This window comes from Solanum verrucosum, unplaced genomic scaffold (genome assembly GCF_900185275.1).
Source record: "Solanum verrucosum unplaced genomic scaffold, falcon-dt-bn FXZP01000230.1, whole genome shotgun sequence".
Taxonomy (NCBI): domain Eukaryota; kingdom Viridiplantae; phylum Streptophyta; class Magnoliopsida; order Solanales; family Solanaceae; genus Solanum; species Solanum verrucosum.
The window spans coordinates 2,475,048-2,547,136 of record NW_026019954.1 but is presented as its reverse complement, the minus strand read 5'-3'; the positions used below and the strand labels follow the sequence as shown (position 1 = coordinate 2,547,136).

Genomic DNA, 72,089 nt, shown 5'->3' with positions numbered 1-72,089 from the left:
TTAGGGGTGTGCATTATTCGGATTAAACCGAATAACCAAACCAAATCAAACCGAATTTTTATTCGAATTGGTTTTTTGGTTTTTCGGATCGATTTTGGATTAATAAATTGCTTTGTTTGATTTTTTTGGTTTGATTTCGAATTTAAAAAAATAAAAACCAAAAAACCTCTCCCCCTTTTTTATGGCTCTTACAAATATATAAATGTGGATTTGCTATAGAATTGGAGGGTGAATGAAAAACATAAATGGAAAAATAAAAGGAAGAAAACAAATTGCTAGACCATGTATGAAAAGAAAGAATAGAGAAAGAGATGCAACCTTATTGAGGAAATGAGAATGATGAAAAAACAAGGAGCAAATGTGCCAATATTTATAGGACTATGAAATATATGAATATGGCAAGTAATCTACTAAAACACCCTTATAATTAATTCATTACAAATTATATTATGGCAAGTAAAAAAAAAATTATCAAATAATTTTAACTTAAAAGATTGGAGTCTTCTTATTGTTTTCGGTCAACTTCTTAAATATTTTTGGAAGACTTACAAATAAAAACAAAAAACAAGTCAAAAAAAGGAATTATAATTCAAATGCTAAATCTAAAAACTTTATAGATATATCTCAAACTAGGTAAAGAATTTATAAAAGACAACTCAGCGTAATATTTTAAAATAAGGGAAAAGAATGCAATATATCAAAATCAAACATTGAAAGCTAGAGGTTTATATTCCCGTGGATTATAATATATGACATAGTTTTATAATTTATGAAAAAGATGACGTCAACAATATAGACTCATGTACTTTTGAGGAAATAATAAGCTCTCGTATTATCTCTTACTATTATTAATATTATTTCTTCACTTCAAATTAGGTATGTTCTTGAAAAATAATGGTTAAATTAATTAATAATTAACTAATATGTCATTAGTAAAGAAAATTGCAATTAACACTAACGACAATAATATTGTTTGAAGTAGTCGAAAGATATAAACTAGTGTGACTAATTCTTGAGTATCGATTTATGTCCTTCTCAAATTCTCATTAAGTAGTTTTATCAAAGAACATGTCGTTACTTATTACGATCAATTTCGAACTAAGTAAAAGAATTTCACAACTTTGGCCTATTTGTATCGTCTTCTTTCTTTAAAATTAAGTCGTCATCTAATTTTAGAAAATTATTTTAAAGGCATTTGAAAACCTAATTTAAAATGAGAGTAGGACAAGAATTCAAATAGTTTTACAAGAAAATAATTAAACGCCTCAAAAAATTTATAAATACACAACTACCAATATAGCTGAAATATAACTTGAAAGGAAACTATATTAAAACTGAAACTAGAAAGAGACTTATCCTAGCCAATATAATTTTAGATGAAAAGGGAAGTTGGTCTCTTCAGCAAATATACAATATATTTAGAGAGAAAACATAGAGATTATTAGTTTCAAACACCTTGAAACAACTGAATTTTAAAAAAAAAACTAAAAAATTAGAAGCTCATGCAGTTGTAGATTAATTTTGTGATAATATAGGTAGTTAAAGAGTTGTCACGTTTTGGTATTTCGATAAGAGAACAATGACTCAATGAGTAAAATTTTTATCACAATTTGTGTTTTCAGTGGCGGAGTCAGAATTTTTAATAAGGGGATGCAAAATCTGAGAAGTAAACACACGAACTAGTGAAAGGGGGTTAAACATCTATTATATATATCTAAAAAATAATTTTAACCATGCGTAAATAATAAATATTTTTCGACGAGGGGGTTCGAATGAACCCCCTAAGTATATGCTACCTCCACCCCTGCATGGTTTATACATGATCTTAAAAAGGAAATATGTTAATGAATGTCTAAACGCACTTTGAAATAGCATGCATCAGAAGTATTTTACTTGATATGATACTTAAAACATTATTCTAATCTAAGCCATTATATCAGATGTTCTCACTATTACTAGACATGTTTTATCATCATGTGCATGAGACATGATTACCCGATTTGATAAGAAGTTAAATGTCATTTATTATGTTGAAAATGTTTTCATATGAGTACCTATTGTTTATAAAGAAAAATATAAATAGAGTAGATCTTGTCGAATCCTGTAAGCTAAGGCGAATATGTTAAATTTGATGCACCTTTAATTATTTACAAATTGTCGTTATACCCTCGTTAGTAGGAAGATAAAACTAGCATACACTTATCAATCTCCCTTGAATAGAGACCTACTGTTATATTTAATTCCTTTACGAGGGTTCATAATTATTGTCTTATCTCTTTAAATAGAAAGATTCATCAATTACATGATTTATTCTTAAATACCTCTCAAACATAAGATTTTATATGACATATTTACCAAATTTATAATTGGGTTAATTGAATTCTACTTATATTAAACAAATAAGATTAATTATTGCTACCATTTTTATAAGAGCATTTATTTCATGATATTTTCTAAGTATTATATATGTTGAGGTTTTTTCTTTTAAGATATATGTCGAATTCTAATGTTAAAAATTAATGAGAAATGAAAGGAAGAAAAATTGATTCTCTCACATTGGTGGGAGAAAAGAACTTTCAAGTGCTTAAATGCTTAAATATATAGAAGCATTCCTTCATATCGTCGTCGTTGCTCGTTTGGCTAGGCTTTGACTTTGAACAATGATTGAGAGATTATTTTTTTGACAAAATTTTGTTCCAATATTTTTCCTCATGTGCAAATCTCACCAGACGCATCTTTAGTGCATTGTTTGGAAGTATAGTATGTGAACACCTTACATTTGACGTATTAAATTGCTTCTATCATACATATAGAAAATTACGTAATTACAAGACTTAATATCATCGGTTGGGATCCACGAATTCGTATTAAATAAAAATAAAAAAGGAAGTTATATTTATATACAATTCAGTTCGCCTCTTTTCTCTCTCATGTACCTTCAATTTCTCCTAAAATCTCTCCCAAATCAGTTTTGAATTTCAAATTTTCATAAAAAATTTCAGGTAACCGCCAAAACGTGTATGTCACGATCCAAACCATCGTGATTGACACCCACACTAATCCTCCGGTGGGAGAACCGTTACTACAACCCAACTAACCAAATTAATGAAAAATCAAAGCACTTAAAGTTACGGAAGCAAATTTAAATGTCTAAAGGAAAAATAGGGAGTTCCCATAAACTCCAAAAGTCTAACAAAATAATTGTGGAAATAATGCTTAGAACTTGAATGTCAATGTACCAAAACATCTACTAACGACAAGTCTAAGAAAATGGGTGCAACCCCAAACTAAACATTATAAGAATATCTAAAGTACTAGTCTAAGTCCGAATAGAATGGACTAAACATAACGAGAACTCATTGCAGCCTGGAATTAAGAAGTGTATTGTAACATCTCGCACCTAGAAATGACTATAAAGAGTTTAAAATATGAAAATATTGATTTTTGCAAAGAATAAGGAAATCTGGAAATTTTGTCTAAGTTAAGAAAGTGAGTTTTGGCCATTTTCAAACGGCCATAACTCCTAGCTCAGGAGGAGTTAGGAGAATCTCTTGACATTTTTGGAAAGCCCTTGTAGAGATATTTTCAACACCGCTGAGATTGCACGATTTCGACTTCGTATGAGTGAGATATGCCTTTCGGAAGTTGGGCTGTTGGATCGAGGAAAGTTTCAATCCGGATTTAGGGAAGGGCAAAGTAGTCTGTTCTCTAATTAATTTCCTAATTCGTTTTTAGGGATTTATAGGGGTAAAAACAGAACTTAATTCTGTTTTGAAAAGTTAGAATACGCTTAGGGCTTGGAGAAGAGAGAAAGAAAGAAAGAACAGGAGAAGAAGGCAAAAATTAGTCAAGATCATTCAAGATTGCGAGTGGAACTCGTCAGGGATGATCCCTATTAAGGTATGTGAGATTTCTTTCGTGTTGGGTTAGTTCACCCACACACTAACTTGTTTTAATTCAGCGAAATTGGAGTTGTTTGAATGTTAAGAAAGTGAGTTCTTGAAGAGCATTGTTGAATTCTTGTGGGTTGATTGTTGAATGCCTAGTGTTGAATTGATTTATGTTTCGGGTTGTTTTGCGAGTTATATTGGTTGTATATTGAGGGTACAATTGATCCTAGGGGTTTGGGGAAAGTATCATGGAAGTTTGAAGGGTTTAGAGATGAAAAATGGAGGAGAAAAGTCGAGAACACCTGGGTACAGGGGTTGGGGCGTCGCGCCTCTCAGCGCGCCCCAAAATATTCTCTGAGGTTTGGCCTCTGGCGCGTCGCCCCAGCCAGAGCGCCCCACCCAGCTCTCTGAGGTTTGGGGCCTGGCGCCCCACGCCTCTCAGAGCGCCAGAGACACCAGTTCTTCCCATTCGTTCCCCACCTTCTCGTACGTGTTCCTAAGTGATGTACCTATGTTTCCTAGTCGATTCTAACATTCTAAAATACATCTAAACATCATGAAATCATCCATAAACATGAGATCATGAACCTTGAATTCATAATCCAATTCAAGGAAAGTTAAGATCAAAGTCAAGAGAAGTAAGAGTCAAGTCAAGATGAGTTCTTAGAGTTTTCCAAAAGTCTTTTTCAAATGTTTTAACTTTGTTTTAAGACTTAAAATTCAAGTTGAGTAAAGAGTAAAGAGTAAAGTTTGAAGTTCATTTCTTCAAAAGTATATGGGGACTAAGTATTTCCAAAGAGATTTAAAATGTTTTCACATTTAAATAAGAACGAAAACTGAAATTTCCAAAGAGCCTTCGGGCTAGTTTTCAGAAAAGAGTAATAGCTTTCTAAATAAAGCAAGCAGGGGAACTGAGATTTCCAATATAGCCTTTGAGCTAAGTTTTTGAGCACTAATCTCAAATCACAGAAGAAGTATGTTTTAAAAACATAAGATCTAGTATATTTTGGGAGTAGTATTGAGCACTGAATTGGGGGAGCGTTCAAAGAACTCACAGCCCCCATAGAACCATGTAGCCATCATGGGTAAAAGAGGTTCATACTTTTTAGATGAATCATTTTCAAATTAGACTAGTGAATCCATTAGGCAGTTCAGGTTCTGTACCTTTGGCCAGGTATAGAATGCTCTGGCAGCGTGAGGTTGATCGATGTATCATCACTATAGCTCTTATGTGATGGCTGTCGGTTAGAGAAACTCTCACAACAGTTATTGTATTTTTATATACATCAATTCATTTGTATTTCTACATACATCTCAGATTTATTGTATCTTTGCATACACACAGAGTTTAGCATATTTTAAACAGATTTTCTTTATATTGCACTTGCTTTAAATTGCTCTATATTGAAATGAGTCAGTCAGGTTGAGTTGAGTGAGCCAAGTAAGTTATTCAGTTTCTTTTAGATTCCTTCTAGCCTATGTGTGGTTTAGCATTCCAACTCGCATACTCGTACATTAAATGTACTGATGTCAATTGGCTTGCATCTTATTATGATGCAGACACTGGTAACCAGGATCAACATCCAGTACCTCGTTGATCCAATTGAGCAGCTCAGAGTCAATGGTGAGCCTCATTGCATTCCAAAGGAGTCTTTTATTTGCTTTCAGTCTTTCATTTATTAGGATGTTGTGGGGTTTGTCCCAACATCCATCTCAGTATTTTAGAGGCTTCATAGACAGTCAGATAGTTATTAGTTCAGATGTCTTTCTTTATCTTTCAAATGTTGTTTAAGACTTAAGTGCCATTTTGGCCAACTTATTATTCTTTAAATTATTATTTGAGACTGTTTCATTGAGTTAAGTCTTCCGCTGAGTTAAGTAAGTCAGGCCAAGGGTTCGCTTGGGGCCAGAAATGGTCTCCGAATGCCGGCCACACCCAGGGTGTAGGCTCGGGGTGTGACATGGATCACCCTTGAATTCGATCTCGATCATTGGTCTTCTAAACGAGGTCTGTCAGTAGCCGTCTGAAGATGTCTTGTACTCAACAAAGAAAAAGCAAGTGCAGTATCAATACACAACCACAATGTACTGGTAGAATTACGTGGCTATCCCAATAAGTGAAACATATACAAGTAACCACAACATAATAAAAGAGTCATATACCGAACATATACAATATCAATCTTCATTTCAGGATCAACGAACAATTCCACATTCTCAAACACAGCTATATAACAAGTCAATGGTCTTCTCATGGAACCCACACCCAAACTGTTAGTGTACCGATATGTGGTACCCTATCCAAGTTAGTGTGCCGGTCGTGACACCCGATCCCATATATGCGTCGTAATGTGGCACCTGATCCAAGTTCGTGTGTTGGAATGTAACACCTGATCCATTTCAACAAGCCACTATCACAACCACAATGAACATTCTCATAATCATGCAATCAAGTGTTGATTCATGGCATACAATTATACATTCATACTCATTTATGATTAGTGTGATCAATAATGCAACATCCGCATACATACATGTACTACTAGAAAAGTGCATATTACATGGGGATTTATTTGCGGATTATATATGAAAATTCGCAGATAACCTAGTTTCCTGCAGATTTTCCTACCAAAAGAAATTTGATGGTAAGACCTTCCTAGGTAATTATTACCTGCAGATTTTAAAATCCCCAAATAAATTATCTGGGGGTTTTAAAACCCCATCTAAATTACTTACGAAATTTCTTGCAAAAATATTAAAAGTTCACAAGAAAATCTGCAAGTAATTAGTTTTTAATTCAATTTTACATATTAATTTTTTTATGTACAATCCTTTTCAGGGATATACACAATTACAGCCCAGTGCCACCCTATTATTAATTATATTGTTCTTAATTCATTTTTTATATCATTAATTCCTGTTTCTTTTAATGATTTATGATATAGCTCTTATCTTTGATAAATTTAATTAAGATACTTGCTTTAATGCTGCCAACTTAAATCAACATTACACGTAATATGGAATGAGAATTTGCTCAACATAATGTTCAATATGCTATTGTCTGTGGCCGATGTGGTACAAAGAGACTAAATGACTATTATAATCCTCACAACTTTTCATCCACTAAATTAGAATATAAAATTAATTTTTTATCCGAAAAAAATACAGTTAATAAGGGACGGAATTTTATATACAATCAACTTTAAATAAATTAATAAATGTTAATGATATTGCTAGAAAAAAGTAAATGGTGAAAATCATTTATATATCTCAACTTTATTATAAAATTTAATTTTTTCTTTTTTAAAAAAAGTTAATGGTAAAAAACAACCTTAAAAAACATGTTGTTTCGAGTTTCATAACTGAAGTATCATCTGTATGAGTTTTCTATCTAAACTATCACCAACTATTTATCTGAATACATTTCAACTATCGATTGCTCACTTTTTCTCTTTGAACAATGGTGATATTTCAGGTATGAAAAGTAAACAATCGATAACCAAGATGTGTTTTTATAGATACTCATTCTTGTTGTCATCTAAATTATATTATTTTTTCTATGGATAAATTATTTAAATAGATTTAAATAAAAAGTATATTATAATTATTAATTTTTATAATATAAGATTGAAATAAGCATTAAATAAATTTAATAGACATATACGAGTAGGAGAGAGTCTAGTACTCAAAGTTTAATTCTTATATCATCAAAGTTAAAAATGTAAAAAAATTTCACCCTATATAAATTTATAAAAATATGATATTGTTATTAATAATTATATATGTCTATGTATATTGTTGTTTTAAACCTTTTCTTCTAAACACCTTATTAGAGTGAGAATATTGCATACAAATATTACTTTCTATTTTTATTTTTTAAAACCTAATTATTATTAAATATAAATAATTAGTATATATTAAAATCACATTAAAAGTGTACAAATTTTTTTTAAATCTGCACAACTCAATATACACATATTTTTCTTGTAAAAAAATCCATAAATAAACTTCTTAAGATTAAATACTAAGGTTAATCTCTAGAATCAAAATTTCAAGTATTTAATTCAAGCAAAATTCTCAAGTAAATTTTTCTAAGTACCAGAGTTATTTCATATTTATTATTAAATAAAATTCTTAGGTGAATCCCCAAAAAGAAATTTTCAATTGAATCCGCAAATAAAATGATCCCCGTGTAATTTTCCAGGTAATGTAATCCTTAGGTAAATCCCTTGGAAAAAATTCCCAACTAAATTTGCAGAATTAAAATCCTTAGACAAATCCCCAGGTAAGAAAATCTCCAAGTAAATTCACATATAACTATCCCTAACTAAATTCGCTGAATTAAAATCTTAGATAAATTTCCAGGTAAGAAAATCTGCAAGTAAATCCGCATATAACTATCCCTAACTAAATTCGCACATAGATTTACCTGGGAATTGTTCAACGAATAAATAAAGGAATTTATTTTATCAATTTACTTGAGAATTTAGCTATGAAAATATTTTTTGGGGATAAATTTCCCACATAATTCCCTAGGTAATATTTTGAGCAAAATGGCGCCAAATTTAACCACGGATGTTCTTGGGAAAATAATTTCTGCAAGTAAAATATTCTAGAATTTAGGAATTTTAGATTTTGCCATGAAAATCCGCAAGAAAAATCTGCGGACAAAATCCCCAAGTAACTTCCCTAGGTAATTCACAGTTTTCTTGTAGTGATGCATTAAAATGAAGTAATTACTAACATCCATCACGCCAACATGAGATCACAACCATCACCTATCCCGAACAAAGCTTGAACCCTCCTAAGAAACTTGATTCTTCCTTTTACAGATTCTTTCCACTTGCTCTTGGTCTACAAACAAACAATTCAATACGGGGATCAATAATTAAGTTCTAATTTACCCGGTTTATGACAAACCCAATAACCCAAGAGGCCAAGACCCAAGTTATGACCCTAAGGTGCAGTTAGGGCTTTTTCCCACAATCCAAACAATTTCAAAACCCTACCCACCAATAATTACCCGTGAATTTACACTATACGGATCGAAAAATGGATTCGGGGAGTAAAAACCTTACCTTTAGCCTCAAGAATTGTGAAAAACTGTCAAGAAGTCGCCCTAGTTCATCTTCTAACTCTTAAGAATGAAGTTTGCAGAATAATGACATTTTTGGGGTTTATTTTTTACTCAATTAGCGACTGGCCTGCTATGGTGGGCTCCATCCCGCCACAGCGGCCCCGCCCTGGCGCCTTACACGGAGACATAACCTCGGAATTAGAGTTTCAAACTCCCATTTCACAACACACCTTCAACCCATGACACTCAGAAACTACCCGTTCACGCTAAGATCAGTTTCGAGAGTTCTACTCACCCGAATTCAATTCCGTAAAGTCGTACGGGTTCCTTAACGTCTTAGCTATCTACGGATGCGATCAAATTCATTATTAGACCTCTCATTTGTTACCAGATTTCCCTAGACCTCACTGACTCCGATTTCGTCCAAATCTGAACTAGGCTAAGAAATTTCAAGTTACTACGAAAAAGTTAAATGGCCCAAAAAATTTCCCCGATGGCTTTTCTATAAGGATGGGAATAGGTCGTTACAGTGTCTAAATCAATTTGTTTTTTTTTTCTATTTTTCAAGTTATTTCTCAAATACTCATTCCTCACATAAAAAAAAAACAATTTAAAAATAATTTTGCATACAAATGGAACGTATTTCGCAATTTATACAAATTAGAGATTTCATAACAAACAAAATATAGCTATGGAGCGCAAATAGCAAAACTATATCTATAGCACACTAATCTGATAATTATCTTTGTTATTCCTAAAATTTACTCTTCTTATATCTACTTAGATAGTTCATATGTAATTAAACTTCGTAATATATAAAGAAATAATCCAGTAGCTTTTTCTTTTATGATTATCACAACCTCAACTTCTAATTAGTTCTTGAAAATGTAACTAATGAAATATGGCATTGGCCAATCTTGATTGAGGAAGAGTTACAAGGTAAAAACAACTATTTTCTTAAAATGATACTCTCATTACATATGTAACTCGATTTTGATTGATGATACATGCATCAATTTCTCTCAATTGTATTTATAGAACTAACATGAATATATATATCATAAACATTTCAACAATTGATAGTGCTAAGATCACCCATTTTGGTGTTCAAACAGGCATCTACAGCATCCCCAACACTCAGGAAAATCCACCCTTTTCCAAGTTCATCTACAAATTTTGCTACCTTCAACTTGTTGATTACTTTCCACCTTGGATTTGCTATAGCTAACTGCAAAAAAAAAAAAGAAAAAAAAAAGAGTATAATTCAACGAATTACAATTTATGTGACTTATGGTCTATAACAAGTCATAAACTTCTGTATGACTATAAATCATCTCATTCAGAATAAAAATAAGAGATTAAGTCAAATATTTCTAAATAAAAACTATGAGATTCATTTTTGGGTGGATTAAAAAAATATCATGCCACATAATTTTGGACATTTATTAACATTTTTTTGGTCACATTATTAGAGAGAAACTAACTTGTATGCCTTGTGATACCAATTCTCTGTGCAACTCCTCCAATGCAACAATTCCTGATGTATCAATGCTCATTACACCTAAAAAACAATGTCATCAATGTAAAATTTTGGCCTATTTGTAGTATCGCAATTTCTAGAATTTGACGGGACTTTTCTAATATATTTTTTTTATTTTTTTTGTAGTTGTGTGAACAGAAATTAAAGAAGCTTACTTGACATGTCTAGCACTAAAATACGAATTTTTCCCTTGGACTGCTCTTCACTTCTACTTGTCACTGTGCTCAATATCCTAATTGGAAAAAGAAAAAAAAAAGGAAATTATAAACAATTATTTAATAAATTTCATTTTTATTTTCATTTTCCTCTGTAAAATTTAAAATATATACCTTCTTCTTATGAAATTAGCATTTGCAAAGCATAGTGAAGCATTGTTCACTCTTATAATCAAAATTCCTTGAGTTTCAGTGGCCACTGGAAATTGAGTAATGTCACAAAAAGTGTCTGTTCCAGGTAGTCTGCCTTGGAGTTCTACACTTGGTCTGATGGTACCATGTATTATTTTACCAAATGAAATTCCAACCTGCAATAATGAAATTATTAGTCGCGGTCAATAAAGTGATGAAAATTAAGTTACAAATGCTATTAAAGACAAAATAACGTAACGCAAGTTGATCTAAACACTATTATTATAAGTGGATTTTGATGGTTAAATTTGAGATTTTTATACGTGGAATCAGATGAATTGTACCTTACCCATAAAGCATAGACAAGTTGTTGTTTTGTGGGCAAATGGTTACTAAAAGTTGAAAAAGAACATGACAGATGATCAAAGAGTGGACATGAGTCTATTATTTTTGGAACCAAAGAAAGAGCATCATCACCTACTGTCCATGTATTGTTTACTAGTAAAAGAATCCAACAAATGGAACCCACAAATGACTTAAAAAGGACCATCTATGTCTTTTAATTATTTGATATTTCACATCAACATAAAATTCTCAACTTTTTGTCTTTTATATAAAATTCATATAATTAACCAAGATATTGTAATTAGGTATTATAGATTTTTTTTTATTTCCTACCCAATATGTGCAACCCTCTTGGGCTTCCAAATTCTATTTAAAAGGTAAAGCACTCCTACCAATGACGATCTCATTTTCAAGAATCAAATTCGAGATCTCTGGTACTTAATAGTTAGCACTAAAGGCCGGAGAGAATTTTGAAGTTCGGATATGTTTTAACGTGAATTCAGTAGCTTTTGTTTAGATCATATATATATATGTGTGTGTGTTAGAAATCTATAAAATATCTATAACTATTTGACCATGAACTATAATATTAACTTGAATCTATAAAAGCCTATAGGAACCTAGCCATAAATTTCAAATCTTGGATTTATCTCTATCCGACCATAACCTTTGGTGGTAAAGAGATTCTATTTTATATTACGGGTCAATCATACTTTACTAGTAGTGCTAAGAGGCAATATAGGCCAATAAACCATTGTACTAAGTCAACCCTTTCTGTAGCGGGCTCAAGACTAAAAGAATGGTTGGAATAACAAACATCCATCTCTTTCGTCTTTTGGATACCCATATAATCATCGAAGGCTATTGAAGTGACTGATTCCTTGACATTAAGAGGCATTAAAAAAGAAAAGTTATCTCATCATTTCTATCTAGTCCCGATAGACTTGATGTTAAGAAAGACTCTCTTGCAGAAAGGTTGACTAGAGATTTCTCGTAAAAGAATTAGCCCGTCTGGCTAAGTTCACAATTCTTGTATATAGATGTATAAAATAGAGACAATATAGTTACCGCTATTATAAGACCAATTTCGACAGAGCCAAAGAGTACTCCCAAAAAAGCAGCAATGCAAATGATGAAGTCTGTCTTGTCCACTTTCCAAATGTGAAATGCTTCACTAATGTCAATTAATCCTGGTAGAGCTGATATGATAATTGATGCCAGTATTGCCAATGGAGTATAGTATAATAGCTTTGTTAACAACTCAAGTGATATCAGAACTGCTATTGCCATAACTATGTTTGACACAACAGTTTCACATCCAGCACTGAAATTCACTGCTGTTCTCGAAAATGAACCTACAACAATCATATAACATATTAAAGTATGTGACCATCTCGTCTAAAAACTTAAAAGGTTTGTCTAATTTAAAGTTTACCAGTTGCTGTGTAGCAAGAAGTTAAAGATCCTACAAGGTTCATACATCCCATGGCTACCATTTCTTTGTTACCATCAAGATGATAGCCTTTCATTGAAGCGAAAGATCGACCAACAGCAATCGCCTCCTAAGATATAACATGTTGGATAAGGATCCTTTTTTTTGTATGAAATTGAGAGAAAAAAGGGTAGAGATACAGACAGTGAGAGCGACGATAGCACAAATAAGTCCAATTTTCGCGATTTCTCCAATGTGTGGACTGTTAAACTGTAATTGATGAAGTGAACTTGGATTGATACCCCCTTTGAAGTGTTTTACAATCTTGACTCCATGTTGATCAGCTTTTGTTAGATAAACTATCAAAGTGGATAGTACAACTGATAAAAGAGGAGCAATTGCTGGTAGCCAGAACAGTTTCTTGTTCCTTTTCCCCTGTAGTTTTTCAAAGTTTCAAAGAGATTAATAAAATAGAAATAAAAAATAATTACCATATGATAAGAGAAAAAAGATTATGAAACAAAAACAAGTTACTTACAATGAACCTTGTCATTAGGATGAAGATGAGGAAGGAACAGCCAAGTACAAAATTCAATGGAAACCACTATAAATGCAAAGGAAATTTTCTTAAGATGAAAAAACAAACTGATTATTTCTCAGATGATCACTCGACTAATAACTATTATCTCGGAATGTTCACTTTCTTTGTTGAAGAAAACTGAGATAATAACTATTAATCGAGTGACCGGAACAGAATTTTTTCCAAATAAAGTAAAGGCCTCACTGGCTCATTATGAAGTGATTTATAAACAGCTTCCAACACAGACACCACATCAGTCTTGGTAGAAAAATGGTTAATTCCTAGCAAACCCTTTAATTGTTGAAGGCCTATAACAATGGCTGCACCTCCCATGAATCCAACTATGGCAGCATGTGATAGAAAATCCACTAGAAATCCCAACCTGATAAGCCCGAAAAATTAACAGCAATTTTCCAGGAAATGCATATTCATTGAAAAAACAGAGTACAGAATACCTGAATAGTCCAAAAACTGCCTGAAATGCACCAGTGAAGAATGTGGCAGTGAAAACAAGATTCCTATAAGCGATATGATCAACGGCAGGGTCTATAATTTTGGAAACCAGTGCAGAAATCAGAAGTGATACAACAGCAACAGGGCCAATAGCGATCTCTCGGGAACTTCCCATCACAGCATATATCAGTGGTGGAACAACACTAGTATCTAGAACAAAAAAAAGGAAGACAAATCATAAACTATATCAACAAGAATCAGATAAATGAACCAAATTGGTATTTTTCAACTTACATAAGCCATATTGAGGATCAAGTTTCGCAAGATTAGCATATCCAATACTCTGCAAGAAGATATATATACATTTGAACTTAACATTTAGGAACAGAATCAATGTATACCAAATATATTACTCGTGTAAAGGTCTGAACATGTTTTCAGACCCCTACACGACTAATAAAATAGGATCTTTTTTTATTACCTGAGGTATGCAGAGACTAGCAAGAGTTAAGCCAGCCATTACGTCATGCTTAAACTTTGTACCTTTATAATTTCTTCCCCAGCTAAGGATTGGAAATAAGCCTTTCAAGAATGAAAAGAAAACTCCATTTCTTGATTGTTTTTTGGTTTTGTCAACATTTTTTTTAACAGAACTAATGAGTTGATGGAAAAAACTTGGTGGATTAGGAGAAGTAAGGAGCCATTGAGTTCTCTGATTCCTTGCAGTATCAGTAGATGCATCAAGCTGTTGTAGCTCAATGTTGAAACTCTCATTGGCTAGTGAACCCATTCTATTTTTTTTTTTTGTTTGTGTTAACTGGAGCTGAACTCCTTTTTTCTCATAATCCAGATGAGGTATAAATACTACTCCCTCTGTACTTTTTTTTTTTTACCACTCTCTAGGAACTTTTCGGGTTTTTTTTTCCTCTCGGTGACTTGAATCACAATCTTAAAATGGGAGGTGGAGGGTGTGATGGTAAACTCCTTCTTGTTTACTCTCTCACCACCTCGGTGACTCGAACCCCAATCTTAAAATGGGAGGTGGAAGGTGTGATGGTGGACTCCTTGTTGACTCTCTCAATACATTGCTGACTCGAATAGACAATCTTAAAATGGGAGGTGGAGGATGTGATGGTCAACTCCTCGTTAGTTGTTGACTTTCTCACTCATGTCTGATTTAAAATTTAAGATAGTAAAGAAGAATTGTATTTTGATACCTTAAAGTAAAGATATGTACTCCCTTCATCTCATTTAATATGAGTTAGTTTGATTCGATGTGGAGTTTAAGAAATGAAGATTTTTGAAATTTGTGGTCTAAAATAAGATATAGATATTTGTGTAGTTATAAATCATTTCATAAAATTAAATTGTTACTTAATACAGAAATGTGTTATTTTCTATGAGACTAACTAAAAGAGAAAATAAGTCATATAAATTAGAGCAGAGAAAATAGTAGGTACCAAAATATTTTTAATCTTGTGATTTTAACTTTATCATAAAAAGTGAAAAATTCAAGAATTGTCATAAAGGAAAGAGAGTTATCTTTTAAATCAACTAAAAATAAAAGTAATGCACGTAATTTAAAGAAAGGAAATAGTATATATATTCTATGAATTATTTTAAATCACAATAATTTATTATTATTTTATATATATATATATATATTGAGACACCCATTGTCTCTACTCTCTAGCTTGAAGTTTGTGTATTAAGTTGGAAATTGAAGAAAACCCCAAATAAAAGAGATGAGCACCTACTAATTAAAAGAGGGCTGGGTACATAGGAAGAAAAACAATCAATAATTTTTTTGTTTGATTTAATTTTGGCTTTAATTTAAAAATCAATAAAAAAAAACTAACAAAATTGAACCAAGTCAACTATATAAATACCATTTTACAATCATAATAATTGTTTGCACTCTTGATTCGTGATATAGTTGTTTGCCGTTACATTGTAGTAATCCAACTCTTTGACTTTATTTTCTAAATTGATTTGTAGTATTTATTTTGATAATCCAACTCTTTGACTTATTTCTAAATTGAATTGTAGTATTTATTTTGATAATTCAACTCTTTGAATTTATTTTCTAGTTTAATTTGTAGTCTTTATTTTGATAATCCAACTCTGACTTTACTTTCTAGATGATTTGTGGTCTTTGTTTTAGTAATTTCAAAAATCTATTGCATGTTTAAAATAACTCACATGTAATATCTTAAAGAGTAACTCATTTAATAGTGTTATACTCGAACATAGTCAATATCTAATGTGTTCAGAAGCATTTATCTTATATTTTAATTTTTTTTAAATCGACAAAACAATCAAATTAACCCAAAATCAAAGCTATCAAAAAAATTGCTAATTTGATTTTATTTGATTTTGATTTCAACATTAATTTGGAAATTAGCTTAATTGGGTTAATTTTCATTTTAGAGGAAAATCGACCTAAATTGAACCATGAATGACTGATGGAGTCTTTTGTTGTTCAAATATTGAAGGTTTTTAATGTTCGAAAATAGTGTTGGAGGATCGAGATAACATGGGCATCATGTAGAAGCTAATAATTGTAAAACTTAAATGACGATAATTAATATATATAGTTTAAAAAATATAATATTTTATATATTTACTCAATTGGCCTGATACAATTATAATAAAAGAAAATATAAAAATTGTTGAGAGAAAAATCCCTTCCTAAACTAGTCTCTTTTAATGATTGTCGATGTTATTATATTATTTTATCGGAAACTAAAATCCTCAATTTATAGAAGTTCAAACCATTTTTCCAAGGAATGGGTTACCTTAATATATATAGAAATATAATTCTCTTTGGAGAAAAAATAAATGTCAATTATGGTAAAATTCAAATAAAATTAAAATTCAAACCGAATCCTAACAAATAGAAATAGCACTAAGTACTCTATTTAATTGTTATCTTGATAATCTTAATATATTTTAATATTAAGTTTATTGTCTTAAGTTTCAATTTCCAAGTAATGATACACTTAGCTTGCGTTGGATATGGGATATGCAGTTATAATTCTCAAATTAATATTTGAATATGCGATTTATGATCATAATAAAGAATGATTTTGAGATTTCGATTTCATCAATTTTTGTTTTAAAGGTAAAATTTGATCCATAGAATTATATTTCGTAAAAAAATATTATGTTAAATTTTGTTAAAAAAGATTTATATTCCACGTGAATAAATTGTTTGTACCATGTGAAAAGATTATACTAACAATTTATTTATAAAGGAACATGCATGAAGATATGTGATTTATTAATGCGCACCTTAGGATATTCTGATACCTTATTTATAAACTATAGTTTGCTTATCTGATAAGATTGTATAAGAATTCATAAAGAAATTTTAATAGTTTTCACAACTCGTGAGTTTTCATATTTATGAAAAATAATACAAGTTAAAAAATGTATATTACATATTCAAACAAAACTTCTACTTTAATTTCATATCAATCAAATTTATATCATAATTTTATATCGTATATCCAAATCGCATTTTTACGATAGTAGGGCACCCATTACTTTGGAATACTGAATTCATAATTCATTATTATGTCACTATGTATGCTAGTTCTTTTGGACAATATACATGTCCCGCATGAATTGCAGAAAGATTCTCAAGGTGGTCTATCTATCTATCTATAACAATAATGGGTATAGGCTATTTTATCTCTTTAATTTATGAGTTTGATGTTTAAAGCTTTCCACATAATATCAAGTCAATCTTTTTTCCTAAAGTCAACTATTGATAAGTCAATTTTGATCATTAATAACGGATATGGTGTAACGGATGAAGTTATTTTTTAATTAAAGATCTTAAGTTTGAGCATTAAATATGAAAAAAATCTTTAGTACGTAGGGAACGCTTCCCCCGAATGAGGCCCTACGCGATGCGAATCTGAATAATTAAGCTCCAATACGTATATCAGACATCAGATAAAATAATAAAAAGTCAACTTTGTACTTCTATTGTGGACTTCAAGGAACACTTGATAGCCCAATTGAGTTTACGTACTTTCTTTGTTCTAATCCATTATTCAATTTGTGGAGCTTGCATTTTATTTTATTTTGCTTTAGGACAACTCCCTAACATGTTGAGCCACCAGTACTTTAGTCTTTCTAGATAACACCCCAAACAAAAACACAAACATGGAGGGAAAAAGACTTCTTTGTCCATGACGATTTTAACCAGAGTGAGATCATATTTTCTTTGTTTCAATTTATTTGTATGGTTTTGAATTGACATAAAGTTTAAGAAAATAAAGAAGTTTTTTGAATCTTATGATCTTAAACTAAAGTTACGTAGTTTGTACAAAAACACTCTTAATTTTGTGTGCTAACATGTGAAGTGGAAAAGTGTAATAAAAGCATTGACAAAAAAGAAAAGATACATTTAAAAAAAAAAACAGATTAAAAGAAAAGGTAAGACATCAAACTAAAATATGTGTCGTTTGGTTTTAAGACAAGTTATATTAAGATTAGTTATAATGAGATAAGTTATACTGGGATAAGTTATTATGAGATTATTTTTTATAAGTTGTTTGGTTCGTCATAATCAAATAATATGCATGATATAAATTCTAAAAATAAGTTGTTTGTTTACAAAAATATCCTCTATGAAGTAGTTATTTGTTAAATAAAAGAGGGTTTAAATTTAAATGTGTACTTTTGTTATTTTACATTTTTATACTGAAATAAGTTATCTCCGAATCAGTATCCCATCCTCAGATAAGGATAACCTATCTCAGTCATAATTATTAATCATGGAATAAGTTATCCCACACTTTGCAACTAAACAAAGAATTGAGGGCAGTGGCGTATCTACACCCACCCAAGGGTGTTCAATTGAACACCCTTCGTCGAAAAATTATGTTTATATATATGTCAAATTCTACATTTAAAGGATATATATTTAAAGTTGGACACTCTTGACAAAAACTATGTATTTGGTGCAGTGATATTGAGCGTACATTTGAACGAAGGAGTTCAAAGTTCAAACCCCAAATAACAATATGGCTAAATCATTTTTCCTTATCTATTAGAGCAAACGACCCAAAATTGAGGGATACTAAAAATAAAAAATGACTCATTTTCAAGATCATTGAGTATAATTCTCTAAGGGTAGCCACCCCGTTTCTATGAACCTGAGACTCTAAATGGACCTCCATCCTCTGATTTTGTTACTGTATATAGTAGGGGTGTACAAAATCGAACCGAAAACCGAACCAAATCGCAAATCGAGTCAACTCGAAAAAAAACCCGACTAGTGGTTTGGTTTGACTTGATTTAGTTTTGAAAAAAAAAACCCGACTATATTTGGGTTGGTTTGGTTTTAACTAAAAAAAAACAACTCGAGACCAAACCAACCCGACATTATATATATAATTTTAAAATTTTATTTTATACATAAAAATATTTACTTTGATATAATTTTAAATATTTCTTATACTTTTTCATAGTTTTTATCTTTTAATATATTATTTCAAGTTTGAAACTTAGAATTATGAATGGGCCAATAAAGATTATAGTCCACAAATTTTGGTAATTATAATAAAGCTTAAATCAAAATCAAATTAATATTAATGCAAAAAAAAAAAAATCAATTCAACACTAAGAATGACAATAATTGAATATTTGTTCTTTAGTTTTACATTGATTTAGACAATTAAAATACATAATCTAATTTTAATTTCCTTTAATATTTAGTCATGTAACTAATACTTATTAAACTTAATTTTAGCATGATTTAGTACTTTTAAATTATGATCATTTTCATTATGACTTGTTAATTTGCAATATTTATTTTACGCGATTTCATTATTATTATTTTTGTTGGATATTTTAGTGTCATTAATTATATCATATTGTGTTATATTTTTAAGAAACATCTTAGATAGTTATATTTTGGTAGGACTAAAGAAATATTTGAAGTACAAGTAAATTATATGTTTGTATGAATACTTTACCGGAAAAATCCGAAACAACCCGAAAAACCCGAGTTTTATTGGTTTGGTTTGATTTGGTTTATAAATTTAAAAATCCAACACAAATAGTTTGATTTGATATTTGAAAACCCCGAACCAATCCGGCCACGTACACCCCTGTATATATCTACAGTGAAAAATTAATAATGACAATATTTATTGGGGCAGGTTCAAGAATATTCTAGCTTGACAAAAACATGCCTAACTTGAGTTATGGCTGACCTTTCTGTCCCACATATTAAACTAGTATTTGTTACCAACTTTGCAAAAGCCTTGTTATTTGTGGCATGGCAGCTACACTCATGTCAGGATATCTAATTGAACATTTTTATTGAAAGTTATATTATATATACAAGTAAAATGATAAATAAAGTCGTTAAATAACATATTTTGAACACTATTGATATAATAATATGATGTAACACGGTAGTTTTAGGTGTCTTAAAAGAGCAAAGACATGCGAACTTAAAATGTTTGTGTGGTCAAATCTCGCTAGTGCTAGCTTTTTTCACTTTTTAAGAAGAGCAGACTCACTTTAGTGTATGGACACACTTTCAAGAAATTTTCAAGTTCACCAATGAATTTATTTATTTATTTTGTGGAGTAGTATGTTTTTAAAGAGCATTAATTTTATTTTTGGAAATCTCTAAACTCAATTTTTCCAATCTTGCAAAACCTAATTAAAGCTTCTCGATATTCATGATTAGAAAAATAAAGTTAAGAAAATGTCTACACACGAAAAGAAATGTTACCGACTTTTTGCTAAAAGTATAGCATCAATTGTACAAGTTTTTTTAATTTTTGAGAACCAATTAAAAGAAGATTGACAAACTCACTTATGGAAAAATAACAAATTTTACCCTTGAAATTAATTAATAGCCTATTTGTCAACCTTTCAAATTAGCATATTTCGACAAGTGCTTTTATTTTTGTTATAAGCAGTTACAAAAAGTAACAATTTGAGTTTGTTAATCAAGTTGAAAAATAAGTTACAATGTTAGATCATCATCAATATATGTTTGGCCAAGGTTTTAAAAAGCACCTTTTACCAATGTTGGAAAATTACTTTTTTTAAATTTTGAAGAAAAAAAAGACGTTTGTGCTTCTATTCAAAAATATCTTTTTTCCTAATTATTTTGGCCAAAACACCTTCATTTTCTTTTTACAATTTTTTTGAAGAGCATTCATCTTTTTGTTTTTTTCGACTCAAATACACAACTTTAGGCAAATGGTGTTTTCTATCCAAGCAATTCCTCTCTTGTTGGCCAAACACATCAACTCTCTGAAATTACGATTTTTTTATTTTTTTTGGAGGGAGGAGAGAAAAAGCAAACTTAACTTTTCATTAGGGGCGACAAAATCAAGCCCAACCTGTCCGATCTGGTTAAGTTTAGGTTGTTCATGGACCCGCTCATGCATTAGTTCAACTCATTTCAATCCATTAAAAATTGGATTGATATATAACCGAATCGGCTCATAACAAATCTTGTCAAAATATTTTAAAAAAAACTTCTTTTTTTCAATTTAATATGTTGTATATAGTCATAATAAAGAAACAAATAATTTTATTAGGTACTAAAATAATTTAAAAGAAAAAATAAAACAATTAAGCTTCGTAAAATTGGGTTGAGTTGGGTCTTGACCCTTATATAACCCGTTACCTAACCCATTTTGACACAATCCGTTTTGATCCAACCAAATTTGGGTTGGGTCTTGACCCGATTATTGTCTTAACCCATTATGACCCGCCAAATTTAACCCAACACACCCAATTGTCATCCCTACTTCCCACAGCTAAAACAGGCTATAAGTAACCAGTGCCCTTTAAAGTTTTAGGAGTCATTTGGTGTGAAGTATATAATAAGGTATAATAATTCTAGGGATAAAATGCAGGACTATTTTATCTAGCATTTGATTGGAGGTTGGGGTGGGCATTGTGCAGGTGGAACCAGATTTTTCACTAAGGGGGTTCAAAATCTGAAGAAGTAAACACACGAACTAGCCGAAGGGGGTTCGACATCTACTATATATACATAAAAAATAATTTTAATCATGTATAAATTAAATAATAATATTTTCTTTCAAAGGACCCCTAACAATTTGCTAGCTCCGCCCGAGCGTAACTACCAGAAAATCAAAAAAATTGAACCGAATTGAACTAATTCGGTTCTTCAGCTTTTCGGTTTGGTGTCGATGTTGTTTTTTCAAAAGTTTGGTTCTTCTATTCGGTGTAAGGGTCTCAGAACTTCGGTGCACCAAAGAATCGAATTTTATTAAAAATAAAAAGTCAACTAACAATTAAATCATTCATGAACAAATCAAAGCAACAACAAATTTACAATTCAATAGTTAACTTCAAATATTAATTTCTAAGTGGGACCTAAACATATTTTTGTCGATGTATGTCATGTATATGAACTCGTCTTCATTTTTTTGTTTTTTCTCATGAATTAGTTAGAGGCACAAAATTCTTGAGAAAAATAAATAGTCTTTTAGTTAGCACAATAAGTGTTCCATGGTGAGACACATCATCCCTTAACATAGTTTTAATTTTTTAAGTATCTTATATTTTTATTTTGTCCTCATTTTATTTTTCTTTCACACCGAAATACCGTTTTAAAAACACCCGAACCAAACCAAAGTTTAAAATTGAGAACCGAAGAACCGAACGTCCACCCAACGTATTAGGCAGTCTTGGAATTATTTATCCCGCTATTTATACCTTAGAGATGAAATAAGTTATCCCTCATATATGATGGAATAACTTTATCCCGAGATAATTAATCTCGGGATAACTTGATCCCAACGAAACGACCCCTACCCAACCAAGTTTCAATTCTAACCGTCCACATATTATCCATGCATGTGGTGCAAGACAATCTCCTTTTGAATGAATGAATTGTTTCTCCAAATGAGGCTACCATTGTAAGAAACTTCGATGATGAAACAAAGAAAGTGAATTCTGAAATGTATATCTAAAACACATATATATAAGTTACGTATGACATTAATGCTACTGTTATATTGGTTATTTGGTCCCCTATTCAATTATTGTCATGATAGGAGTAAACCATGTATATGTAAGTCTTTCATTTTTGGTCATTTTGTCTGCGTTTTCTGTGCCTATGCTTTTCATTTTCTTAGAAATGGATCGATCACTTTACATAGTGCTCTTATAAAGCAACTATATAGATATATTAGATTCTCTCTATGGTGGCTACTTAACCACCCATAATATTGCTTCTGCCGACTTCCATGTGCACCCCTTACATTTTGTGGTCCAAGTAGCTAGTGCACGGATAATTTTGACATAAATTATTAGTTTTATCTTCGAACAATTGATAGCTTTAAAAACACTCTTCTACTTGATAAACTGAACTTAAATACAACCACGATCTGCCACATGACATAATAAGTAGTCTCAAATTCTTGTATGAGCGTGGGGCTCTTAATAAAAAATCATCAGGGGTGTATTTAAGTTCAACTAGTCAAGTTGAGGGGTATTTTTAAGACTGTCAATAATTCGAAGATGAAACAAATAATTTACGTTAAGTTTAAAACTGTTTTCAATATTTTTCTCTTTGAGATACATATTTAGCTGCACCCAAAAATAATTACAATCGGTAGCTAAATAATATACACGAATTATGTGTATATACATAAATAAATATATATTTGTCAGCTAGCTATAATTTCAGTGGACATTGAACTATACTAACCAAAAAATTCCATTAAGATTATGGTTAGGCTTCTCAAGGATACTGATGTTGAGATAAGTCCAATAATATAAGTCAAAATGTGCAGTGTTCCCACAACATAATCACCTAACATATGTAATGCACTACTGAATACTCCATTTCTCTACCATTGGCATTATATTGTCACATCACGACCCTTTTCCATGGGATTTGGACTGTTTTCTTGTAAATGTTTGAAATTTTTTATTGAAATTTTTTTTAAGAAAAAAAATTATGTGGAGAATAATTGTGTTTGAGCTGGACATTATCTAGAAACATTAAAACTACAATTGTAATCAAGATAATGCATTTACTATACCTAATTAGTTTGGTTCGATATTCGATATACAATTTTTCAAAACTGAAAAATCAAACGTCCACGCTATTTTTTGTTATCAAGAAAATAAGCCAAAATGTCATACGACACTGGTTTAGGCCTTTGTTATTCTAAATTTCCGTCCTAATTAAGGGTAACATGTTTTTATCCCTGTTGTCACTTCTCTCTTTTTAGATGGAATTCAAAAAGAAAAATTATCCAAACATTTTTTTGTATTTTTAGGGGAAGATTTTAGTGAGTTAAGAATAATTGAGTTTCTTTTATTTCTTCAAGAAAGAGTATGTAGGGCATAAACCTAACTGCAGTAACATAAGAGGAAAAATTCTCATGCCTAAATTTATTGGGGGAAAATAGAACAAACAAACAGTCCAAATTGGACTAAAAATTTTGTTTTAAAAATTTATGGATTTCGGATCGAATATCAGATTTGGTATTACGGGTTTTCAGCAATCAGAAAATCCAAAAAATATATACTCTTATTCATATTGTATGTATTCAATACTAATAAGTCTAATTTTCAAAGGTCCAATAGATTAGTACCCTACGTCCCTACCCATTATAGTATTAAATTCGATATAAAGTTACCAGTTACATATATAGCATGGATGGCAAAGTGAATTCATTCTTTGTTTACAAAGTTATACATTTTAAGGAGCAAACTATTGGGTAAACTAATGTTGTTAATTGTTATGGCCTGCGCTATAGATTCAAAAGTCAAAATCAAGAATCTAAAACCGATCTAAAAAAACCCAATCCAATCTAATCCGAGCTTATCATGGATTGGACTTTGAATTGCAAATTCTTCAATCTAAAAATCAAAACTTTCATATCCAATCCGAATGGTCCAAAAAACCATCCACTAATTAATGAATCGTTTTCTTAAGGTAGAATATATATGACCTAGCTACATTAGATGGAGTCACCCCCGATGAGTCAATGATAATGTTTGAGAATTAGATACCGTTATCTATTGGGGCATCCACTAAAAGTCATAATAATTGAATTCTTCATATCATTGTCGTACGTAGAATATAATCAATTCCAAATCGAAGATAAAATTTACGTGATCAATTTGAGTTGCATATATTATCGATATATATCGTCCCACTAACATTATTGATTAAAAGATATATATATATATATATATATATATATATATATATATATATATATATATATATATATATTATGCTTGTGATATATATAACTAGTTATTGAGATTGTTCCAAAAAATGCTCAAACTATTTGTGCACAGTATTAGCTTGGGAATTAATACATGTGTATATTTTAAGTTTTCTTAGTGCTCATATTCAAATTCCATGAATTGACATATATATATACTTCATGGACAAAAAAAAGTCCCTAAATCAACACACAACATTAATAAAAGTGCATTCTACTATTTTCATTTGATTCGACAGAAAAAAATTGGTACATTTCTTATGCCTGATGGATCACAAAAACTGTTTTTTAAAATTTTAAAGTTGATCAAGACTGCCTGTTGTATGGATTATTCTTGCAAATTTACATGAATTGATTATTGGGTAAAACCTTTATAAGTGTTCTTTCCAATCAATACTATGTGCATTAGCACTTTTATGGGCCAAATTTTAGCCCATTCTGAAATTACACTTTGTCCAAGATTCATGATTTGTGGACAAGTAAACTTAAAGTTCATTTCTTGAAAAAAATAAAGATAATTAGAACTTTCTAACAAAAATGAAGAGATTCGATTTTGTCACACACACCTTTTTGAATCCAAAATTTTATGGGGAAAAATTTACGAGTTAATCAGTTTTCATCCTACTATTTAAGTTTTATCATTTTGAAAAATTATTTAATACAACAATATTCTACTACTATAATATTAAAGTTACCTGATACTTATTGAAAAATTATTTGTCATATCAACTCAAGTTAGACATGCCCCATATACTAATAATTTATATAACATTGATCATAATTTCGTCAAATAGACATACGTAGAAGAAAAAAAAACATGATATGAAGGAACAAATTAGATGTACGTAGTTCAATCCCCAAAATATAAATCTTATTGTCCCTTAATCAAAGTTGGAAAGTTGTTGATTCTAGGAGTATCAAATGGGTATGTTAGACCGAAATTGAGAGAGTTAAAATAGATTAAATTCATAAATGACTTGTACAAATTTATTTGGACTAAATTGGACTAGATTGAAATGAGCTAAAAATTTGGTTGGGTCATAATCCGCATAATCTTATATTTCCATAAATTAGATAAGCAACAAATATGAAGTTAAAAAAACAAAAGAATGACAACGAGCGTTACCTGTAATTGTATGTTTAATTGTTTATTATAAAAAAATATTATCAAGTTATGGATTAATGTGTATCATACAAAAAAAAATATATGGTGAAAGACGTGGAATAGGAGGTTGATGATGATAAGAGAGAGTTTATTGATATTAAAGCGTGAATTTTGGATGGTTTAACTTATTTAGGCTATTATGTAGAGATATGTGTATTTGAACGTATCTTTCCTAATATATAGTATTAAATTCATAAGTAGCGGTAGAATATGTAATTACTTGAAAGTATAGATAGAATTAATATATATGGTACTGCTAGTGATGTATATCTAAATACTTTTCCCTGTCCCATTTTATGTTGCACCCTTCCCTTTTTAGTTTGTTCCAAAAAGAATGTCAAATAACTATGATTAGACATAATTTAACTTAAAATTCCCTTTTTACTCTTAATGAAATGATTTTCAACTACACAAATATCTAAGGATTGTTTTAGGCCACAAGTTTTTTTTTTAAAATCTTTTTTTCTTAAACATCGTGTCAAGTCAAAAGGTGTCACATAAAATGGGATGGAGGGAGTAATAGATTTGGAAAAACTACATAATAGACATACTTCACTACCATATATATTAGTATTACTTATACTTTCAAAATATTACGTATTTTACCACTAATTAAGAGTTCCCTACGTATCTTACAGTAGTATACATATTTTTATTTTTTTTCAAATCCATTGTCACACCCCAAAATCGGATGTGATGGCACGTGCCCAAACCCCACCGGACACGGAAGCCTAACACCCAAAAACCCGACCATACAGAATTTATAAAACAAGAATAAGAAAGAAAGATAAGCGGAAGTCTTTAAATAAACTCAACATAACCCCAGAATTTGGTTGTCACATGTACAAACCTCTAATACAGAATCTGAATAAAATATACAAGTCTCATAAAAAAGTTCTAGAATAGAACAGAACAATAAATATATATAACTTGAGGGCACGTCTGGAATGAACCGCTACCTCTCAAGTAAGTCTGGAAGCTCTAATCTGAAGGTGAGTAATAAGTCGGATCTGATAGAGCTGTCAACCTACACAATTGTGTAGAGGCAAGGGTGAGTACCAAAAGCAACAGGTACTCGCAAGTAACACTAAACTAAGCTAAACTAGCAGCTACAAACAACTCCTTTCAATCCCAACCGAACCACCGAAACTTCATTCTAACAGCGAACCAACAACTTATACTACACAATTTATAATCAACAGATATATCCAACAGTGTCTCAACATCAACCTCATATCCTCATGTAAGAGCAAATAGATCATATATCACATGAAGAGGGGCAAATAGGAAAAATCCACATACCACAGACAAAGATGAAGTCAAATGCGATGCAAATGCAATAATGATGTCATGTAGTCGTGATGCATGTCTGTCCTAAGATACACATCTGTTGACGTAATCAGACCGCGCTGAATACTCAAATCAGAACCCATGGGGGCCACACATGGACCATGTATCACCGCCGAAACCAGATCCCATCGGCATCCAAATCGCTAGCCGGAGCTAGTCCATCTCATATATCTCTAGCCGGAGCTAGTCTCAACCGTGTCTCATATCCATCCATCCTCATATCAGTGTCTCAGAACTCATGCAACAGATAGTTCACACATGGGATGAATAATGAATATGCACATGTCATCAATCACAATCATTTCACGATCACATTATAGTATTACACATCATCTGTCTCAATCACAACCATATCACGACCACATCATAGTATTACACATCGTCTGTCTCAATCACAATCATATCACGACCACATCATAGCATTACACATCATCTGTCTCAACATCAATGTTTGTATCAATCATAGCCTATTCATGCTCTTCTATCCCCTCAATATCAGTTATCACATGACTTATTCAACAAATTCAAGTCACATATAACACATTTAGCTCGTTTTATTCCCTATCTTTCAATTACAACAATTTCAATCAACAAATAAAACTCATCCTCAATCCCCATTACTCCCCAACACAATTAGGAAAGTAGTCATGTATAGTCTAAGAGTTTAACAAAGTTTAGAAGTCACTTGCCTCAAAACACTTCAACTAGTAACTCAAATTTGAGTTTTACCCTTCCGAGCACGCTCCAAATCACCACAATCTATTCATAAATGGAATCTCACAATCAATACGAATCTAACAACACCAATATTGTGAAATTTGGAGAAAAGGGTAAAATGGTCAAAAAAATCTCGTTCCGAAAAATATTCTCGAAATCTGGAAATTTTTAGTGAAAAATGTTCCCCAAGAAATTTAGAATCCAATAGTGAAAACCGTTTCGAAAAAGGAGTTGAAATGAGTTCACAAACTCAAATTTTCTATTAAATTCGGATTAGGCAAAAACCCCCAAATTTTTCAGTTGAGATCTCAAATTTTGATGTTAAAATCCATAAATAATCGATGGAAATCAAAGATATAAGTTGGAAATAACTTACCCAATGAATTCCTTGCGAAAACCCACTTGAAATCACCTATTCTTGAGCTCTCAAAGTCTAAAAATGGAGAAATGGGTATTTTTCAAGTTGGGGGAAAATGGCTACTGTTTTTGGCTTTAAAAATAAGAAAAAAAGACTGCTGTTGCAGCTTAAAAAAAACACAGCAGCTGAAACAACAATAACACCAAAGTTTAAGTCCCCGTTGGACCCTCGGGATTCGTTCGGAATCTCGTGCACACAAACTAAATATGTACCCCCACTAAATTCGACGTTCCGGACTCAATGGAACCGTTGGAATTTGAATTCGAGGACTCCTTGACCCGAAATTCAATAAAATGCCAAGAAACTAGTTTAACGCCAAAAAAATTTGAAACTCAAACGGAGCGTCTAAAAATTCAACCAAGACTCATTTTAGACTTAGAATCGCCTCCCGAAACCAACGGTACTCTCGGAATTTCAATCTGAGCCTCGGAACCTCATATGTTGACCAAAGTCAACTCTTTATCAAAATTTCACAACTTTAGCAACTTAGGACCTCAATTCTTCGTTTCAACTCCAAATTCGACTCCGTAACTTCACACAGACCCGTTTCGACATTCTAAAACTGTCGGAATCGACGGAAATCCGATCCGAGTCCCGAAACTCCAAATGACTCGAAAAAGCACTTTTTAACCAACTTTAACTCATAAAAACTCAACTTCTCAAAAACTCAACTTTTTACCAACTTTTCCTCAAACCAACTTTACAACCACAAAACATGGGACTCGGGGCAACTACCGAAAGGGCAAAATAGTCATTTTCATGAAAAATTACCAAAATGACCTTTCGGGTCATTACATCCATCTGTGATGGAGGGGTTTAGGCGTAGCCCCAACCTGTGCATTGCTTCAAAAGATCACACTTACAAAAGAAGAGGGTGGATATTTGTCTAAGCCCCCTTGAGTTACATGGAGGATGTAGATTTCCTCTTTGTACAAGAAATGTCCCCTACTATTTGGAATGAAATAACCACATATGAAATTTGTCAAGGACAAATCATTTACAATGTAAATTCTGTTAGACATTAGAATACTAACTACAAAATATACTAAACTCTTGTTAAAGTCAACCATGATCAAAAGAGAAGGTTTTCGTTTGAGCTCTAATCCGAAAGGTTGGGAGCTCTTCAATTTCGTTCTTCATAAGTTTTTTAACTCTCATAGGAAGAGACAAAAACTCTGTGAAGAATGATCTTTGCATAGTATATACTCCCATATTTGCTAGATAATCTGCTATCATGTCACTTCTCTATAACAATGTTGAAAAGAGAAGGTGCCTTGTACCTTAAGGCTATGAATGTCTTCAATGATGTGCTTGATTTGCCATGGTGTTTTAGCTTTTCCATTAATCATATTAATAATTAACATGGAGTCAGATTCCACCAAAATGTTTGTAAATCCCTTATCTAGGCACCATTCGATACCAAAGAGAATTGCTTTAGCTTCAGACATATTGTTTGAGCATTCTCCAAAATATTCAGCATATGCCATAATCAAGTGGCCTCTCTCGTTCCTCAAAATGCCCCCACCTCCTGCCTTTCCTGGGTTGCCTTTACTGCAGCCGTCGGTGTTTAATTTATATTTTATTGGTTTAATCCATCTGATGTATCGAATGTCTAGTCTCGGCTTAAGTACTTCAATCTGTTGCCATGCTATATGCCATTCCCTGTCCAAGTTAAGACAAGGAAAATTAGAATTGATTAACAACTTTACCAAAGAAATTACCTGAGAGATAACTCTGAAGGGATTGCATTTGATTCCTTCATATCGATGATTGCATCTAGCCTTCCACAACTCCCAACATATGACAATAGGTGTGCATTGTTAAACAAAAGAATGAACTTTGTTTTTCGCATCAGACAGCCACCAGTTCATCAAAGTACTTCTAATGTTGTTGTGATTATCAATAATATCACTATGGATATTAAAATAATTCTAAACTTCCTCAACAAGTTCTCCATTTCTGAAAAGAAGGTTTGTGTCTTCTGTAGCATAGTTCTTACAACAAGAACATCTAGATGGTCCTGCGACACGAAATCGATGAAGAGCTTGATCAGTAGCCAATTTGTTCTTAAGAAGTCTAAGCATAAAGAAAGAGATTTTGAAAGGAATTTTGTGGTGCCAAATTTTTTCGGCAGTCAAAGTAGTATACCTTCCTTCCCTGAGAACTTTCCAAGTAGATTTGCAAGTGAAGAAACCATGAGTGTCAGGAGTCCATATCGGAAAGTCATCTTCTCCCTCATAGATGTTAATATTTTGGATTTGCTTAACCATATCCATAGGAAGAATACGGAGAAGCTTGTTTTCATCCCAAGTGTTGCCAATCATAAAGTTTGCAACTTTGAGTTTTTTGGATCTTCGAGTATGAGGAAAATGTTGTCCGAGATTACCGGTACCTAACCAATTATCCCACCAGAAAGAGCAATTTCCTTTGACAATTTTCCAAACTAAGTACTTCTCACAATCACTCCTTACATGAAGAATTCTTTTCCAGGTGTGAGACTGCCCTGAAACCCATTTTTTCTTCACTGGATGCGCTCTTGGGCAATATTTAGCTTCAAGAAAGTTCCTCCATAAGGTATTTCTAGTTCTAAAGCTCCACCAAACTTTAGCACTAAAGATATTGTTAATGTCTTGGATTGATTTGATTCCTATTCCACCCTCGTCAATGGGATAACAAAGTTTTTTCCAAGCAATCCAATGATGTTTCTTTTTTCCTTCAGTCTCACTCCAAAAGAAATTAGCAAACAACTTTTCAATCTGAGAAGTAGTTGTTTTTGGAAGATGTATCACTGAAAGCATATGAAAGGGCAATGATTGAAAGACTGCTTTTATCAAGACGACTCTACCCCCACAAGAAATCATCTTGCCTTGCCAACCTTGCAATCTACCAGTAATTTTAGAGATAAGACCATTAAAATACTTGACTCTTTGTCTACCAAAATAAATGGGACATCCCAAATACGTGAAAGGAAAGTTAGATTGAGAGAAACCAGTTATTCTCTTAATGTCATCTGTCAAAGACTCATGAGTATTTGGAGCTACTAGAAAACAAGACTTGTCTTTGTTGACGAATTGTCCAGAACATTTCTCGTAAACAGAAAGTTTATTCATCATAGCCATTAAAGACAGAGGATCCCCAGAAGAGAAAAGAATAGTGTCATTTGCGTAGCTGAGGTGAGTAAAAGAGGGACATCCTTTATCGACTGAGTAGGGAATGAAACTTTCACTTATGAGTTGCTCCATCAGTTTGGTCAAAAGTTCAGCTCCAATAATAAATAAAGAGGGTGACAAATGATCTCCTTGTTTAATTCCTCTTCCCGATTTGAAGAAACCATGTCTGCTTCCATTTATATTGATAGAGTACCAATTGTTTGCAAGAAGCCTTCATATCATATCAATCCAGTATTCAGAAAATCCAAACTGCCTGAGAACATGACATAAGAAAATCCAATCAACTCTGTCAATTGCTTTAGTCATGTCAAGTTTAATGATAACATTACCATTGACATTTGGATTCTTAATGTTGTGAACTAGCTCTTGAGTGAGCATGATGTTATCAGTGATAGATCTATCCCTCATGAATCATGTTTGATTCGGTGAGACCACTTTATGAATGACTTTAGATAGTCTTGTGCTCAGCATTTTGGATATGATCTTAGAGCTAAAATTGGTTAGACTTATTGGTCTCAAATCTGTAAATCTTTGAGGGTTTGGAGTCTTTGGAATTAGGATAAGACATGAATGAGTGAAAGATCTTGGAAGTGGAGTACCTGCAAAAAAATCACAAACCATGTTAAATAAATCAATCGAGATAATATCCCAACATTTTTGATAAAATATTCCTGATAAACCATCTGGTCCAGGAGCATTATCCGCACTTAGTGAGAATACTGCCTCTTTCAACTCAGTCATAGTAGGTAGGGAATCCAGTATATTATTGTCTTCTTCATTTATCACACATGGTAGACAATTTAGAATACTGAAATATTTGTGAGAATCCTCCTTACTGAATTGGGATTCAAAGAAATTTATTGCTTCCTTAGCAATTTCATCACTTCCTTCAATCCATGTGTTATCATCCTTTTTTATCTTTTGAGGACTAATCTTCTTCTCTTATTGTTCATGATGGTATGAAAAAATTTGGTATTAGAGTCACCATCTTGAAACCATTTCATACCAGCCTTTTATTTCCAAAAAGTTTCTTCATTCTTGATATGCATAATAAGTTGAGCATATGAGCAGTTGTAAGCCATTCTGTTGCTATCAGAATTGTTGGTCAAGCAAATTTCTTCTAAATCTGCAACCTCTTTTTCCATAGCTTTAGTGTTATCAAAAATGTTATCAACACTGTTTCTCGACCAATGAGATAACTTTTTGCATGTGTTTTTCAATTTCAAGTGGAAATTCCACATGGGTGATCCACTAGTATCTTCATTCCAGGCAGCCTTCACTGTTTCATTAAAACCAGGTTCTTGAGTCCATAGATTCAAGAATCTAAAATTTTTCTGATGAGTTTGATGAGAAGAGGATATAGAAATTAAGAGAGGGCAGTGATCAGATCCAGTCCTGATAAGATGGGTGACTGTGGTATCAACATACTTGAGTGATCATTCAGTATTTATTAATACTCTATCAAGTTTTTTCCAAGTTCTTTTTCCTTTTCCTCGACCATTACACCAAGTATAGATAGAACCAAGGAATCCAATATCTATCAAGGAGCAATCCATCATACAATTTATAAAAGGTATACTTTTATACATTCTATAAGAGTTACCCCCTTGTTTCTCCTCTGGAGTCAAAATAACATTAAAATCTCATGCGACCAGCCAAGGAAGAATCATGTTATTAGCAATGTATCTCAAATCATTCCAAAGTGGCTCCCTTAAATGATCCTTGCATTTTGCATATTTGACAGTCAATAGAATGGTTTCCTCAGGAGTAGTGATGCTACAGGTAACTTGTTGTTCTTTATCTTGAATAATGACACAATCATAGAGTTGATCACAAAAAATCCAAATCTTATTGTTACAGTTTGAGTAAGCGAAGCTGTAACCCTATCGCCTTTTAAATTTGTCAAGTTTGGGCCTTTTGCTAAAAGGTTCCATAATAGCAATGAAAACAAGATTGTGAAGTCTTTTAATTTGATTAGGTTTATCAAAGGCACCTTGACTGTTGATGCCTCTCACATTCCAAAAGATGGACTTAATCATCAAAATTGATTGAAAGTTGAGCTTTGATCCTGTGTTTTTTTCACAGGTTTTCTAATTCTACCTCCTCTGCCTCCTCTATTGAAATTGTCACCTCTAGTGTTTTGCGAACCTCTAGGTGAGAGATTCATTTTCCCTGATAAATCCTCAAAAGCTTTAGCGACTTCTGGTTCCTGTTGGATAGTACTAAAAGTATGAAATTGATTCTCGGCTTCTTCATCACTTGTTGAAGCATCATCATTATCCTTCACACTTTCATAACTATCATCACCGCTCTCTTAAATTTTCTCATTTTCTATTTCGGTATCTTCTTCTGTTTCTTCCTCTTCCTCAGAGGATTGATGCTCGTGGGTGTCTATAGCTTTGGTTGTGATTTTTTTGTTGTCGTGGGCTTTGTGTATTATTTTGGATTTGTCAGTGGATTTGGTTGTAGTTTGATTTGGCTGTGGGTTTTGTTGGTTGTGTCTAGTGATTTGGTTCTTTGCTTTGATTTTTGGTAGGACAGAGGTTTTTTTTTGTTTGGACAAAATTTGGTCAGTAGTGGAGCTGGCTTGCATCTGATCAATCGGATGCTTTTGAGGCTTTTTTATTTCGGTAGTATTTTTCTGTCTTGTATTGGTTTGATCATCCCAATTAACCTTTTTGTTGTCATTCTTATTTTTTTGCTAATTGCTCTTATGTTCGTTCTTTTTTGAAGTATCATCATTTTGCGTCTTGTGTTTATTGCCAGAGATATGAGTTTCTTCATCCAAAATCTTCTCCCCTTTATTTTGGTCTTGCTTTTCTTCTTGGAGTCTACTTGTTTCACCTTTTTCCGTTCTTTGTTGTTGCTCCCCTATTACAATATTGTTTGTTGTCTCATTTGTGGCGTTTTATCCTCTCCCTTCCACAAGAGGCAAAGTTTTTTTCTTTTGATCATGAGCATTGGGTTCACTGATGACCACCCTAACATTTTTCCTGTTTTGTTTCCCTTTCTTTCTGCTAACTTCCTGAAAGCCATCTTTAGTTTCTTGAGATTGAGATGTAGTAGTCTTTTTATTTTTCATTTGCTCTTCTCTCAATCTTTTTTCATTTTCACGATTTATCTTGGTTCTGCATTCCATTTCTGTGTGTCCCTGAAGTCTGCAATAAGCGCAGTAACTAGAAGCATCTTCATATTCAATTTCCAGCCATTCTCCATCTTCAGACCCATCCGGTCTTTTATATCCAAGCCAAATTTCCTCTTGTTTTGGTCTTAGGAGGTCAATCTCCACTTTGATTTTGGCTACATTTCCCCTAGATTTGGAAAAAGTGGCTTGATCTGGAGCAACTGCTATACCAATAGATTGTACCAATTTAGATAGGATATCCCATCTAAACAAGTGCCAAGGAAGTTTATGGATTAAAATCCCTATGGGGACAGTAGATGTTTCTTGCTCAGGTTTAAAATCAGGTGTCCATTTCATGACTTTCATAGTGTATGGACCAATATCAATAAAAGGCTTAAAGTAGATATACTTGAAATCTACTTCATTAGTAAAGTCCAGGTAAACACATCTGTAGTCATAGAAAGCAATTTTGACAGTACCTAACAGTTGAAATTGCCCAATGAAAAGTTTCCTTAGTTCCTTCATAGTTGGCTTTCCTTTAATGAACTTCCCCACAATGGTCCATTTGCAATCTTGAGCTAGGTTCTGAAGTAGTCTTCGGCTGAAAAATAAACTGCAGGTTTGCCCAAATGTGTTCCATGTTTAATGTCTACATGAGTTTTTTCCGGCAGTAGAGGATGTGAGCCTAGATTGAACAGCTGCTGCGAACGTGGGCTTTGAGGGTCCGCTGGGTTTCGATCTTTGACCTCCAGTAGCATTATTCATCGCACTTGATATCGAAATTTGTTGATTCAGATTTTGATTGATATGATCCTCAGTTGCTGGCTCGTTTGAATCAATATTTTTCTGAGTGAAATTTGGCTTTGGATTAGGATCGTGATTGTCGATTTTGTTAGAGGCATTTCCTTTATTGTAGTTTTTGACGGGTCGGTTGAAGTTAGTAGAGACCTTGAATTGATCGTCTCCTTTCTTTTTTTAGCATCCTCTGCAGTGTTGTTTACCTTGACCAGAGCTGATTGAAGAGCTTGCAAGAAATCTGGGTTGTTACGGGCAAGATTGATAAGCTCTTTATATTGATTTTCATCTGGGTTTCCTTGAGGAGTTTTCTGCTTGAGGGCAGATTTGAGGTTTAAATCCTCCAAATCTTTATTGGCCGTGATTTTGCTAGTTGGGATGGGCGGAGGATCTGGCGGGACTGTCGAATTTTGCCCGATTGGGTTCATCGGAATCAAAAAATGTTAGAGAGAAGTCAAAGAGAATTTTCATGTATTTTTCTACTAGATACACAAAAAGATAGGGAGAGGCGAGCGATATTCATATGTATCCGAGATACATGGGAGAGTGATGAGCAAGGATAGCAAGATTTGCATGTATCTCATATACATGGGGCTTCACTTGGATACAATGTATCTAGAATAAATTACATCTAAATTTGACTCCGTGTATCCAAGATACATGTATCTAGACACATCTGAATGCACCAAAATCTGGTAAGATACGTAATATTACAAACTAGAGTATATCTAATATTTCTGTAATTAGAAATAATTTAACTTTAAAATTTCAGTTTTATCCTTAATGAAATTATTCTCAATCACACAAGTATCTAATAATTGTTTCTGACCACAAATTTTTTTTAAAAAAATTTCTTTAACCGTGTCAAGTCAAAGTATGTCAGGGACGGAGGGAGTAATAGTTTTTGTTTCCATAGTTTTTCCATTGTTTTGGGCCTTGGAAGTTAGTGGGCTCAAAGGCCCAAATCCAATAAACTTGTGATTCAAAGATGGGAATTTGGTCAATTATGTGAAGTTAATGAATATGGACAGTAAAAGTGTGAAGATTCAGGACCTATAGTTTAGGAAAATTAATACCGCTAACCTCCAACAAATATAGTTGTTGCAACATACTCTTATTACTACTTCCTCCTTATATTTGTCCTCAAACAAGAAAAACACAAATTCATTTTCTCATTTCATTACCCTAAAATATTGTTTTTCTTGTTTACAAAACTCATCAAAAACAGCACTCAGAAGCCTTTTCCCCCTACACATGCATTCATCTTCTTCTTGTTAATTAACCAAACAAACTATTGAAAATTTGCAACATTTTCATACATTGAACCTAGTCATGATTTGAGATTGTTACTTTATTGGGATTTTTCAAAAGTGTACTTTTTCTGTTTTCTTGGAATTATTATTTGATGCCCAGAAGAAGTACGAGGACCATCAAAAGTGTCAACAAAAAGACTATGGTAGTTACTTTTAGTGTTTCTCTCTTTATATATCTGTCCTTTTCTTCATATCTTTTACTATTTGTGGGGTCTTGGGATCTGGATGGGTTCATTCGAACCCTAAAATTATACTGGTTATATTTGATTAAAATTATTTATATATATTAAATTTAACTTTTTTACTTAACTACGGTTAGACTGTGCGCACATACCTCACCCCCTATCTGTGGGGTAGAGTAGAGAGGTTGTTTTCAAAGAACTTTGGCTCAGGTGCACCTTTTATTGTTTTAATAATGTTATTAATTAATTAGCACCTTAATTTTACACTTTCTTTAGTTTCTTGTTTGTTTAATTAGCATATGTACTTATGTGTCATTTCACTATCAATGGTATAAAAGAAATGGAGGGTGGAATGAGGTTAGAATTTGGCTTTAGTCCTTTGAAAATGAAAAGAAAATGTAGAGTTATATTAATTTAATTGCACTAAATTGGGTTTTAGGATTATATTTTTATCAGATTCCTATTCTTGTTAAGAGTGAACTTTAGTGATTTTATTTTATTTTATTATATCCTTGTTTTGGAGTTGAGCATTTTTTTCCCCTCATAAAGCAAAGGACAAAGGTGGTTGGGATGGATAGTAGAGATGAAAAAAAGGAGTAATTTAAACATGCAATTAATAACTTGCAATGTAATTGTAGAGAATAGTTGTGTCACCAACAGAACTGTTTAGGGGTAATAGGATCCTCACATAGTTTAAGGGTGTTAAAGTTCAGGGGTAATAGGACCCTGACATAGTTTAGGTGTGTACTGATCTCGAAGTGATAAGGAATTGTGCTTAATTGCATATGCCATTAACCCTTTCCGCGAGTTGGTAAAACTTGATGCTCTAACTTTCTATAAGTGACAAAGCAAGAACTTTTTGAGGTACTCTATAGTACAAGAAGGTTTATATAGTAATATAGCTATCCTTAAGTTCCTGCATGCATGTAGTTTGAAATGGTATGTTGTATATGTCAAAAACAGAGAAGAACTGAAGAATGGGTCTCAATGATCCAAATACATAAGAGTACATCGGTACACAAGAGAAATAAGAGATGAAAGGAAGTAAAATATTCTACACTTAATGTAAATCCTATATAATATTCTACATTAAGTGTAATATCTAGAATATCTCTTACATATTTACCATATCGAGGATATCTTAGTGTAGATCCTACAAGATATTCTATGATATGTCCATCATGCTAACAGTATATAGTCAGTGATCCTTCTTTAGGGCCTTAATTTCCCCCCCCTGTCATGCATGTTTCTCTTATTAGTTGCTCTCAAGTTTTAGAGAATGTAGCACTGAATAATGCTAAGATTGGAGTATTTGTTTAGTAGTTGAGTAGAAGCCAATTAATTTGATCATCCAGCCTTTATGCGGCGTCAAATGCATTTGTTGATTTGGCTCAATAATAAGCTTGTAGTGAACATACAAATGTATTTTGTTGATTTGGCTCCATGACAAGCTTGTGTTGGAACTTAGTAGTTCCCCTACTGATGTATTAGAAATTATATTACCGCTGTCTTACAGGTGAATAAGTCCATTCTAATCTAAGATGGGTCTATCTAGCGTTGAGGCAATAGACGCAAAAGAAATGGACTACCGAAGTTTATCATCCTCGGAGCACCAACAACCACCATATATGCACAAGGTTGGAGTCCCACCGAAACAGAACCTATTCGATGAATTTAAGACTACTGTAAAGGAAACATTGTTTTCAGATGATCCTCTACGCCCCTTTAAGGATCAACCAAGGTCTCGGAAGTTTATCCTTGGTTTGCAGGCTGTATTTCCCATACTAGATTGGGGTAAAAGCTATAATGTTTCCAAATTCAGAGGTGATGTTATTGCTGGTCTGACTATTGCAAGTCTCTGCATTCCTCAGGTATAGAACATGCGCATATGACTTGTGTAAATCAATTGAAGAAGTTTGGACTTTTATTTTTGATGAGTTTGACCATATTGTAACTGGTTTAATAGGACATTGGATATGCAAAACTCGCAAACTTAGCTCCTCAGTATGGGCTATGTAAGTGTCCGGTTTCCTAGTTAGTTCATTTTAGTATAGTATTAAAAGAGCCTTTCTCATACATGTTTTTTCTTTACATTTGCCAGACTCCAGCTTCGTTCCACCTTTGGTTTATTCCTTCATGGGTAGCTCGAGAGATATAGCGATAGGACCTGTTGCTGTTGTATCACTTTTGCTAGGGTCTCTCCTAAGCAGTGAAATCGATCCAACGACAAATCCAATTGAATACCGGAGGCTTGCATTTACAGCTACCTTTTTTGCTGGCATTACCCAAGCTACTCTTGGAATCCTAAGGTATATAAGAATTTCTAAGATTAAGAGCTTTTAGTGTACACTGTACACCTTATATTTCGATTTTCTTCATATCATTTGATGCAATAACTTTTTGATTTTTTTCTTTTTTTCCTTTTTGACATGCTAACAGACAGCTTGCTATAACAATTGCTTTGCTTCCTTTTCAGATTGGGATTTTTAATAGACTTCCTATCACATGCTGCTATTGTTGGTTTCATGGGTGGAGCGGCCATTACAATTGCGCTCCAGCAACTTAAAGGTTTTCTGGGAATCAAGAAGTTTACTAAGGAAACTGATATCATTTCGGTGATGAAATCAGTATGCCGTTCAGCCCAGCATGGAGTAAGTTATCTTGTCCTTCAAGGCATCCTTTCTAAGAGGTTTTATCTTGCAGAAATGATAATAATAGCACCTTTTTTTTATAATCAACAAACTTGCAGTGGAACTGGCCAACGATTCTCATTGGAGCAATCTTTTTAACTTTACTTTTGTTCGCGAAGTACGCTGTAAGACTTCTAACTTTTGTCTGTCACTGAACCTAAAGTACTTGGTAGCTTCTTGTTGATTCTTAAATGACTTTGAAAATCAGGGAAAGAAGAACAAAAAGCTCTTTTGGATACCTGCAATTGCTCCTCTGATCTCTGTCATTCTTTCCACCTTCTTGGTCTACATAACCCATGCTGAAAAACAAGGAGTCGAGATTGTAAGTGCTTACTTTAGTTGCTTCGTGGCATTGTTTCTTTGTGTAGTCATTCAGCGTTGAGCATGATGAAATAATATTTCATGCAATTCTGTAATGACCTTACCAGGTGAGACACATTGAGAAAGGAATCAATCCTCCTTCGGTCAAGGAAATATATTTCACCGGTGATTATCTCCTAAAAGGAGTTAGGATTGGTATTGTAGCTGGAATGATTGCATTGACGGTAAGAAAATTGGTTAATTAAATTTTTTGAAATAGGTCACAACTTAGCTTCTTCTACTCAATTGCGATACTTCTATCTTCTCGTTCATAGGAAGCTGTTGCAATTGGAAGATCATTTGCTGCAAAGAAGGACTATCAGTTGGATGGAAACAAAGAAATGGTGGCACTTGGGACAATGAATGTCGTCGGCTCCATGACATCATGCTATGTGACAACAGGTAGAGAAAATGACTAAAGTACTAATAAAACATATAGTAATATTTTCCAATCGCTTCAAGTCAAATGTGGCTTGATCTGTTAATGTGTTTCATCATTATCTTATGTTTTATAATTAAGGCAAACAAATACTATGAGTACTTCATTTCTCTTGGCATTCTGTAACTAGTTGATCAATTCGCTCTTGCAGGTTCCTTCTCTCGTTCAGCAGTAAATTACATGGCTGGCTGCCAAACTGCAGTTTCCAACATTGTCATGTCTATTGTTGTGGTCCTGACATTGTTGTTCATAACCCCTCTTTTTGAGTACACTCCGAATGCAATCCTTTCTGCCATCATTATCTCTGCTGTCATTGGATTGGTAGACTATGAAGCAACGATTTTGATTTGGAAGATCGACAAATTTGATTTTGTTGCTTGCATGGGAGCATTTTTCGGTGTGGTTTTCGCCTCTGTTGAGATAGGTCTTATAATTGCTGTAAGTATTTCTCTCAGCAACGGTTAACAAATTCATTAGGGAAAGCCACGACAGTTCAATGATTGAATCTCGTTGTCTTTTTTATTAAATAGGTCTCAATATCATTTGCTAAGATTCTCCTCCAAGTCACAAGGCCACGAACAGCTCTTCTTGGCAAGATCCCTAGGACAAATGTATATAGGAACATTCAACAATACCCCGAGGCAACACAAGTTCCCGGTGTACTAATAGTGAGAGTTGATTCTGCTATCTACTTTTCAAATTCTAACTACATGAGAGAGAGGTAAGACATTATTTCTTCTATCTTCAATCGGAATTTCTATGATGTCTTTCAATTTTCAACTGAAAACATGAACTAATTTTGCTTTCATATTGGCGAAAAGAGTGTCTATTTCATGAGAATGAACTTGTTTTCCAGGATATTGAGATGGCTAACGGATGAAGACGAGCAACTAGAATCAGTTAACCAACCTAAAATTCAGTTCTTGATAGTTGACATGTCGCGTAAGTGGAGAAAATGGTTACCTTTGTCTTTAAAAATCCCAACTAAATATGATAACTGTAGAAGCAAATAACACTCATCTCGTATTTCTTTTCCCTTACTCTTTGCAGCTGTGACTGACATTGACACTAGCGGTATCCATGCCTTTGAAGAGTTGCACAGAAGCCTACATAAGAGAGAAGTTCAGGTAATTTTCATAAACCTGATAACCTAATCAACCCCAAACATAGTATCTGAACTCAAACATGTGTGTGCTTGTACGTGTGTGAACAGCTAGTTCTCTCGAATCCTGGAAGAGTAGTGATTGACAAGCTGCATGCATCTGATTTCATGAGTCAAATTGGCGAGGACAAGATCTTTCTCACTGTAGGAGATGCTGTCCTGACCTGTTCCGCAAAGTCCCCTGCAGAAGTAGTCTGAAGTTGTAACGTGTAAATGCAAGCTATGCTTGGATGTCCAGGCATTACATGGCCGAGAGAAGTAGTCTAACATCGACTTGGAGATAAAAAAAATCAACTTGCATATACTTGTTAAATGTAGAGTGAATAAGCCAATTGTGGTTATAAAGCTGCTGTTGGGTTGTTGGTTGAATAAGCCAAAGATTTGTTAGCTACCTTTTGGATTGTATAGTTCAAAACTTTCTTCTCAATGACGGTTTTGCTGAAATTAAGCAATGTTGAACTTACCAGGAATTTATGTATGTGATTTCAGTATGACATTCACCAAAAAAAAAGTAATAAAGAGGTATATGTGTTTGTGTATCTATGAATCAATTAGCTTGTATGAATCCTTTGTAAAGCTGAGAGGTGTCAAAATTAGTCCATAAAAATATATTTCATTCAACTCACCCAAGTTTGGATGGGTTATTGACCTGCTCATTTATTAGCTTAATCCATCAAAAATTGAACTAAGAAGTAGGAATACATGCTTGTGTTTTTTATATACATATTGACTGTCTATACAATATAGTATTGTGTGTCCAAAGTTATTACCCGAAAAGTGAGCCGTAAAGAGCAATTGGGGGTCTAATAGATAAAAGAGTGACAAGTTTTAATTAAAAAATTTAACGTTATGAGCAATTGAAATCCAATAGATGGAAAAGAAGACAAATTTAAGGCATTTTAATTGATCAACGATATTTCTTGACCCTTTTTATGAATGAAAATTGTATTAAAGTTATGAACAACACAAAATTTTGTCTAATTAATGTAAAACTTATGATTACTGTTTGGTCACGTGCAAAACATGTGATTGAAAATGAAAGGTTTATCATCAAGAAAGAAAATCACAAGGGGTTTATCAAAGCCCCCAAAAATGGCTTTGCTACCTGCACTCCGCCATCTCTTCACCCACTTACGTTCCCCTTTCCCCCCACCAGCCACTTCCATAGCCTTCTCCATCTGCCCAAAATTGTCAATCCCAATTCACACAGCACTCTCTTCTCTCTTCCCTCTTTCTTCTTCTCAACCCACTACTAAAACTCATGCTATTTCTAAAGGTAACTCCTTTCATCTTCCTGCTTACTCATTTTTTGCTTAGGAGAATTGGTTTTATAATGTTTATGTTTCAACCTATTCATTGAATATAGTACTCTAGTGTTGAAAGAATTGTTTTTTACTGCTAAAGGTTCAATCTTTTTATTGCATATAGTACTCTAGTGTTGAAAAAATGGGTTTTAGTGCTAAAAATCCAATCTTGCTATTGAAGTAAATGCTGTGGTGCTGAAAGAATTTTTTTTTGGTGCTAAAGATTCAATCTTTTTATTGCATGTAGTACTCTAGTGTTGAAAGAATTGATTTTTAGTGCTAAAAGTTCAATCTTGCTATTACAGAGAATACTGTAGTGCTGAAAGAATTGTCTTTTGGTGCTAAAGATTCAATCTTTTAATTACAGAGAATAATGTGGTTCTAAAAGAACTGGGGTTTAATGCTAAAGTTTCAATTTTTCTGTTGCAAAGAATACTGTGGTGCTGAAAGAGTTGTTTTTGACTTCTAAAGATCCAATATGTTTATTGCAGAGAGTACTCTAGTACTGAAAATAAATGGTTTTTGGTGCTAAAATCTCAACCTTTCTGTTGCAGAGAATACTATGGTGCTGAAAGAATTGTTTTTCACTGATAATATTTTGATCTTTTTATAGCAGAGAATAATGTGGTTGTAAAAGAATTGGGTTTTAATGCTTAAGTTTCAATTTTTCTTTTATTGTATAGAATACTCTGGTGCTGAAAGAATTGATTTGAATGCTTAAGTTTCAATGTTTTTTATTTATTTTTATTGCAGAGAGTACTCTGGTGCTGAAACAAGATGAGAGGTTATTGGGGTCTGGTACAGTGAGCCCTCTTGACCCAGCTGTTAATACTAGCACCATTGCTGCTATTGTCACTTCTTTGGGTGGTCCAGCAGCTGCAGTTGGGATTATTCGGTTATCTGGTCCTTCTGCAGTGCCTATAGTTGGTCGTGTATTTCATCCCAAGGTGAAAAAGAAGAAAAGGAGTTCTTCAGAGTGGAGACCTAGTAGCCATGTTGTAGAGTATGGTTTTGTTTCTGACTCTCATGGGAATGTGATTGATGAGGTTTAATTTGAAACTCTAGATTTTCCCTTCTGGTTGGTGCATTTGTGCTTTAGATTTGACATGTGAATTATACTACATTGGAGATTTTAAGAGTTTGCTGCTGTTGTTACTTCATATCTGAATTAAGCCTTTGCGACATCTTCTTACTATATCTAGTACTTTTATCTGTTCTTATTAAGTTCATACCTGTGGGGAATTGGTTCTTCCTTTAATTCTATTATAACCCCGTAGATAATGTGAATGTAAAGGTGTCTATAGAATGGAAAGGGAGAGTCTGTTTCAGGTCATTTCTAGTGGCTTCTGCCTTTACCTTGAAGAAATAACTAGACGCTAAAATAATTAATATATTGGAGGTCATTGTCAATAGTTTTATTCTTCTTCTTCTTCTTCTATCTCTTTCTCTCTAAATTCCTTTTTCTTTTTCTTGCTTAGGTTCTGGTGGTTCCTATGCTGGCTCCAAAGTCATACACTAGAGAAGATGTGATAGAGCTTCAGTGTCATGGAAGTGAAGTGTGTCTTCAACGTGTTTTGAGGGCATGTCTGGAGGCTGGTGCGAAGCTCGCAGAACCAGGTTAGCTTCATCCTTGTATTCTTTAATTGACTGTTTTCATGTCTATAACCTGCAGCAGCTACGGTTTTGATGAGAATCGGTCTCTATAGTTAGAAAACTGTTGTGAAGATTCATTTGTCTGTACATCAGTACATCATTCTATAGTTCCGTTGCATTGACTTGTCAAAGCTTTAGTTACTAGGCCAATTCACAGCAACTGTCTCCTTTTTCTGTGCAGCCATAGAATAGGTGAGAATCTTTCTTCTCCAACTTACCTCTTTTTATGTTTCACTTTTACTAGGTGAGTTCACTCTGCGCGCCTTCTTAAATGGTCGTTTGGATCTTTCTCAAGCTGAGAATGTGGAAAAGTTAATATCAGCAAAGTCAGTGGCTGCTGCAGATGCTGCATTGGCAGGAATAGAGGTGTTCAGCTGTATAAAAACACTTTTTAATTACAAGAATTGTTGACCCTTCTAGAAAGAAAAGAGCTGTTGACGCTTCGATACATTAATAATGGCACAGATTCAGCACTAAGTTTTATTTTGTTTGCCTTTTATCCTAATGCTGGGGAATGATGCTGAATGATGTGTTCCTTTTGTCAGGGTGGGTTTTCTTCTTTGGTCAAATCACTAAGAACTCAGTGTATGGAGTTGCTAACTGAAATTGAGGCTCGTCTCGACTTCGATGACGAGATGCCACCCCTTGATCTGAATCTTATCATGGACAAAATATATGGGATGCTGCATGATCTGGATAATGCGCTGGAAACTGCCAACTATGACAAGCTTCTGCAGTCAGGACTACAGGTTTTATATTTCACTGAGACTGATCAAAATCTTATAAAAGGCTAGTGGACTTTTTTCCTGAGAACTAATTAACAAAGCAAGAAGGAGAAAGGAACAAAGGACTGATGTCTTAAATTTGTCATTGAATTTGAGAATAACTTAAAGCACATCTAGCTATTTAGCTGGCTGTCCAAAAATGGATTTTTTTATGTTTCCCTGCTTTGAACTAATTAAGATAACATGATTTTCAATGAATATCTTGCAGATTGCAATTGTTGGTCGACCAAATGTTGGGAAATCAAGCCTTCTTAATGCATGGAGCAAAGTATGTTCCACCAATATACCCATTATTTACCATCTCATCAATGATCCTTGTAATAATAATTTTTCTGAATAGTTATCACTACTCTTAACAGTGGCATAAACTTTTAACTGAGCAACTAAATCTGAAACAAAATGTAGACCAGTAAATAGAAATCCCACCTGTAATTGGAAACATATACTAAGAAGTTCCATGCCATGGCCAGCTCCCAGTTCTTATAATTTGCATAGGATGTGACTTGCACCTTTAGCTCTAGTTGAGACATTTCCAGGGATCCATTGAAGAACACTTTCATCACTTTGCTTAGTGCTAAGACCAAATTGTTCCTTCTGGTATAGAAAGTATATATGGATTTGAATCGCTAGTTTCACAATCTAAATTATATACTAGCCAGCAATAGGTTATGCTAGACTCAAGTTATCACGATGAATTTATCTACGAGCCACAATTCATAACCTCTTCCCAAACCTGCAACTGTAGGACTGTTAAAAAAATAATGAGCCATTTCAATCCCCTAATTTATAATTGTCTACCTTAAATTGTCGCATAATATAAAATAATTTGTGTCCTTAATGGTGCATAGTATTTTCCTCTACCAGTATTGTAACTCTTATTGTGTTCCACTTGCTTCTATGAACTTATAAACATGTTTGTTGATCTTTACTCTATCAAACCCCTACTACTACTCTAACAAGCACAAAAAAAATTATAGAATGTGTTTCATGACAAATATTTTCCTCAAAAATATGAAGTCATAATAAGCATACTCCCCATTCTTTAGAATTTCTCTAGTCTTAAAGTGTCTGCTTCTTGTGTTATTATCTTGCTGTCATTCCTAATCACGTGCCTTCTATTAGCGTGCAGACTGATAGAGCAATAGTTACAAATATTGCTGGTACTACACGGGATGTTGTAGAAGCCAGTGTTTCTGTTCGTGGTGTTCCTGTAACACTTCTTGATACTGCAGGAATCAGGGAGACTGATGATGTTGTGGAAAAAATTGGTAAGACCTTTTTATTTGCCAAGTTTATATCATTTCGAATGTTGACTGAAGCTTGCCATTTATCTGTTGAACTTTTGGTCATTGAACAGATAAAATATTTAATGAACCAGATCTTTTAAATTTTTCTTAGAAGGAATGAACCAAATCGTATTTACCCTTGAAAGGCGATTTATCAGCTCTTATACACACAGTGTGATGGCTCAATACTTCTTATGCATTTAAGTGTATTTCTTTCGTTGCTACATTGATTTTCTCATTTAACTTGTGGCATTTAGCATTTATTTAGATTGGAAACCTAACTTCATTTTTAGAGTTTGCTCATGATTGTGTCTCCAAAGAATTGCATCTGTCCAAACTGTATGCACTTGTCAGAGTTATCATTGACCTTGCATAAACATTCTTTTGTTTAATCTCCAGTCAGTTTTTGGTGAACGTAGTCACCACCCAATGATGGTTCCTTGTTATGTCACCTCAGCATTGTATTTCTTGAATTCCAATTATTGACATCATTTCCTGGTCTCCTTTTTTCCATCGATGAAATTAGAGATGAACTAGATGTGTTAAGTTTCTGTATTTGATTTTCCTAGCATTCTATTCACAGGTGTGGAAAGATCTGAAGCTGTTGCCAGAAATGCTGATGTCGTAATAATGACCATAAGTGCAGCAGAGGGCTGGACACCGGAGGATACAAAGCTCCTTGAGAGAATCCAAACGAATCAGGTCTAGACGCTATTCCATTCATGTTATTGTTAACTTTGAATATGAAATAGTATCTGTACGAAGTATTTGTTTCTTCCCTAATCTAAACTTTTATAATTTGTTATCCGTTAAGTTGAACAAAGATATTCTTGCTTTATTTCGTCTTTTTATCATTGTTCCATTAATTTGAGTTTGTCAAAGTAAGTCTAGTATGAATATTTTTTTCATCTGCTGGAAGTTAGTGTGCTCTATATATTATGCAGCCAATGAAGATCTAAAGTTATCATTTGTAAGCTGGAGACTATTAGTGCCTTCCTAAACTTAAGAGTCACCTAAAGAGGGGACATGGAGAATGGGAGTATGTACAGTTAAAAAAAGTTCCTCAGTTCAGTGTTTGAGTTGCTGCAAGTGGGAATTGCATTTTGAAGTAGAAATCTGTTATAAGAAAATAATGAAACAGGATGAGCTATATTTTGTTAAGTTCAAATTTAAGCAAGAAGTGTGTACTATAATGCGATGTCTTCAAGGAATAAGAAAGATGCAAGGTGTTTCATTCTGAATTTAATAAAAAAGTATTTACATTGTTGAATAACAAATTAAAAAAGAAATGGAACTGAGAAGAGGAGATTATGGAAGATTTCGGTATTTTTTCAAATTATTTGGGAGCTCTGCCGGAGATGAAGGGAGAAAGTAGACCAAAAGAACAGTTTAGTGCTCATATTGAATGGCCTTTGTACTTTATATGCTAGTTCTTAATATCATACAAGTTTTTGCTCTGCCCCCACACCTGAAATAAGGGCTTAGGCAAATGAGACCCCTTTCCGCATATTGGTATCCAACTTGGACCCCAGTATGTAAGACAGACCAAGGCTATTAACGGAATCTATGGTTACTTATATCACATGCCCTATAGAGTTGTAGTAGCAGTCTAACAGAAATGTGTTGAAAAACTTGGTTCTGATTGAATTAACATCTGCTTCTTTGAAGTAAGAAGTTTGTGATTTGTGTCTGGAGAACTCCATATTTCTTCATAGAACAGATTGGCATGGAAAAATTTACTCGTATTCCTTTATCATGGAACTTATAGGATAAAGTTTCTTAGCTTTTGTTTTCCATTATTGTTAGACAGCTGCAGTTGATTCTTGTTTCTGCAGTGCTGTTATTGTTTTCTATTATTAGGAGAAACATTTGACATTTAGTTTATTCCTGTAGTTTCAGACTGCGTTGGGATGTAGCTCTCCATTGATTCTGGTAATCAACAAAATAGACTGTGCTCTGTCTGACTCTAATGAATGGGTTAATACATGTGGCTTCTCCTTCAACAAGCACATTCCAACGTGTGCTGTCAATGGTCAAGGGATTCAAGAACTTGAGGCAGCAATAATAGAAATTATGGGTCTCAATAAGATTCCTGTCGGTGGTCGCAGATGGACAGTCAACCAGGTTAGCTTCCAGATCTGCTTTTTCTCTCTCAGAGTCCATAATGTAGAGCCGTGTTGTGACATTGTTACATAAACGTGTGCTTGTAAAAGCGAACAGACAATGGCTTAACTCTATGTAAAAGGAAAAAAGGAGAATGCTGATTAATTGCTAGATAGCTCTGATGTTAATCTTCTTAGGATTGTTGAACCTTCTATCAGGAGTGATTATAACAAAAAGTAGAAGTGATCTTCAGACTCGATCCTTGAAAGGAAATCAAAATTCTCATTCTCTTCCTGTTGTAATACTCTACCGTCTAGCATTTTCACCCAAAAAGAAAAAAGGGAACAGGAAGATGAGTGAATAATGAAATGACTAATGAGAGTTAGTAACTGAAACATTCTCTTGCTTACATCTTTATCTGTATCCTTTCTTAAACACAAGTAAATGGATTTGTAAGGTTACAAATAGATAGGCTGTTTGTTTCCATTGATTCTTTGCAAAGTTATCTAACTATTCGCCACTTAATGCTTCTCAACATCTAATCTAACTCATGTCATTATAGAAGATTTTTCTTATTGTATATGTCTCTTTGCAAAGCTATGGTGATGCTTTTTATTCTCACCAAGTTTAAAACTATTAAGAGAGTCCTCCATATTATGTGTTGGAGTCCTCCCAACTCTAGGCACAGCAATCTAGTGATTTTGTCTGTTTGCCTCCAAGTGTCTTGCCCCATGTCCAACCTAACTTGCCTACTAAGAAACTTGGAATTGCTTGGGAAATTTGCCAACCTGAATCACTAGTTGCCCTGGGAATTTATTATTTATAATCTAAGAGAGATATTATAGCCCACTTTTAAAGCCGTGCACTGTTGTTCCATTTCAAATTTTGGGTTGAGTTCCTATATTGCCCTTTCTGCCTATGATCGAAAGATTATTGTTTGGGTAATGAACTAGCCATCTCACTGCAACCTTAAGAGTATTGTATCTTTACTCTTCACTAAAAGTACTGTGTTTTTTTTTTTATTTGTTTGTCAGCCTCTACGAAGTCATCTTTTTACTCATAATTTCATGGCTTTAGTAAGAAATGAAATTCTTCCCTAACGACAGTTTTATCCGGTTTTATAATTTTCCAGAGACAATGTGAGCAGCTTATTCGAACGAAGGAGGCTTTCGTGAGGTTGAAATTGTCAATTGAGGAAGATATGCCCTTTGATTTCTGGACAATAGACCTTAGAGAAGCTGCTTTGGCCCTTGGACAAATAAGTGGAGAAGACATCTCTGAAGAAATATTGTCCAACATCTTTGGTAAATTTTGTATTGGGAAATAATACATCTAAAATTTCACTACTACTATGTATTTGACTATTTCAACAAACCACACGTATCAATTATCGATACATGCACAATACGTTCATTCTGTATGAAAAAACTCTAAAATTGATAGTGTGAAATTGTCTCTGAGATGGCACTGAGTCTTAACTTTATTGTTGTAACTTTCCTTGAGGGAAAAATGTACATCATTTGATGTTATAAGTTACAAGAATTAGAAAACAAAATGTTAGACATTAGCCGGAATGGCCGGCAATATGTAAAACAAAGAGGCATGTAAGATATGTATATAAGGCCAAATTATCAAATAGAAAGTAGGCAATTTATATGTTAAGTTTGTAAATATGTGTTTCAATGTGAAAAAAGAATTGACAAAGGAAGAATTGAAAGAGAGGAAGAAGAAAAAGAAGGAAAAGATAAGGAAAGAAGAGGAAAAGAAAGAAAAGGAAGAAGAAGAGGAGGAAAAAGAAGAGAGAAAAAGGAAAAAAAAGGAGAAAAAGAAACTCAAGGAAAAGAAAGAAAAAGATAAGCAAAAAGCCAAGAAGAAAAAATGATTAATTCATTTCCTTTGAAATCTTGAAAGCGGTTACTCCTGTCCTGTCGATGAATTTCATTTATAGTTGTCTATGTTAGTAACATAGTCATAACGATTTTGTTTTACTGTTTGAGATGTTGATAGCTTTGATATATTTGCTTAATTATAATCTTGCATAGTGAACTTCTTATTTGTTAGTTTTCTCGGCTATCTTAGTTGTATTGAATCCATTTCTTCAATTTTGGTATGAACTTTTTTTTGCCTTCTTACCCAAAAGCTCTAGTTCCGCTTTAGGTTTTGTGATAGAAGCAATTCGTTGTTTGTATGAAATTGTTTTTCGTTTATTTTTCTGATATGAATGTGAAAACCATTATGCTTAGATGTGGGATGCCATTGTGCAATAAAATGCGTCATGCTTAGATGTGGATGCCATTGTGCAATAAAATACATTGTGAATGTTTCTTTCTCGTAAGACACGTTGGATAAGTAAAACTTTGAAATAAGACTCTTATGTTAACCCTTTTCTGAATCAAAATTGGAGACCGGTGACAGAAAAAGTGGGATAAAAAAGGTAGCATTCTCCCAAATATAAATACTTTTGAATTTTTTTAGGACAAGAGATTATCCATATCATAGGTTCATCCTTATCAAATTACTTAGTAATTGACACTAAATAAATATTTTTGAAAATAATATTGACCAAACACCAACTATTAGGAAAAATATTTTTCAAATTATTTAGTCTCTAACACAAACTATAACTTGGCCAAACAAGCTCTTTGTTGATCGGACTAAGTAAGAACAAACACATGATAGAAGGACCCCAAAAAAACTAAATATATTATTGTATAAACACATCGTATGACAAAAGAAGACATCATAAGAGACGATAACAACACAAACATTAAGGGATTGTTTGGTACAATGGTAGGATATCCCATGGAATTAGTTATCCCATCTTCTATATGAGATAATTAATCTCTCCACTTGGTGTAAAAGTTATGCTGGGAATATATAATACACCAAATCGAATATGAGATAAAGTTAATCCCAATTTTTATTCTGAAATTATTATTCTTAGCCCATCAAATAATTTCGGTGTTTATGGTATGAAGGAACATGTTTTTCAATTTTTCATATTTGGGTGGCTTAAATATTTTGAAAAGTATTTTCTAATGGACTTTATTTTCCTCCAATTTTAAAGAAAATAACTTTTGTAACAAAAATAGGAAAATCATTTCTAAAACTCTCTTTCAACCGTCACCACCCACCACCGCCTCCGATGTGAACCAACCTAGACTCAGGACCTGACCCCAGGGGCAACTGGTAAGGGTTAAAAAAAAGTCATTGGCCTTAGGCCCCCAATTTTAGGGGGCCTCATTTTTTAGTTAATTAGGTAGGATTAAACTAGAAAAAAAAAAATTAGAACTAAGACAATAAATGCAAACGGCATTAATGAAGTTATGGATATGACAATTACTTTTTACCTCTTCAATAAAAAGTTGCGTACTTTTTTTTTAATGTACAAGTTATCTCTTTTTTTTTTTTACCTTATTCTTTTTTTAATTTTATTTTTATATATTCTATCCTCCTCTTTCTATCTTCTATTTTTTCTCTCTCTTATTCAAAGTTTAAGAATTTACTTGTTCTATTGATAGTTTATATTTTAAATTTATAATTTTTTAAAATTTTTTTAAGGCCTCTAATTTAATTTTAGCCTTAGGCCACCAACGGATTTGAGCCGCCCCTGCCTGACCCCGACCTGGAATCCAATCCCGACTAATGACTCTCTTGCATCATCCACATGGATTCCTACAGCGCCTTCACGATTCAAAGAGGATGTTAAATTGAGCATCAAGCAAGGTACGTAAAAGGGTAGAGAGACATAGAGTAGGATCAATGCAAGCACCAGTGTAATAAACTAAGGTTTGTATTGATCAATAAAAAGGAACGTTCAAGCAAATTATTCATCAACAGATTAACTTTAGTAACCAAAGAGCAAGAGGAAAATATATATATAAAAAAAAGATATTCCAGATGGCTATTACAAAATAGCTAATGCAAAGAAAATTCCACAAGTTCCCGATGGAATACCTGATATCTAACAAGTGAAAATGATCTATTTTAGGAATAAGTGACAAGTAAAAGTTAACAAAGAGAGTATTATAGTTTTAGAAAAAATAGAATCGAAGAATCAAATAGTTTAATTTTTCGTATTTATGCACACCCCTATTTTATGTTTTATACATGTAATTAGTACCTTATAAACCTTGTCATATATACTCGCATTATTGTGTTAGAATGGATTGTTTAGGACTCTCACTAATTAATATAAAGGGTTGTTAACTACCAAAATTTATATAAAATTAGTCATTCCAAACTATTAATAAAAAGATTATTGTACCATCATCACACGTACATCCCCTCTTAATCCTTATCGTTCTACGTAAGTGTATTTTATTAATTGCATTTTTAAAAATATATATATAAAGTATTATGTAATCATGTTGTAAGCCTGATCTCACCAAACTAAAATAAGCAATTCACATTAAAATAGGAAATATGCAAGATGATATTTTATTTTATTGTTTACATAAGCAGGATTATATTGCAGATTAATGATTGGAGAGCAAGTATTGATTTTGCGGTTTTGGATATTCTTGAAAAATTGCATGATGTTTTTGGATCCCCGATCCAATATGTTGAGAAAGTCATGACTATTAAAGTGATTGGTATTAGAAAGGCTCTTGAATATGTTATTAGTAATGGATGAAAGCATGTGAAGATTCTAGAAACAAGTGGCTATATCATAGGAGATAGAAGTGACGTGTGAAGATATTTGGATGCTCGATCTCGAGCATGTTGATCATGTGTCGATTTTATATATATTCTTGAATGTTTGAACAAAATAGCTCATAGGTTAGCTAGATTTTCTATTTCTTTGCTGAATGAGAAACTTTTGTGAGGCGTTTCCCAAGCTGAATTGTACATGATGCCAATAATACATTTGAATTATATAGTTCCTTGATAGAGTAATATACAAAGTAGTTAGTTTCGAAAGAAAAATAAATTAACTAACTTTAATTAGCTTTTATTTTTGGTCTTTAAACGTTAGGTGCTCATAATGTTTCAATTTCTTTACTCTTCAAATATAAATATAAATATAAAAATTTAAATACATAGAAATATATTTTGTCTAGTATGTATTTTGGGAAAGTTTCCAAATAGGGTAATGTTTTGTTCATCATTGATAGGATAATGTATGAGTCGGATTACATGTGTTGTTTAGTGGGTCAAAATTATTACACGGCCCACTTTTTCGGCTGTACCCATGTAGGCCCAATTGTCATTAACAGTGTATTAGGAAGTGTGACTAGATTTGGGCCACATAAAGGGCCCATATCAATGAGTGTTCTATTTATGTTGTACAATAATCAACGACTCTATTGTTCATTGTTTATAAAGGTGGCAAAATTAACTCATGAAATGATAACTCATCCGATTTATTAACTCATTCTACTTAAGTTCAATAAATTTCAGCTCATAAACAAATTAGAATTATATGTAATTCAAATTGATTCATGAGAAAATTTATCGAAATATTTTTTCCAAAAGACTTTTTGTTTATTTGATACTATATATAATCATAATAAAGAGGAAAATTGAATTATAACCTGTATTTAGCTCATTTCAACCCAACTCACCAAGTAAAAACAGAAATTCTTTATTTTTTAATGTGAAGTGGAATAAAAGATCTGAAAAATCCAAACTTACAGAGTAAAAAGGTTAGTGGAGAACATTTAGAAACGAGAAAAAATCATTTGAACATTGAATATTTACACCATATCAGTGAATATATGAATTGAATCTTTATAGCCATAATAAATTAGTATATATATTATCAACAAATACCCTTTTAACTGTGATAAACTAATGTGATTTGGTATAAACTTGTGTGCGGATAAGTTTATTTTTGAAAAAATCGTAATCATCATCGAACACTAACTCAAACATGTCAAATAGGTTATACAAAAAGAAAAAGGAAATGAACATATAGGCAGTGGCGGGGAGCCACCTTTTTTCCACAAGTGGTAATGACAACCCAACGTTAAAAAATTATGCTATGTAACTAAGTGCATTTTATTTTATTTATGTACATATATATAGTTTGACCACCATTAATAAAAATTATGGCTCTGTAATTGTCATTGTATACATATGTTTAAGAAATTATTTGTTGATGCCACATGAACCATCCTCATTAAAAAAAAATGGTGAGAAGTAATACAATGTCAATTATCATAATAAGAAAATTCTACTTTTTTGAGATATATATTATATATTACTATTATTTTTTTCTTGACTAAAGTTAAAAGATCAACACCTAACTTCACATAAATTTGGTCCCCCAATATGTGGACTGCTCCAAACTCTAATAATATGAAAGGTAGCTCTCAGATGTGTGTATGTAGTGATTGGGCTTGTCACACTGCTGCAAGCTTTCTATATCAACCTAACCATTGTATTTATATTTAATATTTCTAAGGGAAAGATTCTTGTTCATCTTTTTATTTTTTTTAGGTTAATAGCATTTTTGTTTCTCAATTATTGGTAAGTTATGTTTTTCGTCCATGTGATATTTGACAAAGAACATTAAATCTTTACTTAATTAAACAGTGAAGGGTCTAATTCATTCCGATTTATCATGCATTTGTGCGAGTTTCCTTCCTAAACTATCAACTATTTATCAACATACACATCAAGTCCCCAACTATCAATTATACTCTTTTCCTACCTAAACGATGGTAATGTTTCAGTAGGAAACTCGCACACCTAATAGTTGAGGTGTGTTCCGATAAATTGTTAGTGGTAGCTGGTAGAAAACTCACACACATGATAGTTTATATATAATTAATCTTGAAAAAAACTGAAATACATTAGATGCATTTTTTTATCATTATCTCGCACTTTTGATCCATTTGTTTTGTGAATATTCATAAATTTATCATAATTATTAACCATTTCACCACTTAATTAATTACATATATGTTATGTTAAATATATATTATGTCATCACAAGGACCAAAAGCTACCAATAACTTAGGGACCAAAAATGTTATATCGAAATTTAATGTATCAATTAAAGCTTATAATATACAATGTAATGTATATATGTTGATACTATTAAATTAGTTGAAAGTAATATAATCTTGATCAGAGTCTAAGGTCGCTAGTCAATACAAAGAGTGTATTTTTCTACAAATGATGATTTAACACCTAATATTCATCATTAAATATGTGAATTTGGTAAGCCTAAGCTTGACAATCAAAACATTAAATATAAATAAAGAGTATTCCCCACTATAAATTATATGAGTCTTGTGGAAAGCGAAAGACAAAATATAATAAATGAAACCCTCTAATATATTATTTTTTGCTTTTAAAAAATAGAATTTATATATAGTACGTTTGTGATGCGATGAAAAGTATAAAAGAACCCCTTAAGTATTAGAAAGGTCACAAGAAATTAAATAGGCAAAGAGAAAATGAGTGGGACATATCCAAACAAATAGGAGAACTATGTACAATATAATGAAAGGTAGAAATTAAAACAAGTGGTTGACATTGACGACAAAACTAGAAATGTGACATTGTTAGAGGTTCATGCTTAGGTGTAAAGTTAGAAAAGTGAGTATATATGTTATTATTTGAGGCCTCCTAAAATGACCCTACTAGATTCATCTACTCATTGTTTGGTAAGAAAAGTTGGATGTTTATCCTCATTCAATCTAAAAAACTAGTTTATAAGGTGAAGATTGTCTAAAATCATTAAAGCTCATTCGAATAGCTAGAAATGGATATTTTGTATGTATAACATTCGTGAAAGATCAACATCAAATAAATCAAGATTATTTGGATATTCTGAAGGTAATAACTTGTTTTCAACCTTTAACGCGCTACCATCTCCTAATGCTCCTTGAATTGGACATTTGAAGTCATGTGGACAATATAACATGGATAAACAAAAAATTGGAGTATTAGGATAAGGCAGACTCAGATACGATGATAAGGAAAATGGATTAGTTTGAATCAAATTAAATTCAATTTCAAAAGATAACTCATGAAGTGAGGATTGTTCAAAATTAATATGTAAAAGAGTCAGATAATATATTTCATTTCCTTAACTAACGTGGGACACATGACAATAACAAAAAAGATTCTCGTTTGAGAAAAGAACAATGTAACTTTGAATAATTGAGTGGAAAGCTACAAATTTTGTTCTTCAACAATAACTCTCGTAGCTAGTTAGATTCCAAGATTTGGTTTTGTGGCCGTGGATGATTTGGGAGCTAGTATTCACATATTCACCATGTTCTTCTTCTTTCTCTTGTTATTTTATGCTTGGATTTTTTGGGAATTAGGATATTATCGAATGTGATTATTCGAATCAAATCAATTCATCTATGTAATTTGAAGAAAAAAAAATAGTTGTACTAGTCTTGTTTAAATTCTTTCTCATTTTTATATAACAAAGATGAAAAAGATTGATATGTTGTTTGTAGACGAATTGAAATAGGAAATATATAGTACTGGCCTTGCATGCCCCTGATCCTCGTCACATCTTAAATTTTGTATAAACTTTAATATATACATACTTTTACATATATTTAGTTTCAAATAACGAGATTTAGAAGTCTATTTACTTTATTAAACGTTATGTCAAGTCAAAATCAGACAAATAAATTAGAACGGAGAGAATTCTATTTAGTATAATTGATGTTGTTGTTGCTAAGTACGTATTTGTCTGAATTTTCAATGAAAGACAAGTTACATAAAAAAAATTAGGGATAAGAGTCTGAAAAATATCTCAACTTTGGTCGAATTTGTTGTTGCGATACTAAACTTTCATGAGGACCTATTACCTCCCTAGACTATTTAATACCGTATTCTTTTACCCCTGAACTATTTAATAGTGTATTTTAAAGGTATATATGTGCCCACGTGGACACATTACTATTTATAATTTTGCATTATTTTTTATGTCCACGTGGGCAAATATATATGTTTAAAATACGGTATTAAATAGTCTAAGGAGGTAATAGGTCCTCATGAAAGTTTAGTATCTCAACAACAAATTCGATCAAAAATAAGATATTTTTCAGACCTTTATCCCAAAAAATTATAGAACAGTATGAAATTGTTATAAGCAATTAGTTCTGGTTGGCAGCTTGAGATTTCTCCTTAATCAGTCTTTCCAAATATGTTTATGGATTTCTCTTTTTTTTCTATTTTTCGCTGTGTAGGTAACATTTGACATTTGGAGTGAAGGATTGACATTTGACATGCCTATATAGAAATAAATAATTAATAGATTAAATAATGTAATAAAAAAATGATTGTAAGATCAATTGGTTGGCATATGCTGAAAATATATAATAATACTAATAAATCATACAGATTTTTATAGAAATTTTAAGTAGTTAAACTATTTTTTTAGCTTTTATACTTGGGACTTTTTCGTCGCCCTTAACGAAAGGCAGCTAAAACTTTAATATACATTTATTTATTACATCAATATTTACTAAAACAAATATTTAAAATTTTAAAATTGAACACACACACACCCGTTTAATGAATTTGAAATTTAAATACAAAATTACGAGTGTGGGAATAGTCTTAACACAAATTTGTTCTATTTTGTGTAAAATAATATTTCCTTCGTCCACTTTTACTTGTCGTTATACTAAAAAAAAAAAATGTTCATTTTTATTTATTTAGTTTGATAATTCAAGAATTATTTTGTAATTTTTATATCTATTTTACCTTTATTATTAAGTACTATTCAATCAATTTTCAACATTTAGATGATTTCTAATAATTAGGGTTGATATATTAAAAATATTATTTTATTTATTATTTCTTTAGACTTAAGTATACCAAATTAAATCAAATATAGTCAAATAAAGATAAACCTTTGAGGCTTTGAATACTTTTACATAGTCTATATGAAACATTTTATGTTGACACATTTAGCAAATAATTCTCACATAATTCCTGTTTAGATTAATATTAAGATAGAAAATTAAGTACTTATTAGATAAGGCTGACCAGACCCTGTGACACTAAGTAAGAATCTTTCGAGTCAGTGACACGGCTCACCTGACTTAACTTTTTAGTTAATGCTCACTTGTACTAATCAAATTAAATTTAGATAAATTATATAGTTCCTCCGTTTTAATTTGTTTGTTTTTACGTGATGTGTTTAAAATCACAAGATTAAAAGATATTTTGATACATTCTATATATCTTTAATTTAAAAACACGAGATTTAAAAAAAATACTTTCTTAAACTTCATATCAAGTTAAAATCAGACAAACAAACTGAAACAGGGGAGTAGTATTCCTTCCCTCCATCCATTTTACTTATCGATTGACCTAATAAGTAAAGTAGACCTCTATTTTTAGTATAATAAACAAGTAAAAATAAACGGAGCAAGAAGGATTTACCAAAAAAATAAGTATGATTTTAATAATGAACATTGGAAATAGACTGGTGCCTGGCACTTGTACAACTTGATGCCAGCCTGATTGGTTCTTTTTTTTTTCTTACTCCAAGTACAATTACTAGTAAAAATGACGTAACTTTAACCTGAAGTACATAGTTATTTTTTTATATATCAAAGTACATGTCTTTTAAATAATTAAATATACTCTATTTGTCCCTAATTACTTGTCAATTTTGACAAATCAATAAAGGATAATTTTTTTTACCTATTATATCCTCAATTAAATGACTAATTACTTTGAAAATTGTAGAACTTTTCATCCACTTCATAATTAGTAAGGGTAAAATGGTATACTCACTCTGTAATTAATTGTTTTCTTAATATGTGTATTAATTTAAAAATGGACAAGTAATTAGGAACATAGGGAGTATTAATTTTGGGAATTGTTTCCTCATCGACGGCAAAAAATGAAGACTGTAATCTGCAGAGATACCCCCAAAACCCCGTTATGGAAGCAACCTAACATTTTATTTCATTTTCCAATGTGTAACTATTACTCTAATAATAAGATATTTAATTAGTTCACTAATTTTGATATACCATCTATGACCTCATCAACATAATACTTTCAAAAAATTTACTTATGTTTTTACCAATGTTAGAGGACTATGATTACTATTTTTTATTTTTATGTTATTGATTAGTGGGATTTTTTGTTTAATTTAGAGGCATATTCCCTTTCTTCACACACAGAGTTTTGTTTTTTTGTTTCCCACCCGGTGTTCGGTATTCTTGAAGTCCTTGAGAGGTAAAGCACTCCCTGACAAAGGTGACTCCGTACCCTAGGGGCTCAAATCCGAGACCTTTTGGTTAAGGATAAATGAGTATTTACCACTCCACCACAACCATTGTTGGTCACACATAGATTTACTTGCTAGTATTGTTTGTGTAATGTGTACCATATTTAATTAATTGGATGCCTTTACTTCAATTGTACGTTTGCATACATTTAGTTATCAGATATTCTCCCCATCCATTTGTATTAAACGATATATATGAACTTTGATCAATATTTTAAGATGTACTTTTTAAATCAAGACCATTGATATGAGAAGAAATTGTTGTTTTTCATATGGCTTTTGAATATTTAAAATTTTAAGTTTATAACAATGAATTAATCTAATCAAATTCAACTTGAAAACTTAATCAAATTGACTCTCGAAAAGCAAAATATGACAATTATTTTAAAGAGGAAATTGTCATAATAGAGCAACATGCACCAATAAATTAAATTCAACCTATAATATTAATAATACTGTTTCCATTAAAGTGTAAATTACTCTAATTGATAATCTTATCATGATCTTGGACAATAAATTTTCTTTCCGTTTGTATTGTGTTTTGTTTAAGCTAATTGCGGCAAATTTCTTAATATTTCAGTTGAAACTTAGAACGGAAAGAAAAGATAAAAAAGGACAATAAAACAAACAAAATTATGCGTAAGGGAGATAATGAGCGTAAGATAGAGTGATAGACTAAAGAAAAATAATATTATTTTCGCATTGAAATTATCCACTCAAAAATATTTAGTGGCTATTTTTCACAAATTTTGATTGAATCATGAGTAAGAAAAGAAAACATATCCAACGACTATTTTCAAATTTCAATGAAAATTTACTTTCTGCCATGCATTTTTATTATGAGCCGATTCAATAATAATGAAGTGAAAAAAAATCATATTTTATAGTATAAATTTTTTACTGGTTCACAAAAAAAAATAATCTATTTCTAATAATGATAATTACCCCACAACGACAACCAAAATATATTTGAAGTAATATTAGAACTTTGATGTGCAAATTGAACTTTATAAATAATAAATCAGCACGTACAAAAAAAATAATCTATTTCTAATAATGATAATTACCCCACAACGACAACCAAAACATATTTGAAGTAATATTAGAACTTTGATGTTGCAAATTGAACTTTATAAATAATAGATCAGCACGTACAAAAAATTGATAGGTGATTGTTAATGAAGCAACAAACACTACTACGACAAAAACATTTTTTAGCGGTAATAAATATATTCTCTTTATCCTTTTTAACTTATTCAATATTTCCTTTTTACTTGTCATTTTTGACAAATCAAGAAAGAACATTTTTTAAATTTATTTAACCCTCAATTTATTAACATTAAGTTAATATCTTTGAAAAATATAGTGAGTAAAGATATTTGGGATCCTATCAATTAATAGGAGTAAAATGATAAGCTCACTATACCAGTCAATATTTTTTTAATAGGTGTGTCAAGTCAAAAATTGACAAGTATAAAGGCACAGATGGAGTACTTATTAATAAAGAGTGCTTAAGTTTTTACCGACATTTGTTAATTGTCATTAGATCAAATGTCGGTATAGGCTTTAGGGACATTTACAAAGAGTATTAATTGCTTTTATAAAACATATTTAACAACAATTAAGCTATTATCATTAATTAATTGTCGTTAAAGATCATTTTTGATGTAGTAAGACTCTCATAGTTAATGATTAGAGCCGGGTGTAGAGTAAAATATATACGTTCGATAACATTCATCAAATAGTTTTAGTCCAAATTTTGTTTTATAAAAAAATAATATTTATAAATTATTTATCTAAAAGAATTAAAATGTAAATTTTGTAAACTTTAAATCCTAAATTAACATGATAAAGGTGCACACAATTATTTATAAGTTTATGTTTTATGATATGTCTGGAAGGAGCATGACACGCACAAAAGTTAGGTTAAAAAATAAATACGAACATGACTTTGATTATAATTCATAATCAAAATAAAGAAGGAATTGTTTAAAATTCCCAAGAAAGAGAATCAAATAAAGAATAAATTAAAGTAGTAATAATTATTACCCTTATATATTCCAACTCATAAATTCTTTTATTATCCAATTGGCCTACTTGTGACCGTCTTTGAGCTTCCCAAATCTCTTATGTATTCCTTCAATCTAGTGTTCTAAGATTTACCTCAGAGCAATAATCTAATTTTAAAATTGGTGATTTGCTGTTTTTTCGTTTATACATGAGGATGGGGCGGGTTGAAAATTAAAATAAATAAATTGCAGAGCGGGGCAGAAGGAAGTGGATGGATTGAAGTTTTTATGGTTTTATACGAATTCATCTTATAATTGTATCATCCCATTTGTCATCCCTAGTTAAATAGACTTTTAGGATCTTGTTCATTCAATTTCGTTTTTGGCTCCCTCTTCTAGAATCATTTTTTATCGTTTAGACCAAATGCTTATTGGATTCTCTCTTTTAAAAAATACCGTTGTTAGATTTGTCAGAATATTTATATTTAATTGTCTAATATGAATTTTATTATATAACTTTAATTATATTCAATGAAACTTATGGACAAGTCAAAGATATAATCATCGAACTAAACTTGTTAACGATTTAATAAGATGAGAGAATGAAGGTAGCCAAACTTGTGAACAATTGGACCAACAGTGGCCTTAAATCCTCCTATTTGTGCAAATCCTCCCATTTATTATTACTCAATCAAAATGATATTTGATTATTAGTCATAAAGGTTCTCTTAATATAGTTTTCCATTAATATTAGTATAAAATATATAAATAAGGAAAATGAAAAAAGAGCAGAATTTTTTAGTATTGTAGGAGTATTATATTATTTTTCCCTTCCAACTCTTTTTTTCTTTCCATTTTCCTTCAAAATAATCTTAGAAATATAGGGTGATGTGATCACATTAGTTAATTGTATTAGGTCCAATGTTTGTATAGACTTTAACAGTATTTATAAAGAATTTGTAATTGTAACTAGTAATTAATCGTCTCTAAAAAAATATTTTTAATGGCAATTAAACTATTATCGTTAGTTATTTTCCGTTAAAGATCATTTTTGATATAGTATTTACATTAGTGAAAATTTCTAATATGACATATATTATACTAATATTTTCGAGTTATAGGAGTAGATTTAGACTTTCAAGTTATAACATTAAAAATTTCAGGTTGTAACATATTATTAAAAAAAATAAAAATTTAGTAATTAAAAACATTTGATTTAAAAAGAATAAAAATATTTAAAAAAAATTAAAATAAAACGTTTTTGAAGGAAAAAATGAAAAAAACGGAAATAGGGATTATCTTAAATTTGAATTAATTTAAGATAATTATTAATTAGCATGAATTAAGGGATTTCAAACTAATTAAGAATATTCAGTTTCCTTAATTCACTCCAATTTGTTAAAATTAATTTAAAAATCAGATTTTATCCATTTTTCTTTCACGTTTCTCTCTCTTCGTTTTTCTTCCAGAAATTGTCACTGGCGACAAATTGATTTTTTTTTTGTTGAAAAAACGTGTTTTTTTTTGTGATGGACAACTACGTATCAATATTAATTAAACATGGCGGAAGATGGGTTGCTTCAGGTGAGTATTTTTAATTGTTTACTATTTTTATTTGGATTTCAATGAAATAGAAAAAAAAAATGAAACTGTAAATCGCCACTATATTGAATGTGATATTTTTTTTTTGTATAAACAATACGTTTTGTTCATAATACTTATTAGTTGTTGTGAAATTGTAATATTAGTGATTTTCTTGATAAGTTTCTGGTTTTTGGTAGTGGTTTAGTGTCACCATATTATTGATAACTGGTTTTTTTCTTGGTAAGTTTCTGTAATATTATTGATTACTGGTTTTTTTCGTGAAAAAATGAATTAAAATGTATAGTTTTGAATGAATTTGTTAGTGTAATTGTAATTAATTTGGTACGAAAGTGTATTGAAGAATTGTATGACAGTTGTTTTAAGTGGGTATGAAAGTGTGTTAACTAGTTAGTAAAAAAAGTTATTTTGAAGTTTGAATAAGTGTATTAAAAATGTTTTAAGTTGGTATGAAATGTGAAATGTTATTGTTTATATAAGTTTTGTCAATTATGTATAAATTTGTGTGAAAGGAATGAACTATTTGGTATGAGAAATGTATAAATTTGGTGTAAATGATGATTGTATGTATGAAATTTGTATTAAGTGGGTATGAAATCTGAAATTTTATTTTTTAATGAAATATGTTTGTAGTTTACTGTTTGAATGATTTTTGTATGAAAAAATAACGACAAGTGTGTATAATTTTGTTTTTTTTGTATTATGTAAGAGTAATTGTTATTTTATTTTTTTAATGAAGCAGGGAAATATGTTGATTTTCAGATGGAGGGGATTATATATGAGTATTCTAGTCTTTATAGTGGTCTAGTAAGTGCGATAACATCGCAACTAATGATAGATGTTAATATTCACAATATAGAGATGAAATATATAGTTAGTGATAGATGTCCCCCTGTTAGTATCCACAATGATGTTGGTGTGCGGGCTTTTTTAGATCAAAAGAAAGCTAATGTAGATTTCTTTACGATTTCATATACTTAGAAATAAAATTTATTCCAAATTAATATATAAGATAGTGTAACTATTTGTACAGGTTTCCGATTTCAGATTTCAGATTTCATATTTCATATACATGATTCATTAATTATTCATACAGATTTCATATACTAGAAAATAAAATTTATTTCAGATTAATATATAAGATAGTGTAAATATTTGTACAAATTTCAGATTTTAGATTCCAGATTTCATATACGCGATTCATTAATTATTTATACAGATTTAATATACTTGAAAATAAAATTTATTCCAGATTAATATATAAGATAGTGTAAATATAGTGTAATATATAACAAACTTTATACCAATCTTATTCAAGTTTCATTCCAATACGAACTTCAGTTTATATCACACATATTATACTAACAATAAATCAATTTCATATAATCACACAATGTATATCATTTGTATAACAATATTATATCACAATTAATACAATATCCAACCATCAAACATTAAATTGAGTGTCATACACATATTAATAAAATTTCACACACGTTTCATCCGTTAATTGTACAATTTGGATTCACACTAATATTTTAAAATAGTGAATCCAAATGGTATGAAATCTGTATATTACTAGTATCCTGAAATTATAATAGCCAAACAGTAATTCATATGTAGATGATATCTCATTGGAAGAAAACATATGATATTATATATCATCAAATACTTAAATACAAAAAAGTTGTTCAAAAGTAAAAAAAAAAAAACATGTAATTCTAAAAAAGTAGAAGGTGCAATCAACTATTTCAAATTTCTTGTACGTGGTCTTGGTGTAGGATAATTGGTGGTATCCGGAACATGTTCTTTTGCTATGCGAGGTCCACCAAATTTGCTAGCAATCGTACCAGTAACTTCACTCTCACTGATCGCGCCATTCTCACTCTTTGTATATACAGTTAATAGACAATCACACTACTGTTAAAACACAATTCATACCATTTGTATACCACTATTATATCACAAATCATACAATATCCAACAATCAACTGTTTAATCAGAATCATACACATATTAATCAGATTTCATACACGTTTCATTCAAACAACTATTTCGAAAATAATATAAGAATAATGTGATATTTTTAGGAAAAAATCAGTAGTTTTAATAATGTGAAAATAAATTGAATATAATATTTACCCTAACAATTTTTTTTGTCTTTTTTAGGTGTTGGGACTTCTGATTCCTTCTTTTTTTTTGGATCTTCTTGTAGATGGTTTTGACGACTGAGCAACTTCAACATTCATTATTTTTTTCTTTTTTTCTTTTTTTGATTCAGTAACAAAATCAGAATCAGAATCAGAATCAAAAGGGGTTTCAACATTTTTCCCCTTCCTCTTCTTCCCCTTTCGATTTATCGGACTCACCCTTTTATTTGAGTCATTTTTTTTTCTGTTTTTGATCTTTCAATAGAGATGAATTACCCCTAGCCGGAGTTTCAACAATGTTTGGCAGCGGTGTTTGAGTCAAAATGTTGAAAGATGGAGCATGAACTTCATCCGTAGAAGTTCCTTCGACTAATCGAGGGATCTTTCGAGGAGTTACAACCATTTTCTTCGACATGGTTTTGTTGAAAAAACTAAATTGAATGGAGGATTGTAAAGTTAGTGTAGTTTGGTGGTGAGAAAGATGTGATAGATGAAGGTAAAATTGGGCTAGTGTGTTAATGGCATGTAGAACTGGATGAGTGTGGGGGGAGGGGGGAGGGGGGAGGGATTGACGTATGGGAGGTGATAACGGTAAAGAAGGAAACTTGTTGTAGGTGAATCCCTATATCTATGTAACTGATAATTTCAGATTTAAAAAAGGAACAGAAATCAATTTAATTACATATTATTAATTAATAATAATAAACCATAAATAGATTAATCATTTATTAAATAAATGGAAATTGATTTTTAAATAAAATTAATTGGAGTGTAACGGTAAAAAGGGAAGTCTAATCAATGTAAAATCCCTAAATTCGTGTAACTGATGATTTCGATTTTAAAAAAGGAACTGAAATTATATTAGCTAGCTATTAATAATTAATAATATAAAAATATAAAGAGATTAATTATTTTTAAATAAACCTGTAATTAATTTTTAAATAAAGTTAAATTTAAGTAATATGTTATAACCCGTAAATAAACTGTTATAAGTAAGAATATTTTAAGAATGTGTTTAAAACTTGTAATATTGACCCTTAAATGTGTATATGGTGTGATTTTTCCTTTACATTACTATTATGTAAAAGGAGAATAAAAAAGCATCAAAAAATAAGAAAAAAAAGCAAGTAGTTTAATTAATCGCCTCCAAAAAAACATCTTTAACGACAATTAAACTATTATCGTTAGTTATTTTCTGTTAAAGGTCATTTTTGATGTAGTATTTACATTACTCTTATGTAAAAGGAGAATAAAAAAGCAATAAAAAGTAAGAAAAAAAAGTAAGTAGTTCAATTTATTTGTCCTACTTTGTTTTTAGTCATTTTCAAAAAAAATGTTATTTTCCTTTTTTGGATAACTTTTAAATTTTATTTTTAACTTTCTACCTAATATTTTTTTAATACGTTTTATATATCTTTAATTTATAACCATAAAATTTTATTTTTATCATATTTCATATCAAATTAATATCAGACAAATAATTTAATAATGTAAAAAAGTGGAATATGAAATTGTGTGGTTAAGATTTTGATGAGGGGGACAAACGAATTCATTGAGTGGGACTATTTCACCAAATACCCATTGAATCTCCCTTCTAATAATGGCACATTTATGGGCCCATTTCATGGGATACTACTGACTAAGCTGTTCTTCCCCACTCCTAAAAATACTTAATAATTTAACGAGCGGATTTAGAATTTGAATTTTATAAATTTATAAATTTATAAATTTTTAAACGTAGATAATTAGGTTATATATTTTTATTTATAGAATACTTAAACCATATTTACAGCTAAGATTGGCGAACTTCAGTTATACTCAACAAGAGTTTGAAAAAGATTATAATTAGATAGAGTCGTCAAAGTTTAGCTCATGGGACCGAGCCAATCCAATCCGATGTTGGGGTTGGGATAGGATTTTTTTTAAATCCATTTAAAATTAGGGTTTATAAGTCCGACCCATATAAGCCCTTGGCTCTTGAGGTTTGATTGGGGTCGGACCGGGGTCAGCCCATGGGCCAAAACTATTTATTTAAGGGTAACTTACAACAATCTCACTAGTATATGAGCTAATTGCTTAAATGCATGCTATGTTGTAATATTACGATTCTTACCATAATTTGATACGTCTGAATACATGTATCTCAAGATATGTGGACTCAAAATTAGATTAATTTGTTCTAGATATACTTTAATCAAGTGGATTCACATGTATCTAGGATACATAGAGAAAGCTAGTAGTGCCCTCGCCTCCCTCCCATCTCACTTGTCACTCTCTAATCTCGCTCGCATATCTGGATGCATCACACCAGATACATGTATTCCGCGTATCTAGTATCCTAAATACATGCTAATTACACTAGATGTTTTGCTAGTGTTATTGAAACAACATCATTGTTTGTCATATTTTATTTGAAAATCTTCTCATTTTCTTGATGTTATAGAATTTTAAGTCTAAAAAGAATAAAATAAAATAAAAATTAAAAAAAGGACTAGCCCGCCCCAGCCCTCGACCCTTCTAGGGTAAGGTTGGGTTGAGCATTTTCAGGCCCTTCCCGGCCCGCCATTACCAATCAAATTTTTTGTGCCTGCGAGGTTTGGACCGGATGGGACTGGGCTGGCTTTTTTTGACAACTTTATAATCAGATACTTCTGGTTATCAAATATTATTGAATGACTTGATTTCTTAATGACCCTTTTACTGCTTAAGTGTCCCAATGTAATTATTATTAGTGTGATCATTCATTTTCTTTGGAAACTTCATTACAAATACGATATTTTCTACTTTTGCAACAAACCAGCAGGTTGATAATTAAGGCCAAGTAGAATCGACATTTGGATTGTCTTAATGAGATGATTAATTGAAAATGGAAATTCTCCACGAACCACAAGTTTTACTATTTAACAATCAAATCATGAACTATTTCTCCATTTATATTACTATGTCAAATCAAAATTAATATTTGATGGGTTCATTTAATATTTTAATTCAAGAATTATTGTGCTGTCCAAACCCATGATTTATAAAAATATTTTTCTTTTGAAAAGATAAAAATTGATCTTAGATGAAAAACAAAGTTTCAATCTTAGTATGGATTATTACGGATTTGAATTATTTGGTCATTTATCCTATAAAATATGTACAAAAATGTATATTAAAAATATATATACTATACATCTAATTTGTAAAATAGTTGGTGGAAGAGTATATCATATATGTTTGCAACGAATTTTAAATATGACAGAAAGATAAATTGCAATCACAAAAAATATATGACGGAATAAGAATATTTCATTCATAATAATGTGTAGTATTTGGTTACATCTTGATCTTTTTATTAATATTTCATGAATTTACGAAATTTTCATTTTATATAGATATGAGTTAGGATTTAGGATAGAGGCGTCTCTAAGAACTCTAATTGAAATAGAACTCGTTTAAAGAATCCTACAAAATTTCCATGTATATAACATATATTCAAAACTTTTTCGTAGAAAAAAAAGTTGATTTTCTGTTTAATTTTAAGGATGTTTATATGATCAATCACATCTGATTCTCATTTCTTTTCCAAATATATTAATGATGAATATTTGCTATTCATCTTTTTAACTTTAATCGAGTGAATTAAAATTTTAAAATAAAAGTTACATATTTCGGTCATTTCACTTTATGTAAAAGAGCTTTGTCTAGCACAAAATTTAAAACTCCATATAAGTATATTAATATTAAGTTACACTTTTAATTGAGTGATAATGAAAGTTAAGGTACACATATCTTTTCATTTTTCTCACTCATAAAAAATGAATGGACTTTTATATTAGTGGTGTGTATCAAAAAGTCGTACTATGTAACGCTAATTCAATGTCAATTCTTTCCTTCTCAAAATAAACATTGCTTTAATATAATTTATATTTTAAATTTTAATAAATATTAATTTATTAAATTATTATTATTTAATAAATATTTATTGAAAAAAATTTATAGTTGAAAAAACTTGAATTTTTGAAGTGACACTCCTTAATACAATTATTTTATTTTTTTAAAGCTAAAATGACATTTATTTTGAAACGAAACAGTATTTTAAGATTAGATCATTTTTAGAAATTAAAACATATGTTATTTCTTAGTTTGATAAGATTAAAAAGGAAACACCGTTAATATTTTTTTCGGTCTAATTTTATGTTATAATTTTTTCTTTTTAATTTGTTTCAAAAAAGAAATATTTTCATATATTTAAAAGTAATATAATTTTAATTTTTTTTATCTTATTGAGATAATTATATATAGCTACACAAGTATTATAATTATTTGAAACAATAAATATAATAAAAAGAATTCTTAAATTTAGTATCTAGTGAAAACTGCACCATATAAATTAGAAGTCTATTTTGGCTATATTTATTTTGAAAAGTATTTTATTTCACAAATAAAATAAGGTATTTATATTTGATTAATCAATTGATTTTTTTAAATCAATATCACAAAACAAATTTGTGTTTATCCAATATTTGAAAGTAGTCTTTTGAGAACTTTTCTAAAAAACTGCTTTGTCACTTAGAAACACTAATTAGTCCCACATATATACTCCCTTCCTTGTGTCCCAAATTACTTGTCCACTTTTAAATATGTACACCTATTAAGAAAATAATTAATGATATAGTAAATTTACCATTTTACTCCTATTAATTATGAAGTGGATGAAATTTTTTACATATTTCAAAATAATTAGTCATTTAATTGAGGATATAATAGTAAAAAAAAAATTGTCCTTTCTTGATTTGTCAAAATGGACAAGTAATAACATAATTAATAATCTTAGCATAATTGGTTTCTAATCAAACAGCCAGAGGTTTTAACGAGATGGAATCTGAGAAAATGATATTTTTATAAAATATGTGATGAAATAATACACAATCAAGGGTGGAGATTCTGTCCTTGTGCTTTGGCTCTCGCCTTTATCTTCCCAACACATCTTCCCCACTCTCACTCTTCTTCTTCCTCTTTTCTCTTTCTCTCTCTAAATCGAAGAAGAAAAAAATGTTGCTGGGGAAGAGGACTCGGCCACCCATGAAGAGAACAAGCAGCATGACAGAATTCACTTTAGATCTCAATCTCAATCATAATCCTGACCCTAATTCTTCTCTTACTAATTACAATAATCCATTCGATCCTCACAATCCTATTTCACCTGCAAACACTCAGCAACAGCTAGATCAACAACGTTTATTTACCGCACCTAAAACCGTTTCCGCCAGAAACCGCCGTAAATCTGCTGATTTTCTAGAAACTTCTAATTTTTTGAAAGCTTGCTTCCTCTGTAAACGCCGCTTAATCCCTGGCCGCGATATCTACATGTACAGGTACTAATTTTAATCTGCTTATAATCCTATTGTTCGAGTCAATTTACATATATATGCACTGTTTTACTTAATTTGTTTGAATTGTTGAATTTGCAGAGGAGATAGTGCTTTTTGCAGTCTAGAGTGTAGACAGCAGCAAATGAATCTAGATGAGAAGAAGGACAAGTGTTCGTTGGTTGCATCTAGGAAGGACTATATGACGAACTCCGTCGCTGCCGCCGGGAAGGGATCTGATGTCTCCGCCACAAGCGAGACTGTCGCCGCCGTTTAGGTAGTGGAGATTTTTAGTAGGCTCCATGTATGGATCACGAATCAAACGTGATGTGGTTAATTAGTACGTTACCCACACACACAAAAAATGCATATCAAAGCTGCTATATAATATGTATGTATATACATGTTGTTAGAGTAAGATCTGCATGATGTGATGATTATATAAATATATTTCTCTCTCTACATGAAAATTTCTAGGCTGAGTTTTGTAAGGTTTCAGTTAATAATTTGTATGCAGCCATTTTAATTACTACTACTATTATTATGTATGCAATTGCTTTATTAGTAGAAAATCTCAAAAAAATTGCAGGTTTTAGAAGAACCATGATTCTTTTTGAGCTGAGTAATTTTTCTATCGAGTCGAAGATTTATTAGATATAATATATATATATATATTATTTTTTTAACTTTATTTATGAAATTACATTGAGTTGTGATGATTTTTCTTTTTGTGGTTTATGTAATTTGGAAAAAAGGAAATAGTTTTGGTCATGTGTTTTATTTACTATGAGATTCCC

The 72,089-nt window shown here is 31.6% G+C and overlaps 4 protein-coding genes across 6 annotated transcripts in view; 3 read left to right on the top strand and 1 right to left on the bottom strand.

The window, feature by feature from the left end:
• Positions 1-14,472, bottom strand: part of LOC125814240 (low affinity sulfate transporter 3-like) — an 18,165-nt gene extending 3,693 nt beyond the window's left edge. Inside the window, exons 1-12 of one of the 2 annotated variants that reach the window (XM_049493700.1) lie at positions 14,146-14,472; positions 13,959-14,007; positions 13,667-13,874; positions 13,416-13,593; positions 13,170-13,235; positions 12,836-13,066; positions 12,635-12,761; positions 12,268-12,554; positions 10,837-11,030; positions 10,663-10,739; positions 10,452-10,528; positions 10,176-10,195 (exon numbers count right to left, since the gene is read on the bottom strand). In XM_049493700.1, the coding sequence (XP_049349657.1) occupies positions 10,176-10,195; positions 10,452-10,528; positions 10,663-10,739; positions 10,837-11,030; positions 12,268-12,554; positions 12,635-12,761; positions 12,836-13,066; positions 13,170-13,235; positions 13,416-13,593; positions 13,667-13,874; positions 13,959-14,007; positions 14,146-14,454 (1,823 nt within the window). In that variant the 5' untranslated portion in view covers positions 14,455-14,472. Of the gene's footprint in view, positions 1-9,909; positions 10,196-10,451; positions 10,529-10,662; positions 10,740-10,836; positions 11,031-12,267; positions 12,555-12,634; positions 12,762-12,835; positions 13,067-13,169; positions 13,236-13,415; positions 13,594-13,666; positions 13,875-13,958; positions 14,008-14,145 lie in introns of those variants that run through there. The other variant, XM_049493699.1, reaches the window with a different exon arrangement.
• Positions 14,473-37,032: 22,560 nt separating this feature from the next.
• On the top strand, positions 37,033-42,072 carry LOC125814253 (sulfate transporter 1.3-like). Its single transcript, XM_049493716.1, has 14 exons — positions 37,033-37,126; positions 38,682-39,036; positions 39,132-39,180; positions 39,267-39,474; positions 39,642-39,816; positions 39,915-39,980; positions 40,064-40,177; positions 40,284-40,400; positions 40,491-40,617; positions 40,806-41,092; positions 41,185-41,375; positions 41,511-41,596; positions 41,705-41,781; positions 41,868-42,072. The coding sequence occupies exons 2-14, from the start codon at positions 38,707-38,709 to the stop codon at positions 42,012-42,014; spliced, it is 1,974 nt and encodes a 657-aa protein (XP_049349673.1). The 5' UTR covers positions 37,033-37,126; positions 38,682-38,706; the 3' UTR covers positions 42,015-42,072.
• A 693-nt stretch (positions 42,073-42,765) lies between these two features.
• LOC125814246 (uncharacterized) lies at positions 42,766-50,293 on the top strand. Of its 2 annotated transcripts, none has more exons than XM_049493708.1 (10): positions 42,766-43,092; positions 43,874-44,166; positions 44,599-44,737; positions 45,018-45,139; positions 45,319-45,522; positions 45,767-45,826; positions 46,688-46,826; positions 47,428-47,546; positions 48,744-48,968; positions 50,080-50,293. In XM_049493708.1, exons 1-10 carry the CDS (start codon positions 42,852-42,854, stop codon positions 50,272-50,274), a joined length of 1,737 nt encoding a protein of 578 aa, XP_049349665.1. In that variant the 5' UTR covers positions 42,766-42,851; the 3' UTR covers positions 50,275-50,293. The 2 variants fall into 2 exon arrangements, with proteins under 2 accessions (XP_049349665.1, XP_049349664.1); XM_049493707.1 differs by having other exon boundaries at positions 48,738-48,968.
• A 20,567-nt stretch (positions 50,294-70,860) lies between these two features.
• On the top strand, positions 70,861-71,723 carry LOC125814207 (FCS-Like Zinc finger 5-like). Its single transcript, XM_049493664.1, has 2 exons — positions 70,861-71,298; positions 71,395-71,723. Exons 1-2 carry the CDS (start codon positions 70,976-70,978, stop codon positions 71,567-71,569), a joined length of 498 nt encoding a protein of 165 aa, XP_049349621.1. The 5' UTR covers positions 70,861-70,975; the 3' UTR covers positions 71,570-71,723.
• The last annotated feature ends 366 nt before the right edge of the window (positions 71,724-72,089 follow it).

Coding starts and splice junctions, on each gene's coding strand:
- LOC125814253 (XM_049493716.1), top strand. CDS start 38,707: ATGGGTCTATCTAGCGTTGAGGCAATAGACGCAAAAGAAATGGACTAC. Junction 39,037..39,131: donor CAAGTCTCTGCATTCCTCAG/GTATAGAACATG, acceptor CTGGTTTAATAG/GACATTGGATATGCAAAACT. Junction 41,782..41,867: donor TACATAAGAGAGAAGTTCAG/GTAATTTTCATA, acceptor GTGTGTGAACAG/CTAGTTCTCTCGAATCCTGG.
- LOC125814246 (XM_049493707.1), top strand. CDS start 42,852: ATGAAAGGTTTATCATCAAGAAAGAAAATCACAAGGGGTTTATCAAAG. Junction 45,523..45,766: donor TTCTGCAGTCAGGACTACAG/GTTTTATATTTC, acceptor AATATCTTGCAG/ATTGCAATTGTTGGTCGACC. Junction 48,969..50,079: donor GCAGATGGACAGTCAACCAG/GTTAGCTTCCAG, acceptor ATAATTTTCCAG/AGACAATGTGAGCAGCTTAT.
- LOC125814207 (XM_049493664.1), top strand. CDS start 70,976: ATGTTGCTGGGGAAGAGGACTCGGCCACCCATGAAGAGAACAAGCAGC. Junction 71,299..71,394: donor CGCGATATCTACATGTACAG/GTACTAATTTTA, acceptor TTGAATTTGCAG/AGGAGATAGTGCTTTTTGCA.